Source organism: Aotus nancymaae, unplaced genomic scaffold (genome assembly GCF_030222135.1).
Source record: "Aotus nancymaae isolate 86718 unplaced genomic scaffold, 86718_ANA_hifiasm-v0.15.2.pri h1tg000021l, whole genome shotgun sequence".
Lineage (NCBI taxonomy): Eukaryota > Metazoa > Chordata > Mammalia > Primates > Aotidae > Aotus > Aotus nancymaae.
Genome location: NW_026988433.1, coordinates 18,479,716 through 18,551,117, shown reverse-complemented (window position 1 = coordinate 18,551,117; position 71,402 = coordinate 18,479,716). Strand labels below are relative to the sequence as shown.

At 46.8% G+C, this 71,402-nt stretch overlaps 1 protein-coding gene across 2 annotated transcripts; it reads right to left on the bottom strand.

The window, feature by feature from the left end:
- Positions 1-52,539: 52,539 nt before the first annotated feature.
- On the bottom strand, positions 52,540-66,467 carry TBX3 (T-box transcription factor 3). 2 transcript variants are annotated; one of them, XM_012469009.2, is made up of 8 exons: positions 65,013-66,467; positions 63,068-63,335; positions 62,102-62,161; positions 61,692-61,838; positions 59,725-59,801; positions 58,476-58,633; positions 56,367-57,037; positions 52,540-54,581 (listed from the first exon to the last, which is right to left on the bottom strand). In XM_012469009.2, the coding sequence occupies exons 1-8, from the start codon at positions 65,399-65,401 to the stop codon at positions 54,120-54,122; spliced, it is 2,232 nt and encodes a 743-aa protein (XP_012324432.2). In that variant the 5' UTR covers positions 65,402-66,467; the 3' UTR covers positions 52,540-54,119. The 2 variants fall into 2 exon arrangements, with proteins under 2 accessions (XP_012324432.2, XP_012324433.2); XM_012469010.2 differs by lacking the exon at positions 62,102-62,161 and having other exon boundaries at positions 65,013-66,465.
- Between the last annotated feature and the right edge of the window lie 4,935 nt (positions 66,468-71,402).

The following is a 71,402-nucleotide window of genomic DNA, read 5'->3' as shown; positions in this document are numbered from 1 at the left end:
CACGGAAATCAAACCCCAAAATGCCCCATGTTCTCACTTATAAGTGGGAGCTAATCATTGTGTGCGCATGGACATAAAGACGGGAACAAGAGGCACTGGAAACTCCAAAAGTGGGAGGAGAGGAGGAAGGCAAGGATTGAAAAACTACCTAGCGAGTACTGGGCTCACTGGGTGACAAGTTCAGTGGAAGCCCCAGCCTCAGCATCACACAGTATACTCATGTAACAAATCTGCACATGCACCCCCAAGTCTAAAACTTACAACAACTTTGGAAACCAATCTATCCTGCAGGCATACAACAATGTAATTGTTGCAGCACTGGTTACAACCAACAAACAAATGAAAACAACCTCAGTGTCTGTGAACTGGGATTACTGAAATAAACCGGGGCAGAGCTGTATTATGGAGCACTCAGCAGCGGTTTAAATGTACTGGTATGGTGAGAGAGATCCAAGATGGCTGATCACTAGCAGCTCGGGCTCATAGCTCCCAGTGAAAGTGCAGAGAACGAAAGGACACCACGCTTTCAGACGAATATTTGTTGCTCATGGACCAAGAGATTCCCAGCGGAGGAGCCCCACGGGTCGCCAGGGCGACTCTTGGGGCTGGCGCGGCAGTTTTGCTGGCGCCTTAGCGCGGCAGTTCTTGGTGCAGAGTCCAGAGATTCCCAGGCAGAAAAGCACCATCAATCTTAACACCGCTGTTTTGGCCGGCGCAGTGGATTGCTCAGATTTCGGCGCTGGGAATCAACAAGTGACGTCCGCTCAGAGACCTAGTTAGAAAGTCAGTAATTACAAAGAAGACAGAGGGATAAATATATAATGAAGGGAAGAAACCAGCCTAAAAAGGCAGAGAATATTCAAAATCAGAATGCCTCTCCCTCCACAGGGGATCGCAATTCCTCATCAGTAACGGAACAAGGCTTAATAGATTACGAGTGTGTTCCAATAACAGAAGTAGGTTTCAAAAGGTGGGTGATAAGAAACTTCTGTGAATTAAAAGAACTTGTTCTAACCCAATGCAAAGAAACTAAGAACCTTGAAAAAGGGTTTGACAAAATGTTAACGAGAATGGACAATTTAGAGAGGAATATAAGTGAATTGATGGAGCTGAAAAACACAACACAAGAACTTCGTGAAGTATGCACAAGTTTAAACAGTCGAATTGATCAAGCAGAAGAAAAGATATCAGAAGTCGAGGACCAGCTCAGTGAAATGAAATGAGAAGACAAGATTGGAGAAAAAAGGATAAAAAGGAATGAGCAAAGTCTCCAGGAAATATGGGACTATGTGAAAAGACCTAATTTACGTTTGATAGGTGTACCTGAATGTGATGAAGAGAATGAATCCAAGTTGGAAAATACTCTTCAGGATATCATTCAGGAAAACTTTCCCAACCTAGCAAGGCAGGGTAATATTCAACTCCAGGTAGTACAGAGAACACCACAAAGATATTCTTCAAGAAGACCAACCCCAAGACACATAACCGCCAGATTTATTAGGGTTGAAATGAAGGAGAAAATACTAAGGGCAGCCAGAGAGAAAGGTCAGGTTACCCATAAGGGGAAACCTATCAGACTTAGAGCAGATCTCTCAGCAGAAACCCTACAAGCCAGAAAAGAGTGGGGACCAATATTTAACATCCTTAAAGAAAAGAACTTTCAACCCAGAATTTCATATCCAGCCAAACTAAGCTTTATAAGCGAAGGAAAAATTAAATCATTTGTGAACAAACAAGTACTTAGAGACTTCACCACCACCAGGCCTGCTTTACAAGAGCTTCTGAAAGAAGCACTATACATATAAAGGAACAACCAATATCAGCCTTTCCAAAAATATATCAAAAAGCAAAGAGCATTAACACAATGAAAAATTTACACTAACTAATGGGCAAAACAGCCAGCTAGCATCAAATGCCAGTATTAAACTTATATATATTCTAATTGGATAAAAAGCCAAAACCCATCGGTATGCTGCATCCAGACCCATCTCACATGCAACGATACACAAAGACTCAAAACAAAGAGGAGGAAGATTTACCAACCAAACAGAGAGTAAAAATAAACAAATAAACAAAAAGCAGGAGATGCAATTCTCACCTCTGATAAAGTAGACTTTAAAGCAACAAAGATCAAAAGAGGCAAAGAAGGACATTACATAATGGCAAAAGGATCAATGTAACAAGAAGAGCTAACGATTCTATAGATCAATGAGACAGAAAATTAACAAGGACATTCAGGACTTGAACTCAGACTCGGAACAAGTAAACTTAATAAACTTTTATAGAACTCTCCACTTCAAATACACAAAACATACATCACCACCTCACACCTATTCCAAAAGTGACTACATAATTGGAAGTAAATCACTCCTCAGTAATCGCATAGCATTTCATAGGTTTAAATGAAATATTGGTTGGCTGCTTGTTTGTTATTTTCTTCCCTTATTCCTTCCTGTCTACATCATTAAGTATAATTAATGGTATAAAAGAGGTTTTCAATACCCATTACTAAACTGCATTCTAGCCTGGGCAAGAAAGCAATACTCCCATTCTCTCTCTCTCTTTCTCTTCCTTTTTCTTCCTCTTCTTTGTTCTTTTTTTTCTTTCTTTCTTTCTTAAAATAAATAAATAAATAAATAAATAAATAAATAAATAAATAAATAAATGTACTGGTATGCTAAGAGGTCCCTGATATACTGTTAAATGAAAAAAAAAAAAAAACCAAGTTGCAAGAAAATATGTTTTTCATTATCTAATGTTTTCTATTTTTAAAAAAAACAAAGGGCTGGGTGTGGTGGCTCATGCCTGTAATCCCAGCACTCGGTGAGGTCAAGGTAGGCAGATTGCTTGAGTCCAAGAGTTTGAGACCAGCCTGGGCAACATAGCAAAACCCCATTTCTAATAAAAACACAAAACATTAGCCAGGCGTGGGGGCGTGCACCTATAATTTCAGCTACTCAGGAGGCTGCGGTGGGAGAATCACCTGATCCCAGGAGGTCAAGGCTGCAGTGAGCCACGATTACACCACTGCACTCCAGCCTGAGCAATCAGAGTGAGACTCTGTCTCAAAAAAAAAAAAAAGAATGAGGAAGGCTATTCATTAAACTACAGATGGTGACTTCCTCTGGGGAGTGACACTGTAGGACAGGGGATAACAGAAAACTTTTTTCTTTTTCTTTTTTCAAGACAGGATCTCACTCTGTGACCCAGGCTGGAGTACAGTGGTGCCACCTTGGCTCACTGCAGCCTCAGCCTCCTGGGCTCAAGCGGTCCTCCCCACTCAGCCTCCTGAGAAGCTGGGACTACAGCCATGTGCCACCACACCTGGCTAAAATGTTTCATTTTTTCTGTATATACTTTTGCCTTTTCATTTTTACAATGAATCCATATTACTTTCACCATAGAACCAAGGCAAAATTATACACATAATAAAAACTCAACTTCTTGGCAGGGCAAAGTGGTAGCTGAGCAGATACTGGAAAGAGACTGCCTCAGGGGCTAGCTGGATTCAACCAAGAGGTGACCCCAGGAATCCTCATGTCTACCTGCTTGGGGCATCATTTGTAGGCTCTCTTGATCATGGCTGTGTAAGGCACAAACCAACCTCAGTCTTCACCTCACTGGCACCAGATTCCCATCAAGTCTCAGCCTTTAATTGCCTTTTCTACCTTACCTCTTGTCTCTTGGCTTATGGTTTTATTAATTTCCACCGGGTTGCAGGAAGTATGGCGTTGTGATGGAAAGCATTCATGCTCTAGCTGCACTGCCTCAGTTTGAATCCTGGGAGTCCTAATAACTAGCTGTGTGACCTTAAGCAAGTTGCTTGACTTCTCTGAGCCACAACCTCCTTATCTGTAAAATAGTAATAATAACATAACGTATATTATAGGGTTCTCGTGAGTATTAAATGAAACAAAACACAATGAAGTGTTCAGAAAGTAGTGCCTGGTGCCTGGCAATGGCTCAATAAATATGAGTTACTATTTATTTTTTATTTTACTTTAAGTTCTGGGATACATGTGCAGAATGTGCAGGCTTATTACATAGGTATACATGTGCCATGGTGGTTTGCTGTACCTATCAACCCGTCATCTAGGTTTTAAGTCCCTCAAGCATGAGATATTTGTCCTAATGCTCTCCCTCCCTTTGACCCACCCGACAGACCCAGGTATGTGATATTCCCTTCCCTGTATCTATGTGTTTAAATATGAGTTACTGTTTTATTTGTTTGTTTGTTTATTTATTTACTGAGACAGGGTCTCACTCTGTTGTCCAGGCTGGAGTGCAGTGGCATGATCATAGCTCACTGCATCCTAGACCTCCTGGGTTCAAATGATTCTCCTACCTCAGCCTTCCAAGTAGTTGGGACTATAGGCATGCACCACCATGCCAGGCTAATTTTTGTGTTTTTTGTAGAGACAAGATCTCACTATGTTGCCCAGACTGGCCTTGAACTCTTGGCTTCAAGTGAGCCTCCTGCCTCTGCCTACCAAAGTGCTGGGATTACAGGTGTGAGCCACCGCACCTGGCCATGAGTTACTAGTTTAATCACCCTTTATTGAGCACCTACTATCTATCGGGACTTTTCTTATGCTAGAAGGTATTTTTCCAACTTCTCCACAAAGTAGGTATTACATATTCCTGTCTTACGGGTAAGAGAATATACGTATATCTTGGAGATATATATATAGGCAGGTACCTATAATCTCAGCACTTTGGGAGGTCAACGTGAGCAGATGGTCTGAGCATAGAAGTTCGAGACCAGCCTGGACAACAGAGTGAGACCTTGTTGCTACAGATAATTTAAAAATTAGTCAGGCATGGCGGTGTGTCTGTGGTCCCAGCTGTTCATGAGGCAGAAGTGGGAGGATCTCTTGAGCCTGGGAGGTCAAGGCTGTAGTGAGCCATGATTATGCCACTGTATTCCAGCCTGGGCAACAGAGCAAGACCCTTTCTCAACAAACAAACAAAAACAACAAAAAGCAAACAAAAAAGAAAATATATTTGTAATGCTCAGAGAGTGAGTGATCTTAAGACTTCCTCTTCCTTTAGCACTCATTAAAAGAGGCAATTTAGGCTAGGCATGATGGCTCACACCTGTGATCCTAGCACTTTGGGAGGCCCAGGTAAGCAGACTGCCTGAGTTCAGGAGTTTGAGACCAGCCTGGGCAACATGATGAAACCCAATCTCTACTAAAATACAAAAAATTAGCTGAGTGTGGCACCATGTGCCTGTAATCCCAGCTACTCGTGAGGCGGAGGCAGGAGAATTGCTTGAACCTGGAGGTAGAGGTTGCAGTGAGCCAAGATCATGCCACTGCACTCTAGCCTGGGCAACAGAACAAGATCCTGTCTCAAAAAAAAAGGAAATTTGTATTTTTCAAAAGTGACTAAAGCAATATTTCTGGTGCCATATTCTCTTCCAGAAAGTTGGCACCCTCCCATCAAGAGATAGAGCTACTTCCCCTCCTCTTGAACCTAAGCAGGCCTTTGCGACTGACTTGATGAATGGAATGTTGCAGAAGGAATGCTGTGTGACTTCGGAGTCTAGGTCGTAAACAATGATATGGCTTCCATCTGAGCCTTTTCTCGCTTGGGACATTCACCCTTGAAATCCAGCTACCATGTTGTAAGGCAGCCCAAGCTACATAGGGAGGCCACATGCAGATGTTCTGGCCAACGGCCTCAGCTGAGCTACCAACCAGCAGCCCGCGCAACCACCAGACACATGAATGAGTGAGTTCTCTGATGATCTCTGCCCACAACCTTTGAGCCATCCCAGCTGTTGCTGAGGGGAGCAGAGAGAAACAGTCTTCACCAAGCCCTGCCCAGACCGCACATCTATGAGCAAAATGCATATTGTTGCTATTTGAAGCCACTAAGTTTTAAGGTGGCTTGCCACAAAGCTAGGGGATACCTGGAACACTATGTGTCAAGCATTCTCTGTCACTGGGCAGAGACATCATCTAATTTAATCTTTAAAACAGCTGCTTTGGAAGGTATCCCTGCTTTATACATGCAGAAGTAGGACTTGAAGGACCAAAATCACATTTCAAGTAACTAGAGAAACCAGAATTCCTACCCATGTCTCTCTGGCTGCAGAACCCTCACGCTTTTGATAAAGAACCCTCACCCCAGGTAAAGCTGGGAAGAATCAAAGTTATGTATCTGCTATCAGAACCATGACACCCAAAGGTCAGTCCCCAAAATGGATTACTCGGACAGAGACATTTCACTTTATTGAGAATTATTTTCCTAAATAAGGGTCCTGCATGGGCATCTTGCAAAGTGTCTCTTTACGATGGGACTCATTCATGTCCTGCCTGTATTCCTTGGAGAGACCCAAGATTGTGGGAATGGGACGCGCTGACTGTGGGAAGATGTTTGTTTGGAAGCCTAAGGTTTTATGGGAATTCCTTTATCTCTGGGGATAAATGGTAGCTTACGCTAAATCCCTGATATACACGCTGATTAACCTAGACTGAAATTTGTGATGGGAAAATTCAGAAGCATTTCCTCCAATCCAACCCCCATCCCACTCTCTATTGAACTTTAACCACAACCCCAAGCACCACCAAGAAACAGCCTTCCATAATAAAATAATATTAAAGAATTCACTAGCAATTACAAGTAACTTCCAGAATTTAAGCAAATCACATCAATCTTGTGTATCATGTACTGTTAGAATACCCATTTTATGGATGAGAAAACAGGCTCAGAGAGGGAAGTGATTTGACCCAGGTCAAAAAGCTAGGAAGTAGAAGAGGTGGAATTTGAACCAAGTTCTGTTTGATTCAGAAGCTGGTCCTCTTTATAATTGCAAAACTGATTCCCTACAGATGAGGAGAAGAGAACAATTCAAGTGGAAGAAACAGAATGAGCAAAGTCAGGAAGACATAAAAGCAAGGTGCATCTGACTTTACAATTGAACAGAATAAAAACACAACTACAATGAAAATGATGTAAAATGTGTTCATTATATAGTGACTACCATTACCCGGAAGAAGTCCCTCAAGGAAGGGTTCAGAGAGGAGTAATGTTTGAGTCTTGAAGACTATGTCGAATGCCAACCAGGTAGAAGGACATAATTATTAATATGATTACGTTGGTGGCCACAACTATTAGCATTATTTGTGTCCCCACCCAAATCTCATCTCCAATTGTAATCCCCATGTCGACAGAGGGACCTGTAATCTTCAGGTGTGGAGAGAGGGAAGTGATTGAATCATGGGGGTGGTTTCCCCGTGCTGTTCCTCTGATAGTGAGGGAGTTCTCAGGAGAGCTGATGGTTTTAAAGTCTGGCACTTCCTCATTCTCGCACTCACTCTCTCCTACCGCTTTGTGAAGAAGATGCCTGCTTCCCCTTCACCTTCCACCACGATTGTAAGATTCCTGAGGCCTCCCAAGCTAGGGAACTGTGAGTCAATTAAGCCTCTTTCCTTTATAAATTACCCAGTCTTGGGTTGTTTTTTTATAGCAGTGCAAAAGTGGACTATATGTGCATTGGTGAGAGCCAATGGTTGTAAATGACAGAATCCCAACTCAAACTAGCTTTAAGAGAAATATGACATCCACTGGTTTACGTATGTGGAAAGGAAAAAGTGGATACAGAGATTCTAACAATATTGGCTGGTGTCAACTCAGCCCTCTTTAACTCTCTTCTGCCTTGCCTCTCAATGCGTTGGTCTCATTCTAAAGCTATTTAGCTGGGTTTTCCTGGCTACAGCATGGCTCCAGGCAGCTTCAGGCTAACATCACTCACCTCAGCGCCCCAAAGCTAAAAGAGAAGCTTTTTGCCTCCAGATTCAGGTGCACAATGCCTAGAAATTATCCGAAATGATTGATGAGGTTGGGGTTTTGTGGTTCTCCTAAGCTAATCACTGAGGTCAGGATATAGGCATCTGTGATTGGCCAACTCTGGATCACATGGCCCACCATCACCCATAACAGCCGGCCAGTAAAATTACTTCCCTCATAAAACTGATGTGAGCATTAAATGAGTTAATATTTGTGAATGCTCAGAAAAGTGCTTGGCAAATATTAAATATTAAATCTTCAACAAATGTTAGTCATCAGTTTACCTCTTTTCATTCCCTCAAGACATCCAAGCTCCTTGACTGCATGTACCCCTTTTATTAACAAAACAGCCCCTTGAGTGGCACCATCATATTTACTGCCTCAAAAGAAGACTGTGAATATGGCTGGGCGCAGTGGCTCACGCCTGTAATCCCAGCACTCTGGGAGATTGAGGCGGATGGATCACTTGAGGCCAGGAGTTCAAGACCAGCCTGACCAACATGGTGAAATCCTGTCTTTACTAAAAATACAAAAAAATTAACTGGGCGGGATGGTATGCACCTGTATTTCCAACTACTTAGAAGGCTGAGGTGGGAGGATTGCTTGAACCTAGGAGGCATAGGTTGCAGTGAGCCAAGATCACGCCACTACACTCCAGCCTGGGTGACAGAGTGAGACTCTGTCTCAAAAAAAAAAAAAAATGCTGTGAATAGTATATTTTTTGTTCTCATTTTAGAAATGAAAAAGTTGTGAGGCTCAGCATCTGTTTCTGGTCCAAGACCAGGGTTCACCTCAATAAGTGGCTTTAGAAAGAATGCCTTTGACAGAGGGGAGACAGAGTCCCTGAGAGCAAAGGGACTTCTTTACATTGTGTCAATATCAGAGCCCAGTTTGAACTCAACTCTCCTAAGCTCTCTCCGCCTCTCCTGTAAGTACACTGGCCTCATTCTCGTGCTATTTCTCGGTCCTAGCCTCCTGCTATTCTGGCTGAGCCCTTTCCTTGCATTACTTATCTCATCCCTGTTTTCACATGGCCCTCTGAGAGATCAGGTGACTTCCTCAAGGTCATAAAGCAAGAAAGTGGCAGGGGTAGGATTAAGATTAGGACTATCAGACCCTGGAATCCATACTTGAAACCTCTGTAGCAAACTGTCTTTGGCTCAGATTAAGTTTACTGAAGAATTTCTGGGATGTTGCTTTGTGCCAGATCAGGCAGATGTATGGGGCAGTAAAAAGGGTGGACACCTAAGGACCAGTGAGAACTGGAATTGAACTGTAGCTTTGCAACTAGTAAGCCACTTGACCTTGGAGGGGGTTAACTTCTCTGAGCCCTGGTTTCTTCTTTCTCACATGGGGATAACTGTCGTGTTGCAAGGCTTGGATTGATTATGTAACTCTCGGTGAAGAGTCTCAGAAAATATTTAGATAATGATTACATTGCTAGTGTTAGCGTTACCTAAGGAGTGTGAATTTAACTACAATTGGCAGCTGCCAAGGGAGTAACCATTTAAGCAGTGAAAGAGCATTGTCACCAGGGGGCAGCAGAGCTCTAGCAGAATCTGCAGGCCTCACCACGCCCACCTCAATTCTGGTCATGACCTTTTGGGGACCTCAAAAGTCTAATCAGCGTGGCTTTTGTGTGGTTTGATCAGAGAAGGAAATTGCAGGCGCCTCTTGCTTTAAGCAAAGCCAATGGTTTAAGTGCCCCAGACTTCTGGAATTAGATAAAGCTGGTTGCGTGACTTTAAAAAAGTCATTAACCTTTCTAAGCCTTTGTCTCCTCATCTTTAAAATATGGATAATATCAGTACCTACACGGAGGTGATATTATAAAAACTAAACGAGATCATGTGAAGTAAAGCACTGTGGACAAAGAGTAAGGATCAAAACACAATAAATGGTCATTAAAAATGAAAAGTCTGGGGTGGCTCAAGCCTGTAATCCCAGCACTTTGGGAGGCTGAGGTGGTTGGATCATTTGAGGTCAGGAGTTTGAGATCAGCCTGGCTAACATGGTGAAATCCCGTCTTTACTAAAAATGCAATAATTAGCTGGGCATGGTGATGCATGCCTATAATCCCAGCTACTCAGGAGACTGAGGCAGGAGAACTGCTTGAACCTGGAGGGTAGAGGTTGCGGTGAGCTGAGATCACGTCACTGCACTCCAGCCTGGTGACAGAGCAAGACCCCATCTCAAAAAAATTTTAAAAAGTTTAAGCATACAATGAAATTTTTCATTAAAAGTTTTAAAACTTTTTTTTTTTAAAGTCCTTGTTTATACCAAAAAACTTACTGGGACATGCAAACAAAGATCTGTGTCCAAGGATGTTCACTGCAGTGTTGTTTATAATAGAACAATCGGAAAAACTGGAAGTTCAACAACAGGGCAGAAACAACCAAACAGAACTGGTTGACGAAGCTAAAGGGTTCTTGTGTTAACGAATGTTGAGCAACCTTGACCTAATATGGATAAACCTTGACATGAAGAGACAGTAACAATATATTCTTGAATAAAAACCAAGTGCCCAAGCCAGCAAGTGTTGTACAATCCCATGTATGCAAAATTACCTCACTCTACCGTAAAGACACATGCACAGGAATGTTCACTGCAGCACTGTTCACAATAGCAAAGACATGGAATCAACCTAAATGCCCAGCAATGACAGGCTGGATAAAGAAAATGTGGTACATATATACCATGGAATATTATGCAGTCATAAAAATGAAACAAGATGATGTCTTTTGCCCGAACACGGATAGAACTAGAGACCATCATCCTTAGCAAACTAGCACAAGAACAGAAAACCAAATACTGCGTGTTCTTACCCATATGTGGGAGCTAAATAATAACACATGAACACAAAGAAGGAAAGAACGGACACTGGTGTCTAGTTGAGGGGGAGGGTCAGAGGAGGGAGAGGAGCAGAAAAGATAAAGATTGGGTACTGAGCTTAATACCTGGATGATGTAATAAGATGTACAACAAATCCCTGTGACATGCGTTTATCTATGTAACAAACCTTTACGTATAACCCCAGACCTAAACTTAAAATTAAAAGAATAAAAACAAAATTGCCCCTGTGTGTATGTCTGTGTGTGTGCACCACACATGCATGCACATTCTCAGAGTTATATGGGAGATCCATCGGATATAACGGTGGTTGCCTTTGAGCAGTTGGAATGGAGGTCACTTTTAGCTTTATATTTAAAAAAAAAGAGAGAGAGAGAGGAGCTGCAGGTATAATACGATGAGCTTCTATACTCCCTTCAGTCAGATTCAGCATTGCCAACATTGTGCCACATCTGCTTTATCTGTACTTACGCCTATACCCATATCTCTCTATATGCCTGCACCTATACCTCTTTATACACCTACCCATACACCTATATCTCTCTATATACCCACACCTATACCCATGTCTACCTATCTACCTCTATCTACCACTACGCCTGTGCCTATATCTACCTACATACCTATGCCATACCTATATCTACCTATATACCTATGCCTGTGCCTATATCTACCTACATACCTATGCCATACCTATATCTACCTATATACCTATGCCTGTGCCTATATCTACCTACATACCTATGCCACTTCCTATATCTACCTATATACATATGCCGTAACTATATCTACCTAAATACCTATACCTATATCTATATACCTATGCCTATACCTATAACTGTATGCCTATGCCTATATCTAAATCTACATACCTATGCCTATACCTATATCTACCTGTATACCTACACCTATACCTATATCTACCTGTATACCTATACCTATACTTACATCTACCTATATACCTATAGCTATATCTATATGCCTATACCTATATCTACCTACATACCTATGCCTATACCTATATCCACCTGTATACCTATACCTCTATGTCTATCTACCTATGTACCTACACTTATACCTGTATCTATGATCTGTACTTATACCTATCTATATACCGATGCCTATACCTGCACCGATATTTAATCTCTATATCTATGCCTATACCTATATCTATCTAATACCTGTACCTATATCTACACACCTATGCCTATACCATATCTATTTCTATACCTGTATCTACCTGTATACCTATACCTATATCGAGCTATATATTGTACCTATATCTATATACCTATGCCTATACTCATATCTATTTATACACCCACGCCTATGCCCGTATCCACCTATCTACCTATACCTATATACATGTTATGATTGTTATTTTTGTGGAACCATTTTGAAAGCAAGCTGAAAACATGAAGGCGTTTTACCGCTTAGTTCTGCAGTGTGCATCTCCTAAGAGTAAGAACATTCTGCTTTTACATAATCACAGCACAGCTATTTCTATTATCTAATATGCATACAAATTTCACCAATTATTTATATATATATACACACACATCATCATCATCATCATCATCTTCACAATTGTAAAGGACTATACAAGCATTCCATTTGAGGAAAAGAACAAAATACAGCTCAGATACTCGATGACTTCTCTATTGTTGAAAAAATGTGAGTCAAAAGTCTACCATCAGGTTCTGTCCCCAAAACTGCCCAGGAGAGCGGCTTCCCTCAGCTGGGAAGATTCTTCCTGGTTGAGTCACTGGAGAAGCCCAAATGTGACCCCCACCCCCTCCAAACTCAGATAAGCATCAAAGACAGGAGTGCTTCATTCCTGCTTCCATCCCTGCAACCACTTGCCTCTGCAGGTCAATGAAAAAGCCCTCAGGCAACTCGAGACTGTGGACTAGAAATTTTTCTCTTCCTCCTTTTTTAATGTATAATGTGCCTTTTTGGGGAGATTGAGATAGGCTGTAGAACAGAACTTCCAGTGCCTCCAATTCTTACCCAGGAGACAAGAGTAAAGGTACTGTGACCACAACGGATGATGGTGTCTCGTTATGCAGCAAAGTTGAACATACGCAGACTCTAGGACCCAGCACCTTCACTCCCAGATTTACTCTCTAGAGAAACTCGGGTGCATGTGTTCCAACAGATCGCGACGGAGCCAAGAATGTTGCTCACACATCGTTTGCATGATAGCTCCAAACTAGAAACAGCCTTAGCCCCCATCAGCAGTAGAATGGAGGATCAGAGGCATCTCCATACAACGAAATACACTCAAAATCAAAATGGATGACGCAGTTACCCGGAACAACACAGAGAAATCTCACCAGTGGGATGTTGAGGGGAAGAAGCTGGACCCCCAAAACACATCAAGCATGGTTGCATTTATATAAAGTTCAAAAGCAAAAGAGGCCAAATTAAACTCTATTGCTTAGGGATCCTTATGTAGGGGGTAAAATTATAAAGAAAAGCAAGTAAAGGCCGGGCGCACTGGCTCACGCCTGTAATCCCAGCACTTTAGGAGACCAAAGTGGGTGGATCATGAAGTCAGGAATTTGAAACCAGCCTGGCCAATATGGTGACACTCCTTCCCTACTAAAAATACAAAAATTAGCTGGGCATTGGAGCGCATGCCTGTAGTCCCAGCTGCTCAGGAGGCTGAGGCAGGAGAATCCCTTGAACCTGAGAGGCTGAAGTTGCAGTGAGCTGAAATCGCACCACTGCACTCCAGCCTGGGTGTCAGAGGGAGACTGTCACAAAAAAGAAACAAAAGAAAAGGAAAGAAAGAGAGAGAGAGAAAGAAAGAAAGCAAAGAAAGAAAGCAAAGAAAGAAAGAGAAAGAAAGAAAGAAAGAAAGAAAGAAAGAAAGAAAGAAAGAAAGAAAGAAAGAAAGAAAGAAAGAAAGAAAGGAAGGAAGGAAGGAAGGAAGGAAAGAAAGAAAGAAAGGGAGAGAGAAAAGAAAAGCAAGGAAATGATTGTCCCCAAATTCAGAGTAGTAATTACCTGTGGGGAAGAGGAAGGGATGCCTGGGGATACCTGGGGAGTTTTGGGGGCTGCCATTTTGCATGCTGTGAACACTGATGCTCACTTTACAAATATTGGTTAAACCATGTATATCCTAGACAGCTCTATATCACAAAGACAAAAATTATGTTATAAAAGGGCTAAAGTATCTGAAGAGTGTGATGCCTCTTGCAGCACCATGAGAAAGGTGTTTAACATCGGGGCTTTCACTCCAAGTGCACAGCCATGAGAGACAGAACTTCAGAGTCGTTCAAGTTAATTCATGATAATATACTTGAAAGAAAAAAAAACAGCATGGCAGAGAATAGAGAATCCACAAATTTTCAAAACTCTCAAATGAATTTCTCGTTTCTTATCTTTGGCTTTGATTTGATGATATTTACTTTTTTAAATTATTCGACTCAGGCTGACAAGGAATCTGCTGTTTTCCTTGGTGTACCCAGAAGCAGCCAGAGAGTGGACACTGAGGGCCATTACTGAGACTGCACCAGGCCAGGCGTAGTGGATCATGCCTATAATCCCAACACTTTGGGAGGCTGAGGCAGGTGGATCACCTGAGGTCAGGAGTTCGAGACCAGTCTGGCTAACATGGTGAAACCCTGTTTCTACCAAAAATACAAAAAATTAGCCAGGTGTGGCTAGGCGCATGCCTGTAGTCCCAGCTGCTCAGGAGGCTGAGGCAGGAAAATCACTTGAACCTGAGAGGTGGAGGTTGCAGTGAGCTGAGATCGAGCCATTGCACTCCAGCTTGGGCAACAAGAGCGAAACTCCGTCTCCAAAAAAAAAAAAAAAGAAGTGCCCCAATGAGAATAGGGGGACAAGTAAAATCAATCCAGGGATAGAGAAAAAATGAAGTATCTTCCAGCTGATGAGGATGGACAAAGTTCCAGAGGTGGGTTTGCATGCCAGGAAGGGCATTGGGTGAGGCTGAACCATGCAGCATGGTCTGCAGTGAAAGAGTGAGTGAGCTAAAGGCTGCGAAGACAGGCTCTAGAATGGGAAGTGCTATGTTGGGAAGTTAATGCAAAGTCAATAGGGAGCCATTGAAAGATGTAGAGTAAGGGAATGCCAGATTGGTTGAGAAGGAACAAGAGGGAGCCGTTTAAGGCTGTTGGGGTGATTCAGATGAGAGCTGGCAGTGGCCTGGTCTAAGGCCATGAAGGTAGATGTGGAGACAGAGGACACAGAAAAGAGCAAACAAAGCCAGGCTTGAATATAATTCTGATTCAGTCGCTAGAACAGCATTGAGATGCTACATATCTATGGACTCGGGCTCTGCTGCTGGTCCACAGACCATATTTTGAGTAGCAGCAAGTTTCTAAATGATACCAGGCCAGACTAGATCTAGTTACCCTGAAGGTGTCTGAATATAGGTAAATTAAGATCACATTCAGCCTCAACTTTCTCACCTGTAAAATGGGTGAACTAGTACAAATTTCTGTGGAGTTGCTGTGATGGTTAAACAAGGCCATTAGCGCTTGAATAATGGGAGCTCTGATATTTGTCTCCACAGCTGTCCGTGTCCACCCGCTGGCTGCTTCTGGGGACCCCAAGGTGAACAAGATTCCTCATCTACCTTGGCTGAATAATTCAGAAAACAAAATATCAAGTCAACCTCAAAGACAAAAAATGAAGCATTGATTGGAGATTTTTGACAGTTTGGGGCCTCTCTGCAGTGCCGTTTTCTTCTGGGAGTGCAGGTACGTTTTCAGGAAGCCTCCGTGTTGATTTGAGTCGGCTTTGAGCTCAGAGCTTCACGGGCTCCTTGAAATTGGCCACTGGGCTTCTCAGGACCCTCCCCAGGGCACTCCGTGACCCAGCTATCCTTGCTATGCATGACTGTGCACGGGGCTAAGGGGGAGGGGGTATTCTGATAACCCTCTCACCCAGAGTTTTAAAAAAAATAACATTCACTAGCTTTGATCTTATTTTTGTGTTAAAAAGAAAAAGAATACCTGTTTGATAAAAACAGTATGTTAATTATTGGCATTAATCAGACCCCTCTTAAGCACTTTGCTTTGCATTCCTTATCTCTTTTAATCATTCCAAATCCTTCAGAGGAAGTCCCTGCTTTTATCCTCTCATTTTACAGATGAACAAATCGAAGCTTAGATGACCTTGCTAGGCCAGGCGTATTAGCTCACTCCTGTAATTCCAGCACTTTGGGAGGCCTAGGCAGGTCAATCACTTGAGGTCAGGAGTTCGAGACCAGCCAGGACAACATGGCGAGACCCTCGTCTCTACAAAACATACAGAAATTAGCCAGGCCTGGTGGCACATGCCTGTGGTTTCAGCTACTTGGGGGGCTGAGGCAGGAGGACTGCTTAAGCCTGGGAGTTCGAAGCTGCAGTGAGCCATGTTTGTGCCATTGTGCTCCAGCCTGAGTGACAAAATGAGACCCCATCCAAGGTCACAAAGCTAGTGAGCAGTGGAGTCAGGGTATGATGCTGGGTTTCCCCCATTCCAGAGCAGGCACAGGCACCACTGATGTATTGCCTGGGAACTCTTGAGGGGCATAAAAGAAAAATCACCCCTACCCAGGGACAATCCCTGTTGACACTTCACTGTATGCCTTTGCATAGATATATTTTTTAAATTCATTTGGAAGCATAGTGTGAATTCAGCTTATTGACTATTATGTACTTTGTATGACATAAAAGTAGCTTATTCTTCCTTTTTTTTTTTTTTTTAATTTCCAATTCAAAGAATACAGAAATACATGCAGGTGAAAGAGAAAACTTACTTCTAATCCCTCTGCCTAAATGTCTTCCCTGACTACTCACCTATGCCTTTCTCACCATTTGCCAAACAGGTATTTACACCTCTTCTGTGCCAGATCCTGGGCTTGGCTTTGCGATCAAAGATGGATAAAAAAGATGACAAAGACAAAGACTCTTTTTTGAGATGGAGTCTCGCTCTGTCACCCAGGCTGGAGTGCAATGGTACAATGTCAGCTCACAGCAACCTCCGCCTCCCAGGTTCAAGTGATTCTTGTGCCTAGTACCTGGGAATTACAGGCATGCATCACCATGCCTGGCTAATTTTTGTATTTTTTTTTTTTTAATTTTTAGTAGAGATAGGTTTTCGCCGTGTTGGCCAGGCTGGTGTTGAACTCCTGACATCAAGTGATCTGCCCACCTCGACCTCCCAGAGTGCTGGGGTTACTGACGTCAACTGCACTGGTTGACCCTCAAAGACAAAGACCTTACCTTCAGGGCCTTCCACCAGTCTAGCCAAGGCAAGGAGAGTTTAGCTAAGGTCACACAATGACCCGAAACCCAGAAGATGGAAAGTAAAACTAACGTGCTTTGCCATTTTATAGGGAGGAGGGAATGTATTAGTAGATACAAGTTTCTGACAAAGGTGAAACGTGAATACAGTTTTTGCAGGAATGAAAGAGAAACACATAAACCAACTCAAGAATCAATAAACTGGCTCCCACCTGTAATCCCAGCACTTTGGGAGACCAAGGTGGAAGGATCACCAGAGGTCAGGAGTTCAAGACCATACTGGCCAACATGGTGAAACCCTGTATCTATTAAAAATATAAAACTTAGCTGGGAGTTGTGGCACACCTGTAGTCCCAGCTACTTGGGAGGCTGAGGCATGAGAATCACTTGAACCCGGGAGGTGGAGTTTGCAGTGTACTCAGATCCTGCTGCTGTACTCCAGCCTGGGTGACAGAACAAGAGTCCGTCTCAAAAAAAAAAAAAAAAAAAAAAAAAAATCAATCGACTATTACTACATTCTGGTAAAGTACATTTGGGTTCTACTCTGCATCTTAGGAATGAGAAATTAGCAAAAAACAGTGATTCTCATGTTTTTAGGAGAAGGATTTTGCCCCCAGCAGACACTTGGCATTGTCTGGAGATATTTTTTGTTGTCACAAATGAGGGTGATGCTACTGCTGGCATCTACCTACTGGTAGAAACCAAAGAGGCTGCTAAACATTCTACAACGCACAGAACAGCCCCCCTACTGTGCAGAATTATCTGGTACAAAATGCCAATAGTGGTCACACTGAGAAACCTTGGCCTAGATGGGTAAGTGAGGAGGTGATGAGACACCCCTGAAGTCACATTCCTGGGATAAGATTCAGATCAACTAAAGCATCTTGGAAAAATCTCTCCACCTCTCTAAGTCTCAGTTTCTTTCCCTGTATAATAGGGAGATATAATTATATTACCTACCTCATCTGTTTGGGAGAAGGATAAATTAAATGAAGAAGCACTTACATAGTGCCTGGCACAGACTAGGCTCTGGATCAATGTAAGGAAGTTAAAAAAAAAAAAAAAAAAAAAAGGCTGGGTGCGGTGGCTTACGCCTATAATCCCAGCACTTTCGGAGGCCGAGGCGGGTGGATCACGAGGTCAAGAGATCGAGACCATCTTGGTCAACATGGTGAAACCCCGTCTCTACTAAAAATACAAAAATTAGCTGGGCATGGTAGCGCGTGCCTATAGTCCCAGCTACTCGGGAGGCTGAGGCAGGAGAATTGCTTGAACCCAGGAGGCGGAGGTTGCGGTGAGCCGAGATCGCACCATTGCACTCCAGCCTGGGTAGCAAGAGTGAAACTCCGTCTCAAAAAAAAAAAAAAAGAAAAAAAAAGTGGAAGTAAGGCCAGGTGCAGTGGCTCGTGCCTGTAATCCCAGCATTTTGTGAGGCCAAGGCACATGGATGGCTTGAGTTCAAAAGTTCAAGAGGAACCTGGGCAACATGGCAAAACTCCATCCCTACAAAAGTACAAAAATTAGCTGGTGCAATGGGTCGTGCCTGTCGTCCCAGCTACCAGGGGGCTGAGGCAGGAGGATGGATTGAGCCTGGGAAGTCGAGGCTGCCTTGAGCAGTGATAGAGCCACTGCACTTCAGCCTGGGAAACAGAGCGAGATCCTCTCTCAAAAAACTTTTAAAAAGTGGAAATGATGAGAATGCAGAGATAGAGACAATGTCATCGAATGCATCAGAGAAAGGTCTAGACTTCCATTCTCTTTGCACAGTGAGGTCCTGGAGGTGTTTGAACATTTGCAAAATGTGATATTCAAGTAGTTCACTTGATTTTTTAAAAAATGTCTTTAAACACACACACAACTGTTAATCCTAGGGAACTGGAGTATAGGAATTAAGGTGGTACAAGGAGGACATTTTCCTTAAAATAAAATCTATATAACTTTTACCATTTAAGTATATAATTTGAAAAGTATCCAATTATAGAGAAAATCTTTGCATGGCAAAACAAAACAAAAATAAAATACATTACAAATAAAATATAAAGCAACCGGACATGGTGGCTCACATCTGCAATGCCAGCATTTTGGGAGGCCAAGGTGGAAGGATTACTTGAGGTCGGGAGTTCAAGACCAGCCTGGCCAACATGGTGAAACCCCATCTCTACTAAAAATGCAAAAATTAGCCGGGTGTGGTGGCACGTGCCTGTAATCCCAGCTACATGGGAGGCTGAGGCGGGAAAATGGCTTGAACCTGGGAGGCAGAGGTTGCTGTGAGCTGACATCATGCCACGGCACTTCAGCCTGAACGACAGAGTGAGACTCCATCTCAAAAAATATATGTGTATATATGTGTGTGTGTGTGTGTATAATCTTTAGAGATTACTTTATTATATATTTAAATATACATATATTCAAAAATAATCTCTAAAGAGCCTTACTTAAAAAAAAAAAAAATCTTTTAGCCACAGCTAAAGAAGTCAATTCTGGAATAACTCAGTCTCTCTCACCTCTTTTCTCTTTTCTTTCTTTTCTTTTCTTTCTTTCTTTCTCTTTTTCTCTCTCTGTCATACACACACACACACACACACACACACACACACACACGCACACAGAGAGAAACGTTTATGGCTGCTCCAAATTTATTTCCAAGAAAAATATGGAGTTATGTCTCTGTGGATTTTCTTCCCTGGGCACAGAATTCATGGCTTATCCACTCAAGTTGTGGTCATGGTAAAATTGACTGCATTGCCCTTTAAGAAAAAAATTGAGACGTTCCTGCTGGGTGTGCACATGGCCGTGTGCAGAGGCACCGAAGTGGACATCCGCATTTCCACTTCTAGATGTTTCTGAACTTGTATTCATCCAATGCAGGCCAACCATCAATGCACATGAACCACCAAGGACCTCATCCTTCCAGCCTCCCCAATCTCTCCAGAATCTCTGAGGACATGTCAATGCCCCAGAGGCCTGGCGAAAACCCTGCAGTCCCTGAATTCACTGCCATCCGAGAACAGCTTGAGAACTGTTTACTTCAGAACCAGCAAGAGGTGAACAGGTCTTTCCTGAAAGTCCTGGTTTCTAGCAGAAGATTTTAAATATAGGACAGTTGAGGAGGGGTCACACAGAGGACTGGGGACCAGGAGTTGGAACTCATCAGCATGTGAAAAGTTCTATAGTTTGTGAGCTTGGTGGCCTTGGGCCTATTCCATAACCTTTCTGAACCTCGGCATCTTCCTCTATTCAAAAGTGCCCATTCCCAGGCTCAGTGGCTCATGCCTGTAATCCCAGCACTGTGGGAGGCCAAGGTGGGAGGATCGCTTGACCCCAAGAGTTCTAGACCAGCCTGGGCAACATAGTGAGACTCTGGCTCTACAAAAAAAAAAAAAAAAAAATTAAAGGGTCCATTGCCAGGCACAGTGGCTCACATCTGTAATCCTAGCACTTAGGGAGGCAGATGCAGGAAGAAAGCTTTAGCCCACGAGTTCAAGACCTGCTTCAGCAACTCAGTAAGATCTCATTCTCCATTAAAAAAAAAAAAAAGACAAAAGGGCCCATTGCCCGTCAGCCCTCGCAGGCTGCTATGAAAGCCAAGAGAGCCGGGCGCGGTGACTCACGCCTGTAATCCCAGCACTTTGGGAGGCCGAGGTGGGTGGATCACGAGGTCAAGAGATCGAGACCATCCTGGTCAACATGGTGAGACCCCGTCTCTACTAAAAATACAAAAAATTAGCTGGGCACCGTGGCACATGCCTATAATCCCAGCTACTCAGGAGGCTGAGGCAGGAGAATTGCCTGAACCCGGGAGGCGGAGGTTGCGGTGAGCCGAGATCGCGCCATTGCACTCCAGCCTGGGTAACAAGAGTGAAACTCCGTCTCAAAAAAAAAAAAAAAAGAAAGCCAAGGGAGACAGAGGCAGAAAGACAGTTCTGGAAAATGCTCAGCGCTGTGTATGAGGCAATCACTGTTGCACCCTGAGTGTGCCCAGACTGTCTTAAAACTTTCACCCACTCTACCCTCTGGATAGGCGGTTCAGGCTTCTCAGAGATGACTCCTTATCAGCTGGAATGCAGGAAACACCCAAAATCGAGATGGCTGAGGCGTGTCTTCACTAGCTCAGCTCAACCGGCTTTGGAGGTTTGCAATGCAAGATGCGTCCTAGGTTCTATCTTGATCGTGCCTTTGAGAGGGTTGGTCAGAGGTAAGATTAGCTATCTGGCATCCTCTCTTCGAATGCACACACTGGAAACCCAGAGGGCTTTCAAGCCAGATAGAGGGTGGCAGCACCCACAAAAATGTGTGTCCAGAAAGAAATCAAGCGGGATCAGAAGAAAAGGTAGACTAGGGTCATTTTCCACGGGGCTCACGGTCCTGAGGGCTGGAGCTGTAAGAGTCCAGGGGGTCTGCAATCCCAAACAGGACGCCGGTTCTCAGGGAAGGAACGGTTCTGAGGAATCCACGCTGGGGGTTAATCCAAGCCAAGCCGCCAGGGAGAGGCATCTCATGGCTACTCAAGTATTTGACTTTTCAATTATCTTCCCTTTTTATTTCTTTGAAGAGAAAGCTCTTCCCAATCCTAGATGAAACTAGATGTAATCATTGTTGGGTGGGTCAGAAGTGTTTTAGAAATCGGCAAAGGGAGGCTGGGCTTGGTGGTTCACTCCTGTAATCCCAGCACTTTGGGAGGCTGAGGGGGGTGGATTACTTGAGGTCAGGAGTTCGAGGCCAGCCTGACCAACATGGTTAAACCCTGTCTCTACTAAAACTACAAAAAAGTTAGCTGGGCATGGTGGCGGGCGCCTGTAATCCCAGCTATTCAGGGGGCTGAGGCAGGAGAATCCTTTTAACCAGGGAGGTGGAGATTGTGATGAGCCAAAATCCATTGCACTCCAGCCTTGGCGAAAGAGTGAGACTCCATTTCAAAAAAAAAAAAATTGGCAATGGGGAGAGAGAGCTGTCAGACTATAAATCTTACCAGGCTGATAACGCTAGCTCTAACTAGTTGGACGTGTCACTTACTCTCTAACAACGACAAAGTGTGTAGAGACTATGTGTAGAAACTCTGTATGACTTGGCAAGGTGCAAGTGGCTCATGCCTGTAATCCCAGCACTTTGGAAGGCTGAGGCAGGTAAATCACCTGAGGTCATGAGTTCAAGACCAGCCTAGCCAACATGGTGAAACTTCATCTCCACTAAAAGCACAAAAATGAGCTGGGTGTGGTGGTGCACACCTGTAATCCCAGCTACTATGGAGGCTGAGGCAGGAGAATTGCTTGAACTTGGGAGGCGGTGGTCTCAGTGAGCCAAGACCACGCTACTGCACTCCAGCCTGGGCTACAGAGCAAGACTTCATCTCAAAAAACACACACAAACAAACAACAACGAAAATCCATGTGCGACACACTGAGCTTTAAATATATTTTATCACTTCATCCTCACCGAAACTTCTGACTCTAATCTCATTTTAGAGGTGAAAAAAGTGGATTCCCAGCTGGAGATTATGGGTGGCCATTATAGGTTACTAAGTAGAGGAGAGGGAGAAAGAGAAAGGAAGTCAGAATGGAGTTTCAAGGAGGTGAATTTGGACTTGAAAGGAAGAGGAGACATCCAGGGTTGGGTACCTCTCATCCAGTTAGTGTCCCTGCAACCCCTCTGGGAATAGAGTAGCATCTTAGAGATAAAGAAACTTCCATTCAAGCTGAAAGGTTAAGTGAACTGCCTGAGGTCATAAAATCAGAGTGAGCAGGAGAGTCTTGTATATGGGGAGCAAGAATCAAACAATACAATTTAAATAGCAAATCTATCTAATCTCAAGAGGCCTGATAGGGGCTTTTGGAGTCCGAAACTGCATAAATCAATCCAGGTGTCCTCCTATGATCTCCATACAAACAAATGGGATTAGCACATCGAAGGCTGGGTTCTTTGTATTGTAAGTATCATTGCCCTAAGGTGGGCTGTGGGCCGGCTGGAAGATGCAGGAATTCAGAAATTGTTCATTCATCAATTTCTTGGGCTTTCCTCCTTAACTAGCTGTGTGACCTAGGACAGCCTAACTAACCTTGCTGCACCTTTGTTTTCTCATCTATAAAATGGGTGTAATTACAATGCCAACCTCATAAACTGGTTTGGAGATAAAATTGAAATAATGTCAACATTTATGACTCTTACTATGTGTCCAACAGCATTCCAGCTTCATTTGTTACATTAACTGAAATCTCACCACCACCACATATTAAATGGGTTCTTATATAAGGGAGTGAACTATTATTTAATGATTAAAATGATGAATGTAAAATCTATCAAGCAACATGGGGAATGCATTATATTGAGTAATAACAATAAATAATAAGTGAGAGTAGGCGCGGTGGCTCATACCTGTATTCCCAGCACTTTGGGAGGCCGAAGTGGGTGGATCACTTGAGGTCAGGAGTTCGAGACCAGCCTGGCCAACAGGGCGAAACCTGTCTCTATAAAAAACACAAAAAATAACTGGTATGGTAGTGCACACCTGTAATCCCAGATACTTGGGAGGCTGAGGCAGGAGAATCACTGGAACCCAGGAAGTGGGGGTTGCAGTGAGCTGAGATCATCCCACTGCACTCTAGCCTGGGTGGCTGAGTGAGACGCTGTCTCAAAAATAATAATAATAATATTAATAATAAGCGAACTTCAAAATACTATCTACGTTAGGTCAATGGCTCTATTTAAATTCCTGAATACAAGGACAGGAAGAGAAAGTGAAAAGGGGAACCCCAAATATTGGTGGAATCATGCCTGGTCTACATGTCGTTAGTTGCTGTTATGAAATTGTTTTGGCAAGAAATAAAATATATTTATATATAAACGTATAAGAGCAGCTTATTGGGTCTGATTGATAGGAAGACCTGTTATTCTCCTCCCAGGAAAATGCACACACCCAATAGGCAGGTGGCCTCCCATTCTCTGGAATTCTTAGATCTACTCCCCTCCTGAATCCCATCCATTGATTCCTGGGGCCCGCAGGATGGAAACCCACGCTTTCATTTAAGAATGCATCTCTCCATCCTGGTCAACATGGTGAAACCCCGTCTCTACTAAAAATACAAAAAATTAGCTGGGCATGGTGGCGCGTGCCTGTAATCCCAGCTACTCAGGAGGCTGAGGCAGGAGAATTGCCTGAACCCAGGAGGCGGAGGTTGCGGTGAGCCGAGATCATGCCATTGCACTCCAGCCTGGGTAACAAGAGCGAAACTCCGTCGCAAAAAAAAAAAAAAAGAACACATCTCTCTCTTCTTTCTTTCTTTCTGTTTCTTTCCTTCTTTCTTTTTCTTTCGCTCTCTTTCTTTTCTTCTTTTTCTCCCTCCCTTTTTTCCTTCCTTCCTCTCTTACTTTCTTTTTTGTGTGTGTGACGGAGTCACACTCTGTAGCCCAGGCTGGAATGCAGTAGCGTTATACCAGCTGCAATCTCCACCCCACAGGTTCAAACAATTCTCCTGCCTCAGCCTCCTGAGTAGCTGAGACTACAGGCACATGCCACCACGTCTGGCTAATTGTTGCATTTTTAGTAGAGATGGGGTTTTGCCATGTCAGCCAGGCTGGTCTCAAACTCCTGAGTTCAGGTCATCTGTCTGCCTCAGCCCCTCAAAGTGCTGGGATTACAGGCATGAGCCACCATGCCTGGCCTTCTTTCTATTTTCTTTTCTCTCTTTTTTATCCTTCCCTCCATCCCTCTATTCCTCCCTTCCTCCTCTCTCTCTCTCTCTCTCTCTCTGACATCTAATATGTGTGAGACATACAGTGGGCCAAGTAGTGAGAACACAGTAGTGAGATGTTACAATGTCACCTGCTGACACTCCCATGTTATCTGCTCCTTGGTTTCCTCCCCCTTCTAATCCATTTGTGGCCTTACTTTGGGAAAATAGTAATAAAGAAAAATAACTAACATCCAGGGGAGTTGTTTCTGATTATGAGGGATTTTCTCACACATAACCTGATGGTAAGCCTTTGGCCACTGTGTAAGTAGATATTGCCATTATCTCGGTTTAACAAAAGAGAGCACAAACACTCAGAGAAGGTGGAATAAATGACGGGTTTATCTGTAAGCGATGGAGACAAAATTCTGAACCCCAGCGTTTTTGACTGCAGAGATCACAGGAGAACTTATCATCTGGTGGATAAGACAAGAGTTTGAACTCAAACTCTGGCAGGTGCTGTGTGATCTTAAGGGAGCTACCTTAACTCTCTGAGCCCGTATTTCCCTCCGAAAAATGAGCAGTAGGAATAACATTGGCTTGATAATGAAAACAGGAGAACCAACAGGGTAAGGAATATTCACCTCGAGGATGGCTGAGTGTGTTTTCAGTGCCAGCACAGCACTGTGCAATCTACAGGGGTGTCCTTTCATCTTCACAACAGCGCTATGATGTGGTACAACTGTCATTCCTCTTTATCACATGTGGAGGGCAAGGACTTTGGCACAACCTGAGGAACAGAGGAAGTGCTCAAGATGGGACAGCAAAATTAAAGGAGAGAAAAAAAACCTCACTTCTTTGATTTTTTTTTTTTTTTCATTAGTAGGGAAAGTTTGTATTGAATCTTTGACAATTCCTCCTTCAGGCTCCTGGACCTAAAGCCCCATTATCTTAAAAGGCTTTCCACTCCTGAATCACACCCTTTGTCTTCATCAAGATGTCATTTTGCATATCTATAACAAGGGCCAGTCTAATCGCTGGGTGCAAGAGATCCCTTCTTTCAGATGACCCAAGGGAGGGAGGGTTGCCACATTAAAAGTAATGCTTACAGGTGGACAAAATGTAACTTTATGTCGGCCCAGTGCAGTTGCTCATGCTTGTAATCCCAGCACTTTGGGAGGCCGAGGCAAGAGGGTCACTTGAGCTCAGTTCAAGACCGGCCTGGGCAATGTAGCGAGACCCCTGTCTCTACAAAAAAATAAAGAATAAAACAATTAGGCCAGGAGCAGTGGCTCACGCCTGTAATCCCAGCACTTTGGGAGGCCAAGGAGGGTGGATCACCTGAGGTCAGGAGTTCGAGATCAGCCTGACCAACATGGAGAAACCCCATCTCCACTAAAAATACCAAATTAGCCAGGTGTGGTGGCGCATGCCTGTAATCCCAGCTACTCAGGAGGCTAAGGCAGGGAAATTGTTTGAACCCAGGAGATGGAGGTTGCAGTGAGCCGAGATTACACCACTGCACTCCAGCCTGGCGACAGGGCAGGAGTCCATCTCAAATAATAATAATAACAATTGTTGAAACTGCATGGCGTTTATTGTATTTGGATGCTTTTCAAATTTTTCAGAACATATGTATTCAAAGGCCATTATCCCCTCAAATTCCATTTCTTCACCACCTCATCCCTCTAAAGAACCTTTCGCTTAGGCAGAGTTTGCAGAATTCCACCAAGTTCATTCCTCAGATCACCAGATCTTGAGGTAGTTTGAGATCTCTGGAGACAAGAAGAATGAATAAACAAATGTTTGTTTTCTCCTCTTTTAAAATTCCTGAAGGGAAGAGGCATGAATAATTTTGGTGGACCTGACCCCAGAAACAGCTGCTGGCTCCAGCGGCCTCCTACCTTTGTTTTTCTAAGACTCAGGCTATTGTCCCCAGTCGGTGGAAAAACCATCCTACCCATTTTCAAAAAGAGGTGGTTGCATTTCAATGTCTATGAGAGAGTCTCCCTCCTCAAGCTGAGATTCCCCGACCCAGTGGCGTCTAGCTGTCCTTACAAAGACAAGAAATAATTAGCCCTAATTAAGTCCTCCCTAGCAGGCTGCCTGGGATCCAGTAGGCAAGTCTTCATTCCTTCCCTCTTTACTGGGAAAAAGGGAAGAAAGGAGACAGGTCTCTTTCGGTGTTATCCTTCAGAGTCGGTGCCAGTATGAATGAGTGAAGATCAGTTTAGTGAAATGCATCATAAACCTCAACATGTCTCCTGCTCCTTTCTCTCTTGGAATGTAATTAAATAGCAAATGAAATCTCTATTTGTATAGACAATAGAAATATCTATTTGTAGAACGGCGATAGAACCATAACGTGCCATATTTTGCCAAATTTTGCAAGTATTAAAATGGTGAAGGGGTAAGGCAGGTGGCTCACGCCTGTAATCCCAGCACTTTGGGAGACCAAGGCAAGAGGATCACTTGAGCCCAGAAGTTCAAGACAAGCCTGGGCAACACAGTGAGATCCCATTGCTACAAAAAATTAAAAAATTAGTTGGGTGTATAGCACACCCCTGTAGTCCCAGCTACTTGGGAAACTGAGAGGGAAGATCACTTAAGCCAGGGAGGTGGAGCCTGAAGTGAGTTGTGATCACACCACTGCACTCCAGCGCGGGTGACAGAGTGGGACCCTGTCTCGAAAATAAAATGGTGAAGACATGAAATGAAAATGTTCCGAATAATGTAAAGAAATAATTCAATTACAAAACAATGTTTTTATTTTTATTTATTTATTTATTTATTTGAGGCAGAGTCTCACTCTGTCACCCAGGCTGGAGTACAGTGGCATGATCTTGGCTCACTGCAAACTCCACCTCCCGGGTACAAAATATTCTCCTGCCTCAGCCTCCCAAGTATCTGTGATTACAGGCATGCACCACCATACCCAGCTAATTTCTTTGTATTTTCAGTACAGACAGGGTTTCACCATGTTGGCCAAGCTGGTCTCACACTCCTCACCTCAAATGATCCACCCACCTCGGCCTCCCAAAGTGTTGGAATTACAGGCGTGAGCCATGCGCCCAGCCAAAATAACATTTTTATTAAAAATAAAATATGTGCCGGGTGCGGTGGCTCATGCTTGCAATCCCAGCACTTTGGGAGGCCTAGGCCGGGTGGATCACAAGGTCAGGAGTTTGAGACCAGCTTGGCCAGCATGGTGAAACCCCATCTCTACTAAAAATACAAAAAAAAAGTAGCCAGGCATGGTGGCATGTGCCTGTAACCACAACTACTCCAGAGGCTGAGGCAGGAGAATTGCTCGAACTGGGAGGTGGAGATTGCAGTGAGCTGAGACCACACTACTGCACTCCAGCCTGGGCGACAAAGTGAGACTGTGCCTTAATAAATAAACAAATAAATAAATAAAATATGCTATGCCCATGCTAGGCACTCTCTTGTGTATCATTTTATTAAAAATTCCTTTATTTTCAATTGTAAAGAATGAGTCCTAATGGCATTTTAACGATAATAACAGCAAAGCTATTGGGAAGGGGGTCTGACTTGGACTTTCCCACTGCTTGTCTATTTCTTTCAGATTTCCCCTCCACTGTGATCTCTTAGGTTTCCTTCCTAGACCTGTCTATCTAAACTGGACCCTCCCTGGCACTGTCTTTCAGCCTGTTTATTTTTTTTTTACGTTCTGCATAGTACTTACCATAATCTGTATTTATCACGTGAATTTTTGAGTTGAATTTACCGTTCCTGTCCCAGTCCCTTAGAATTCGAGTAGGGACCCTCACTGCCTTTGTTCATGGCTGCAAGTACCAGGCAACTCTGTGAAATGTGTCCTATGATGAACAGCAGTTTATTACATATTATAGAATAAATCAATATGTGAATGACTAAATTAATGAATGAGAGGAGTGAATGACTTAGTTCATGAATGAATGAACGAGTGAGTGAAATCTGGCTTTAGAGAGCGAGATTTTTCTTCGTCCATTACTCAGGATACTCAGTGACAGCCAGAACACAAACAAATGGGTCTCCTAAGAGCCTGGAGGCCAGACCCAGCCCCTCCACTCTTACATCTGACCCCGCTCAAGCCTCCAGCAATGTGGACAGAAGTGAGTCTTCATTCCCAGGGACGGGACCTTTCATATGTTAATTTTCGCATGAGTGTTTGTCCCACATGATTTTCTTTTGCTTGGACAACACTTTGGAACTGGTATTATTATCCCTGTTTTAGTTGATGAGGACACTGAGACCCAGAAAGGTGAAATGTTTTGGCCCAGTTGACAGAACTAACGAATGCACTCCAGGCCTGCTGGCCAGAGGAAGGGAGAAGCAGCATGTTCACAACATTTATCGCATCCGATTCTCGCAATAGGACTTTCACTCTCCAGCCATATTTTAAAGTTGTGGGGGAAAGAAGAGCGGCAATGAGAAGCCAAGAGGGAAAACCTCAGAGGAGCCACCAGGAGAGACCTCCGCAATCACAGTCTAGTAAATTCTCAGTACAGACTTGCTTGAATACAAAAATGAATGGGCTGGGTGCGGTGGCTCACGCCTGCAATCTCAGCACTTTGGGAGGCCGTGGCAGCCTGATTGCTTGAGGCCAGGAGTTCAAGACCAGCCTGGGTGACATGGTAAAACTCCATTTCTACAAAATATACAAAAATTAGCCAGGCGATGGGGTGTGTGCCTGTAGTCCCAGCTACTCAGAGGCTGCGAGGTGGGAGAATTGCTTGAGTCTAGAAGGGTTAGGCTGCAGTGGGCTGTGATTGCACCATTACACTTCAGCCTGGGTGATAGAGCAAGACCTTGTCTTAAAAGAAATGAATGAATGGATGGGACATAGTGAAGTGATTAGAAGCACACACTCAGGTGTTGGGCCTAGATTCAAACTCCATCTTTCCCGTTTCTGTGTTGTGTGAGACTAGTCAAATGAATTTAATTTGTCTGAGTCTCAGTTTCTTCATCTGCAGAATGAGAATAAAAGAGTTGCTGTGATAATTAATTGCTATAATGCCCAGTAGCACTTAGTATGCTATCTGGCATAAGGTAATATCTATAATACAGTAGTTCCCTACAGTCAAAGTCAATTATTTTCATTATTTTATTTAAATTGCAGGCTGGGCCAGGTGTGGTGGCTCATGCCTATAATCAAGTAATTTGGGAGGCCAAGGTAGGAGGATAGCTTAAGGCCAGGAGTTCGAGACCAGCCTGGACAACATAGTTAGACCCCTATCACTGCCAAAAAAAAAACCATTAGAAAAAAATTAGCTGGGTGTGGTGATGTGCACCTGTAGTCCCAGGTACTTGGGAGGCTGAGGCAGGAAGTTTGCTTATGCCCAGGCTCAAATGAGGCTTCATTGAGCTACAAGCATGCCACTGCACTCCAGCCTGGTCAACAGAGCAAGACCCTGTCTCTGAAATAAATAAATAAACAAACAAATAAATAAATTGGAGGCTGTCAAAGACTAAATTATGTAGAGAGCTTTGGAATCAGGGGGATCTAGGTTCCAATCTCATTTGCCATGCCGAGCTGTGGGGACATAGAGATGTCACATAACTTCTCCAAACACACATTCCCATCTGCAAAATAGGGATTAAGCCCGACAAACCTAGTGATATTGACAGGATGACATTGCCAAAGGACTCAGAACATAGTGGGTCAAGTTAAAACGGCAGGTTCTGGTAGACCCTCACTACGGCTAAAAGCATGGGACCGTGGCATGATTTCTGAGGATGATGATGGTGACAGTAGTAAATTGATTGAAAACAGACAGAACTGTGTGTTCTCAGGTGCTCCCCTGCACCTCATTTTTGATAGGCACAAAGGAAATGTAATGGGTTCGAATGGGAGCCTGTGGCCCTCAAGGGCAGGCTCTGTTCTCCCGATTTCTGAGTCTCTGGCACTCAGCACACCTAATCATAAAACCTGAATTAACCAGTTGTAGACCAACTGTGTTAAGTCTGGAGAATTAAGCTCCTGGGGCAACAACATAGGATTCCAGTTTAGTGAATCTTGCACACAAATCCTGGAAGACATACAGTGAGAAAGCTGATTCTGTGTGTGTATTCCTGATAATAAAAATAACTAAGTGATGGAATGCTTACTAGATACATGTCACGTATGAAAAAAGGAGTTAAGTAACTAACCTGAGGACACGCAGCTAGAAAGCCAAAACCTGGGTTTCGAGCGCACCGAATTTATACACTCTCAGACAGCAGCTCTCAATCTTTTCATTATTGCACTTCCTAAGGATCCTTTCTACATGTTCCTAATGGCCCAACTCCATGAATTTGTAATATGACAGACACACCGCATATGTCTCTGTGCTTCATGTATATTTGTGCTTTATACATAAAGAGTTAAATTTTTGGCCAGGCACGGTGGCTTATGCCTGTAATCCTAGCACTTTGGGAGGCTGAGGCGGGCGGATCACCTGAGGTTGGGAGTTCAACAGCAGCCTGACCAACATGGAGAAACCCTGTCTCTACTACAAATACAAAATTAGCTGGGTATGGTGGCACATGCCTGTAATCCCAGCTACTCGGGAGGCTGAGACGGGAGAATCGCTTGAACCCAGGAGGCAGAGGTTGCGGTGAGTCGAGATCGTGCCATTGCACTCCAGCCTGGGCAACAAGAACAAAACTTCATCTTAAAAAAAAAAAGTGTTATATTTTTTGCTGGGTGTGGTGGCTCATGCCTGTAATCTCAGCACTTTGGGAGGCCGAGGCGGGCAGATCACTTGAGGTCAAGAGTTTTAGACCAGCCTGGCAAACATGGCAAAACCCTGTCTCTACTAAAAATATAAAAATTAGCCAGGTATGATGGTGGGCGCCTGTAACCCAGCTACTCAGGAAGCTGAGGCAGGAAGTCACTGGAACCTGAGAGATGGAGTTTGCAGTGAGCCAAAATCATGCCACTGCACTCCAGCCTGGGCAACAGAGACTCTCTCAAAAAAAAAAAAAAGAGTTGGACCACCCTTTCCAAGAGTCAATTTTCATCCCCATTGAGAAGATATGCTCTCTGTTATCTCCATTCCTGATGGCTTGGGTTGGGGGACTATTTGTGGCTGCCGTGTCCCCCTAAAAAACACAGACCAGGGCTATGCAAAGGTGCCATCTTGAATAGCACACGGTTTCTGTTCAGAAAATTGAATTTGTTGGCCAGGTACAGTGGCTCACATCTGCAATCCCAGCATTTTGGGAGGCCAAAGCAGGAGGATCACTTGTAGCCAGGAGTTCAAGACTAGCCTGGGCAACATAGTGAGATCCTCTCTCTATGAAAAATTTAAAAATTAGCTGGCCATGATGGCATGCACCTATAGTCCCAGCTACTCAAGAAACCGAGGCAAGAAGGATGGCTTGGGCCTGGGAGACCGAGGCTGCAGTGAACTGTGATCTTGCCACTGCACTCCAGCCTGGGTGAAGGAGACTCTGTCTCAGAGAAAAAGAAAAAGAAATACAGGAAGTTGAATTTGTCCCTAACACCAGCCTTCTATCAGCTCTGAGCCTGTCCCTGGGCTGCAATACCTCATGTCTCAGGATTATCAAGGCGGGGTGGCGGGGCGCCTTCAAAAACAAAGATGATGTTTTTGATGCTTTTTTTTTTTAAGTAAACAGTGTGGATTCTTTTTGGTTTTCTGTCAAAGCCTTCAGCCCTCACCCCTCAGGAGCCCGGAGCTGGAGTGTGCTAGCCCCCTCTTCCCACTTGCCCTTAATTAATCCCTGAAGACTCAGAGGTCCGTCTGAAGTGGTCTTCAAGAGCCTACTCTGAGGCCTGACAGGGGGCCCACTTGAGCCTCCGAGGCGGCAGGGACAATGGCCCTGCATTCTTCCCCCGTTTCCGCCTGGCCAGGGCTCCCTTCTGACCCTCGGAAAAGGGAAGGACAACAAGGCCCTTATTGGAGGGCCCTGACAGTGCAAGGCCTGCCTTTGTCGTCTCCCGGCTGTCAGCAGGATCTGCCTCCCAGCCCCCACTCTCGGGCACTTCCTCCCCACTCCCATGGACCGATGTCAGTTCCAGAAAGAGTGGATTGTTCTCCCTGGCCACCCGGCGGCAGAGCGCAGGGTCCAAGCCTGGCAGAAAGAGGGTGCGGAGTCATCCAGCACCCTGGAGACAGAAAACTCATTAAACCTCCTGCCAAGGATGCCCCCCCCGGACATCTGTGGGCGCCGATCCTGCCATTCAACAAGAAAGTGGGTCCTGGCATTTCCGACAGGGGTGGAGGACATGCGTCGTCCCTTCTGAGCTCATAAAATGAATCCTGCCGCAGAAAGGAAATGCAGCTTGGGCGTGTTTTGAAGTCCAGAGGAAAGGCAGATGATGGTTATGGGGTCCCATGGCTATAAATGTAGACCTTCCACTTTTTTTTCTCAACGATCTCATGGCTTTCAGCCAACTAAACACTCATTCAAGGGTTTGGTGCCAAACATGAGGAATCTTCTAGAAAAGGAAACTAACTGAAGGGGGCATGATGGTCTTGAATTTTACAGTGACATCGATGCCAAGAGCCTTGGGAATTTCACTAGTCCAACGCACTCATTTCACAAGGGTAAAAAAAGAGAGGACCCAAGGAAAGAAAATAACCTACCTGAAGCTCCTACAGCCCAACATGTAGAAGGTTCTGGGGTTTTTTTGTTTTTGATTTTTTTTTTTAGGTGAAGTCTCACTCTGTTGTCCAGGCTGGAGTGTGGTGGCACAATCTCGGCTCACTGCCTCTGGGTTCAAGCAATTCTCCCACCTCAGCCTCCTGAGTAGCTAGCTGAGACTACAGGCGCCTACCACCATCCCTGGCTAATTTTTGTATTTTTTAGTGGTGATGGGGTTTTGCCATGTTGGCCAGGCTGGTCTCAAACTCCTGACTTCAAGTGATTCACCTGCCTTGGCCTCTCAAAGTGCTGGGATTACAGGTGTGAGCCACTGCACCCGGCCACTTTCTGGCTTTTAAGGGACAATGTTTGCTTCCACAACAACTCTTTCCTACCCAAAGCTTCTCATTACCTTTCACATTTTCTATGAAGAACAAATAGAGGATTAATAGAATAATGGTTCTGTAACGTTCCTTTCCTTTTTTTCTTTTTCTTTCTTTCTTTTTTTTTTTTTTTTTCCCCAGCCAGGGTCTCACTCTGTCACTTAGGCTGGAGTGCAGTGGTATGGTCATACCTCACTGAAACCTTTGCCTCCTGGGCTCAAGCAATCCTCCCACCTCAGTCTCCCCAGTAGCTGGGACCATAGGCACACATCACCATGCACATCTAATCAAAAAAAAAATTTTTTTTGTAGAGAAAGGGTCTCGCTATGTTTCTCAGGTTCATCTCAAACTCCTGGGCTCAAGTGATCCACCCACCTCTGCCTCCAAAAGTGCTTGGATTACAGGCGTAAACTACCATTCTTGGCCTGGTTCTGGAATTTTAATCCACCTATTAACCATGTGAGTTTGGACAATCAATCTAGCTCTTCAAATTTTCTGTCTTCACACCATGGAAAGAGGATCATCTACTTCGTAGGTCATTGAGAAGATTAAGAATGATATTGAGGTTGGGGTAGTGGCTCATGCTTGTAATCTCTGCACTTTTGGAGGCTGAGGCAGGAGGACTACTTGAAGCCAGGAGGTCAAGATCAGCCTGAGCAACATGGTGAGATCTCCATCTCTGTAAAGAAATTAAAAATCAGCCGGGTGCAATAGTGCGTGCCTGTAGTCCCACACTGAGAGAGACTGAGGCTGGAGGATCTCTTCAGCCCAGGAGTTTGGAGCTGCAGTGAGCTATGATTGTGCCACTGCGCTCCAGCCTGGGTGACAGAACAAGATCTTGTCTCTAAAAGAAAAACAGAGATAGAAAGAAATCTAATTTATCAAGGAACCTTATAACCGCCAAGGCAGTTTCTTGAGTCTGCTGACCAAGGTGTAGTCTTTAGAAAACCCTAATGAGGAGGTAGAATGTATTTGGCAAGTTAAATGAATTAAGTTGACGTTGTCCAATAACCACACCCTCAGAGCAGAGAGTTGGATAGATGATTTTTTTAAAGTGCCACACAGCCTGGGCAACATGGTGAAACCCATCTCTACAAAAACTACAAAAATTCACCGGGCATGGTAGCACATGCCTGTAGTCCTAGCTACTTAGAGGCTGAGGTGTGAGGAACACTTGAGCCCAGGAAGTGGAGGCTGCAGTAAACCATGATTGTGCTACTGTACTCCAGCCCAGGTGACAAAATGAGACCTCTCCAAAAAAGAAAAAAAAAAAAAAGTCACAGCTTCTGGATGTAATAGCTGTAGTCATCATCTTCGCCTTGAAGATACCGCCTAAGTCCAAGCAAAGGAGTTTTTGAGAAGTGTATTTCAGTATAATAGGTCTTCCTTGAAATCTTATGCATTTTATTTTATTCAACTTAAAACATTAATCTGTTCTGTTGATTTTTTTTGCATTAAGAACATATTTTCCTTACAATGCTATAATTTCTTTAATAATTTTCTGTGCATTTTTTATTTATTTTCTTATTGTTTTTTCCAGGGCCTATAATGTACATCTTATCATAATCTTCTCGACATTTTTACTAACTTACTTTCAATGAGCTCTGGAAATGTAACCTTTATATGGCTCTTTTCCCCTTTTATGAACTAAACTTTATCTCCCTCAAAATTATTATGGTGAAACCTGACTGCCAATGTGATTCTACCTGAAGATAGTTTTCAGAAGGGAATTAAGATTAAATAAGTTCAAAAGGAAAAAAAAGCAAAAAACACTAATCTGAGAAAGAGTCCGTAGGTTCTGTGAATCTATAAGCGGGCTGATGGCAAAAAAAGAAAGGTAAAGGACTTCCAAAGTGTTAAACTAACATTCCGACCCTTAAACTGAAACTGAACAGGCAATGAGCTGCCTGGGTGTAGGGTCTGATCCTCACTGTACCCATCGGCAACAGTGCAAGGCATACGATAGATGCTCAGTTAATACTTATTAAATAAATACATGAACTTCATCACACCGTGCTCTAGCTGTGGTCATGTCACATACTTGGCTATAGCCAAACTCCCCTCTCCGTCTTGTGCCATGGGAACGGTTATTTTCTCAGGTTTATCCTTTCATGGATCTGCTTTCCTCTGGCAGGTGAAGCTGCTGCTTTCTTTTCCTTTTCTTTTTTTTTTTTGAGATAGAGTCTTGCTCTGTCACCCAGGCTCGAGTGCAGTGGTGCGATATTGGCTCACTGCAACCTCTGTCTCCCTGGTTCAAGTTATTCTCCTGCCTCACCCACCCAAGTAGCTGGGATTACAGGCACGCACCATCATACCCAGCTAATTTTTGTATTTTTAGTAGAGATGGGATTTCACCATGTTGGCTGGGCTGGGCTGGAACTCCTGACCTCAAGCAATTAGCCTGCCTTGGCCTTGGCCTCCCAAAGTGGTGGGACTACAGGTGTGAGCCATCATGTCAGGCCCACTGCTTTATTTCTCCCGGGAGTCTGCTGACTACCCTATGCTTTATCCCTTAAACACCCCTCTACTCGCCACCTGGTAAACCCCAATTTGTCGTTCATGTCTCAGCACTAATGATGTTTTCTTCGAGAAAACCATCCAAGACCATCCTAAAAATGTCCAGGTTATTCTTGGATTTCTTTTTTTTTTTTTTTTTTGAGATGGAGTTTCGCTCTTGTTACCCAGGCTGGAGTGCAATGGTGCAATCTCGGCTCACCGCAACCTCCGCTTCCTGGGTTCAGGCAATTCTCCTGCCTCAGCCTCCTGAGTAGCTGGGACTACAGGCACGCGCCACCATGCCCAGATAATTTTTTGTATTTTTAGTAGAGACGGGGTTTCACCATGTTGACCAGGATGGTCTCGATCTCTTGACCTTGTGATCCACCCGCCTCGGCCTCCCAAAGTGCTGGTATTACAGACTTGAGCCACCGTGCCCGGCTATTCTTGGATTTCTTATGAATACATCTGACTCCAGTGGGATGGTGAATCAGTTCAAGTTATTTTTTACCTGGAATCCCATTCTCCCCTTTAAGAAATATTCTCACATTATGTGTATTTACATTCATTTGTGTGTTTTCTTGCTTAAGGACTGTCTCCTTCTATAGACCGTAAACTCCACGAGGACAGGGAATATTTGTTTGGGGCATCTCTGTGTTCTTAACACTTAGCATGATGCTTGACACAGAGGAGGGTTTCAGTAGATAGTTGTTGATAGATGGATGGATGGATAGGTGGGTGGATGGATGGATGGATGGAGAGGTGGATGGATGGATGGATGGATGGATGGATGGAAATCAATGATACAGGAATGGCTGATGGGGCATGGGGGAGAAACAGGATAATTGATTCAAGTTGAATATACTGCCTTTGAGTTATAATTGAAATGTCTAGGTAGAGACACTTAGTTCTTTCTCTTGCTCCTGGAAGTCTAGAGAAAGATCTGTCCAGATAGGGACTGATTTTGAAGCCAACACTTTATTAGGGAACCATGGAAGAAGGAGACCAAAAAGGGACAGGGACTGAAGATGTAAGTCCAGAATTAAAGCATGATTAAAGAATGGGCAAAAAGAAAGAACCTGTTGGCCTCGTGCGGTGGCTCACGCCTATAATCCCAGCACTTTGGGAGGCCAAGACAGGAGGATCATTTGAGGTCAGGAGTTCAAGGCTCGCCTGGCCAACATGGAGAAATCCCATCTCTATTAAAAATACAAAAATTAGACTGGGTGTGGTGGCTCACGCCTGTAATCCTAGCACTTTGGGAGGCTGAGACGGGCAGATCACGAGGTCAGGAGTTTGATAGCAGCCTGACCAACATGGTGAAACCCCGTCTCTACTAAAAATACAAAAGTTAGCCAGGCATGGTGGCATACACTTGTAATCCCAGCTACTTGGGAGGCTAAGGCAGGAGAATTGTTTGAACCTGAGAGGTGGAGGTTGCAGTGAGCCAAGATCATTCCATTGCATGCCAGCCTGGGCGACAAAGCAAGACTCCATCTCAAAATATATATACACACAAAAATAGCTGGGCATGGTGATGTGCACCTGTAATCACAGCTACTCAGGAGGCTGAGGCACAAAGATCGCTGGAACCCAAGAGGTGGAGGTTGCAGTGAGCCAAGATCATGTCACTGCACTCCAGCCTGGGTGACAGAGCAAGGCTCCAGGAAAAGGAAGGGAAGGGAGAAGGGAGAAAGGGGAAGGGAACCTGTTAAGTGTGCACTGGGCAGGGCGATGACCAGAGATGTAGGGGAGAATTAGAGGGCCATGGGGTCATGAGAACTGAGGAAAGAAAGAAGTTTCAGGGACACATGGCCCACAGAGTTGATGAAAGCCAAGAGAATCATGGAAGATAAGGCTACGTGAACAGTTTCATCAGAGCATGGGATATAACAGCAATGGATGGAGTGCAGGAGGTTTATCTCTAGCCCTCCACAATCTCATTCCTGGAATATACTTGATTTAATCTTGAAGCAGTGACATTTTAACTTTTCAAGGGAGGGGCATAGTTATCCATGTACTTTGAAAGTTTGAAGAAAACTATTAATCATCTACCCAGAAAAATGCACATCTACACAGCGTCAGAAAACTAACATTTCAGAGGACTATAGACCCACTGAAGCTGGCGCCCACATAAGAAACAACCAACCCAAATTTTAGGGCTGGGGGTTCAATTTCTTGTTTCTTTCTTTTTTTTTTTTTTCTTTTTTCTTTTTTTTAAGATAGGATCTGACTTTGTCACCCAGGCTGGAGTGCCATGGCACGATCTTGGCTCACTGCAACCTCTGCCTCCTGAACTCAGGCAATCCTCTTGCCTCAGCCTCCTGAGTAGCTGGGACTACAGTTGCACGCCACTACCCCGGCTAGTTTTTGTAGAGATGGAGTTTCGCCATGTTGGTCAGGCTGGTCTTGAACTCCTGAGCTCAAGCGATTCACCTGCCTCAGCCTCCCAAAGTGCTGGGATTACAGGCACGAGCCATCACACCCGGCTTTTCTCACTCTTTTCAAAGCCTCTTTTAACCCCCAAAGTGGAGATTTGTTTTCTTTTTTTACCCCTAAGAACAACTAATTTAATTGTGAGTCACTCATAGGAACTACCAACATCTCCAAATGGTTTAGATGTTCTTTGGAACCCACTTGGGAAGCTTTTGAGAAATCTGGACCAGGCACTGTGGCTTACACCTGTAATCTCAGCATCCTGGAAGAGTGAGGTGGGCAGATCACTTGGGCCCAGAAGTTCAACACCAGTCTGGGCCAATATGGTGAAACCTCGTCTCTACACAGAAAGAAAAAAAAATTAGCTAACCATGGTGGTGCATCCCTGTAGTCCCAGCTACTTGAAAGGCTGAGGGTGGGGGATTTTTTGAGCCCAGGAGGTTGAGGTTGCAGTGAGCTATGATTGCACCATTCTACTCCAGCCTGGGCCATACAGCGAGACCTTGTCTCAAAAACAAAAAAGGAAAAGAAAAGAAAAGCCAGCAAGGGCCTATCCCCCCAACTTTGATTCCACTAGTCTGGTGTGGAGCTCGGGCACTGGGAACCTTTAAGTCTCCCCAGGTGAATTTAACGTGCAATTGGGTTGGAAATGGCTGCTCCCAATGGGAGTTTGCCATAGACACGCAATGAATGGCGAGAGCACACACCTGTTTGACTTTTAGCGTCACTACATATGTTTTGATTGACACTCAACATTTTTGTACTCCTTTTGGCTTGCTGGGTTGGCCTTGTGTTTATGGAACGTGGAGTTCTCTGGCCTTGAAATGGCTTTGAGTCCTGACATCAGGACTTAACCCTTCTACGCCTCCGCTTCCTTATCTGGGCCCAAGAGTAAGCCTGCCAACCCCCTGCCGCCCTGACTGGCGTGAGCAACAGCAATAAATAAATAAGAACAGAGACAAGAAGCTTATGTACTTTGGAGCTCCTGGTTCTATTTGATGTCATTGGACACCAGTTTGCTTTTCTTTAAAGCCTGTTTCTTTTGAACTGGGCTGCTGCAGTCTATAAAATTTTAATGCATGGATTTCCCATTGTTCGGGTGTCCGTGGGGCACCAGCCTTCCTGTTTTACCGTGGTGCGCCGACCAGGAAAGAAGCCGGCCGGCTGGGAGGTCTGGGGGTAGTTGCCTTGTTTCTGGATAGCCATGTGACTGTGTTCACTTTAGCAGATGAGATCTCAGACCCCACAAATAACCATAACAGCAGGCGTGCATCAAACTCACCGTTGGAGTCCCTGGGGGGCTCTGTGCGGGGTCTGCGTTATCTCCCAGCGACCCCATAAAGCAAGGATTATTATCAGCCCTGTTTTAAGAGGAGGGAAGTGAAGTCTCCAAGAAGCTTCAGCCCTTTCCAAGGTCACACGGTTCCTAAGCAAATGGGAGGCATGAGAGGGGATGGGGACAGACATAACTGATTCTAAAATTCACTCTTTTTCTAAGAAAGTATAGAAGACTTGTTTTTAGTTGCTTTTCAAAACGTCCGCCGTATTTGCTCGATTTTTGAGCGCGCACACACGCACACCGTGGCTGCTTTGATATTCCGTATGTTGGGAGTGTTTTCACAGAGCAGAATTGCTAGGGGTTGAGTGTGCCTCCTGGATGGGGTTTTTGTGGAAGCACAAAGGTGACTGACCTCAAACACAAATTGGCTGGGCCCTCCAGAGTTCACCCAGTCCGCCTCTCTCGCCCTGGGGTTTTGTTCCTGCCCTCTCTCCTTAGCTACCAGGCCCTGTTCAGCACAAAACAAACAGGAGCTGTCTGGGGAGAATTGGCCTCTTCAACAACACAATGGGGAGCAGGAGGGGAAACAATTACTCGATAATTCAGATGTGGATGTTAAAACACTCGCCACACAACCCCCACGTTTACCTAAATTATCTGGGTAATTGCCTCCATTTTCAGCTTGGATTTGGCTTCTGTAAGTCCTGGGGCTTCAAGATGATTAATAAAGAGATTCTCATTTTGGCAGAAGCTGAGAGGACCAGGGAACTGGGGCGTCGTGATGGAAGGGGACACACAGGGGGAGGCCCCGCGTTCTGCGATGAAGTCATGCTTTGGAAGGGGAACGGTGGGTACGCCACTGATAGTCTCTGAGCCTCAGTTTCCTCAACTAACCCTACAGTGAAAGCTGGATTTTTTGTGTTTGTCTGTTTTTGAGGCAAGATCTTGCTGTCACCCAGGTGGAGTGTAATGGTGCCAGCATAGCTCACTGCAGCCTCGACCTCCCCAGCTCAAGCGATGTTCGTGCTTCAGTCTCCTGAGTAGCTGGGGCTACAGGCACGTGCCACCACACGGGACTAATATTTTTTTTTTTACAGACAGGGTCTTGCTATGTTGCCCAGGCTGGTCTTGATCTCCCATACTCTAGCAATCCACCTGCCCCAGCTTCCCAAAGTGCTGAGATTACAGGCAGAAGCCACCGCACCCATCCTTTCTTAATTTATTATTTTATTTTATTTAAAAAAAAAAAGACTAGTAAAATACAGTAGTGAGAAGAGGGGAAGGAAAAGAATAAGGAGTTCAGCTGGGCGCGGTGACTCACACCTGTAATCCCAGCACTTTGGGAGCCCGAGGCAGGTGGATCACCTGAGGTCAGGAGTTCGAGACCAGCCTGACCAACATGGAGAAACCCTGCCTCTACTAAAAATAGAAAATTAGCCAGGTGTGGTGGTGGGCACCTGTAATCCCAGCTACTCTGGAGGCTGAGGCAGAAGAATTGCTTGAACCCAAGAGGCGGAGATTGCAGTGAGCCAAGATCGTGCCATTGTGCTCCAGCCTGGGCAACAAGAGCAAAACTCCATCTCAAAAAAAAAAAAAAGAATAAGGACTTCGATCTGTAACTGACTGTGAACAATCAATTGAGATAACTCACTACCTTCTGATCAGCCAAAGCTGTTATCTGCACTAGGAAAGGATGGAAGAAGAGAGAAAGGAAAGAGAAAAGAAAATTATCGCAGTCTCCTTTGTGTGACTGAATTGCTACAAGCATTAGAAAGGAGTAAACATGACCTTATGTCTCCCCATTCAGCCTAAAGGAAAGCAAATCACAAAAACCTCCATTCAGGGAAGCCTCGGCTTTTGTCTTTCAGCTTTAGGCATTCTGGTTTTAGCTCACTGGAAGTGGAATCTAAAACAAAGCTGATTTCACCTTGAGTCTGCAGGAGCCACCACCATTCAGCTTCCTTTGATTCCTACAATCTGTTATTTTTAACCTTTGACTGACTCATTTTAAGATGAGACATCCTGCAACCAGCATGTTCGCTCCAAGACCATGCCCTGGGCAGGGGAAATTTTGTGAATGAACAGGCTATTTTATTGAGGACCTACTAAATGCTGGATGTCTTCATGGGCTATCGCTCATTTTCATTTCAAAACAACTTTTAAGTTCATTAGCACCTTGGGAACCTAGTCTTCAAGAGACCTGCCCCTGGTCTACATGGTTTTGTTTATCTTTTTGGTTTTTTTTTTTTGGTTCTCTTTTGTTGCAACAGTAAACCGGCCCAGGACTTTTTGCGTGTGTGTAGTTTGTAACACAGTTTTCTAGTTTGAAAAATGGACGTAGTAGCCACCCCTTCCTTTGACCGGGAGTTGGCAAGCTTTTTCTACAAGAGAAAATAATAAATACGTCCACTTTGGGGGCTCATACAGTCCCTGCTGAAAGAAGACAATATGTAAATGAATGGGCCTGGCTGCATTCCAATAAAACTTTATTTATGATCACTGAAATTTGCATATCATGTAATTTCCACATGTCATTGAGTGGTGTTCTTTTTTTTTCTTTTACCATCTAAAAAAGTATGACCGGGTGCAGTGGCTCGTATCTACAATCCCAACAGTCTGGGAGGCAGAAGCAGCAGGATTGCTTGAGGCCAGGAGCTGGAGACCAGCCTGGACAACAAAGTGAGACCCCGTCTCCATGTAAGAGGTAATCCAATAAATACATCACTATTAAAAAGTAAAAATCATTCTTATCTCACAGGCCTCCGGAAAACAGGTGGCAGGCTGAGCTTGGCCTGCAGGCTGTAGCTTATTGATGTTGTTGAAAGGACAGCCAGCTAGAGTGACAAATGGAAAAGTCCCATATGACCCAAATATTTCAAGTAGAGGAAACGCAGCTAAACAGACTTTGAAGTAAGCCTTGCTCAGTAGCGCGTGATCACGTAAGAAGCCTTCACTAATTGCCCATTATTTGCATGGTCTCCTGATAGCAGTTCAGTGAATAACACCCATCAGGTCCTTGCCTGTTGGGTTGTTTATGCTCCCCTAGGGGGTACCTATGCTAAATATCTCATTACAGAATTTGTTATTTAACTATAGTTATTATCTGCTCAGTAGAAGAGGTGTTAGAGGCCCTGAAAACCTGTAACAGGGAGACATAAAGCAGTGTGGGAGGTCAGGAAAGACTTTCTGGATGAAGTGATGTACGTGCTAAAATGAACCCGAAGAGAAGATGGGGGCCAGGCTGGGTGGCTCACGCCTGTAATCCCAGTACTCTGGGAGGCTGAGGCTGGCTGATCATTTGAGACCAGGAACTCGAGACCAGCCTGGGCAACACAGTGAGACCTGGTCTCTATGAAAATAAAACATTATCCGGGTGTGGTGGTGTGTGCCTGTGGTGCCAGCTGCTTGGGAGGTTGAGGTAAGATCACTTGAGCCCAGGAGGTCAAGGCTGCAGTGAGCCGTGATGGTGTCACTGCACTCCAATGCCTGAATGGCAGAGTAAGACCCTGTCTCAAAAGAAAAAGGAAAAAAAAAAAAAAGGTGGGGAAGGAATTCAGGCTAAAGCCGTGATTCTCAACCAGGGGTGATTTGCCCCTCCTCCCCACCCGGGACACTTGGGAAGGCCTGGAGACATTTTTTTACTGTTGCAACTAGAGGAGAGGATGCTACTAGCATCTGGTGGGCAGAGACCAGGGCTGCTGCTAAACATCCTGCAGTGTACAGGACAGCCCCACAACAGACAACCATCCAGTTCCAAATGTCAACAGTGCCAGGGCCAAAAAACCTTGGGCTGAGGGACCAGCACGTGCAAAGGCCCTGGGTAGGAGAAAAGAAGCATGGTGACTTGGGCAACATAGTTTGATTTTAAAGAGGAAGGCTGGGTGCGGTGGCTCACGCCTGTAATCTCAGCACTGTGGGAGGCCGAGGCAGGTGGATCACTTGAGACCAGGAGTTCGAAACCAGCCTAGCCAACACGGTGAAGCCCCCATCTCTACTAAAAATACAAAAAAATTAGCCTGTTGTGTTGGCGGGCGCCTGTAATCCCAGCTGCTTGGGAGGCTGTGACATGAGAATTGCTGGAACCCAGGAGGCGGAGGTTGCTGTGAGCCGAGATTGCACCATTGCACTCCAGCCTGGGCAACAGAGCAAGACTCAGTCTTGGAAAATAAATAAATAATTAAATATCAGTTGAATTAAACAGGTGGAGATGATCGAAACTGCCATAGGCGATGAAGCAGTCAAGAGGGGAAAAATGCTAAGTAAGGCTGGACATAGTGGCTCATGCCTATAATCCCAGCACTTTGGGACGCTGGGTGGATCATCTGAGCTCAGGAGTTTAACACCAGCCTGGGCAACATGGCAAAACCCTGTCTCTATCAGAAATACAAAAAGTTAGCCAAGCGAGGTGGTACAAGCCTGTAGTCCCAGCTACTTGGGAGGCTGAAGTGGGAGGATTGCTTGAGCCCAGGAGGTAGAGGTTACAATGAGCTGAGATTGTGCCTCTGCACTCTAGCCTGGGTGACAGAGTAAGACCCTGTCTCAAAAAAATAAAAATAGAAATAAAAGCTACCTAAATAAATTCTGCCTTTGTTGGAATTCCCAAAAGGGAAGGAAGTAGGAACTATTGATAGAGTAGGTGCTTTGCAAGGATATTTGTCCCTTGCCTTTTTTTTTTTTTTTTTGAGATGAAGTCTCACTCTGTTGCCCAGGCTGGAGTGCAGGGGCATGGTCTTGGCTCACTGCAACCTCCCCCTCCCAGGTTTAAGCGATTCTCCTGCCTCAGCCTCCTGAGAAGCTGAAATTACAGCCACCTGTCACCACACCTGGCTAATTTTTTTGTATTTTGAGTAGAGACGGGGTTTTGCCATGTTGGCCAGGCTGGTCTTGAACTCCTGACCTTGTGATCCATCCGCCTCCGCCTCCCTAAGTGCTGGGATTATAGGCGTGAGCCACCGTGCCCAACCGTCCCTTGCTCTTTACATCACATCTGCCTGTAGGAATGTGGGTATACTTATTCCACTTTTATGAGGATTTAAGACCCAGAAAAGTTAAGCCACCTGGCCAAAGGACAATCAGAAAGTAGGTGGCAAAGCTAAGGCTCCAGTCCCATTTATCTGCCTCCAAATTCTAGTTATTTCCCTTGCCACCATTCTCTGTAACTCTTAGTTTCCAGGGAATAGCTATGAGCCTTGCTTCGCTGGAATGGAGATTCCATGAGAACAGAGACTATGTCCCAGTGTTGATTAATTGCTGAATAAATGAATGAGAGATAAATGAGTATGTGACTCAGCCTCCCAGAAATATTGGAAAAACCCCATGCACTTTCCTATGTCACCAGCAGATGGCGGCAAAAGAACAGCTTAGCAAAGGCAAGGGTCCACACTTGGCGTTTCTTTTATTTATGTATCCTGTCTTCCTTGAGCTTTGCAAAACAGGTAGCTTGCATTTCCCCCATCCTCCACCTCCATCCCCGCCCCATTCCGGGAGGAACCAAGAGATAGTGCTCACAGACTGCAGTCCCCTCTTTCTGTTTTGACCTCTCTGCCCCACCTCAGAGACGAGGATGTTTCAACAAATAACACCGGAAGAACTTTAATGGCAATGAAAACCAATGCAGAAATGATCTATTTATTGACAAAAAGAGAAAAGACAACGTGTCCCCAGCTCCTGACGAGGCAGACACAGGCTGTCACCTAACACTGCCAACACTGGCCTCATCATCCATACTTTTGTGGTTTGCCTTGAAGGGAAGTTTGGAGTAGAATAGAGGTTGGTGGGGGAATTTCTTGTTGTCGGGAACTGAAATGGAAGTGTTGGGTGGGGGGACAGTGGCAGTGGAGAGGACTGGGTAGCCTTGGTTTACATCATTTTATTTGAAATCAGTCTTGATTTCCTTGACGCCAGGAAGAAATCTATCCCTAAGTGGCCAAGCACCGCCAAGAGGCATTTATTTAGTCAGGGCACAAGAGTGACAAGAGACTTCCCTGCGATGCTATTTTATCTGCGGGGAAGAAAGAGGAATAAGTCTCTTTTCCCTTAAAGATTCTGCAGTATCTAGACTATTCCCTCATGTCTGTGAATTTTCATGTGTGGTTGGTATGTTTGCCCGAATAAAAAGTGAAAGACACAAGAAGGGGACAATGACAGAGAGAAAATCCATCCACTGCAACCACTATCACCTCTGCCTTCCAAGTTAGTGGAATCCCTGGGCACATCATAGATGTTTTGGGTAGGTGCCTACTTTGTTCTAGGCTTTGCTGAGCAATGAAGAGAAAGGGAATTATCTGCATTGAAAGAGGTCCAAGCCTCCCTCTTGTTCATTTTTGCCCCAGGTAAAAGACCCAGGTGATTCTCAGGCCCCAAACTACCCCTCTCCAAACTATCCACTCTGATCTTCCAGAATTCAAGCCCCTCTCCAAGTAATCACAAAAATAAGGATAAAACATCAAAACAACAACAAAAGAAAACAAAATCAAGCCCCCATTCCACTAGGTGTGGAAAGAAGCCTTTCTGATGATCCGAACAAGGGTGAAACCTGCCCGTAGCACACGTCACCCTGACGTCTGTGGAGGTGGAAGTTGAGGCGGGTGCGGGGACCAGGAAACCCTAACCTGGACCCCAATAGTCTCTCTATGAAGCAGACCCCCTGAGGCTCATTTACCCTTGATCTTGAGGTGGAAGGCACCTACTGAAAAGCAATGTTGTTTTATGAAAAGTGGTTTCCTTTTATTACCTGTGATGGCCCAGTGGGGGTGGCCCTAGCAACAGGAAATTAACATAGAATTCATTGGAGGGCGATAATGACTGTTCATAACCGTTGGGTTGATAAGTTAATATCATTAATTACGCAACAAATTATACAGTGCGGGAGGCCTTGGGGTCTGGACACTATTTAAGATAAGCAAGGAAATAGCGTCCTTCCCTGGGAGACACAGAGAGAAATCTTCTAACGTTAAATTCTACTTAGCCAAGACTAGAATCATTAAGGATCATCTTAAATGCTTCCCAATCCTCCCATTTCATATTGTTCCCAGAGCAGTGACCGGGGTCTTAATTTGTTTGGGCTCACACGCTTCCGAGGATCTGAGATAAATTGTAAAATCCCTTGGAGATATGTGCACCTCTGCAGACTAACAAACTGGCATATGATTTCAGGGGAGTCACGGAAGTCCCGAGCCCTCTCTTTCTGTTAGAAGTCCTAGCCCTGGGACCAATCCCCAGTGAGCTCAAGGGAGGAGTGGACGCCCTGGGGGAAGCCGGGTGTCGGTTGGGGTGGTGGGTGCGCCATTTGGCGGATAAATATTCAGCGCTGGTGCTTCTAACAGGCTCCCATCGCGGCTGTGTGCCTGAGCTGGGAGGGTTGGAGATTGAGAGTGACTAAGGCAACGAACCGGAGACAGCGGGCGCTTCTGCCCGAGCGAAGGGCTCCAGGTCCCGGCATAAAAAGAAAAAGAGTTATAAGATGCTTGCAGTGGGGACTGGGGTGGACAATGCGTAAAAGTGTTAGGAAAAAAGTTCCCGCCCGACTGCCAGTTCCGTGCCTGCGGTGTCCTTGACGCTTTGGGGACCTTGGAGAGGCAAAGGGCGCGCCTTCCTGGGCCCGCCGCGCGGGCGCGAAGAGCACCTAGGCGAGAGTTGGCTGTGCGGGCCTGGGGAAGCGAGCCTGTCCTCCGGGTGCAATTTCCCAACCCGAAACCAGAGCCCGGGTCATTAGTGGGAAACCGAAGTGGCGCGGAGATCGCATTTCAAAAGCTCAAAGAGACAGGCTGACTGGGAGCGCTGGAATAAGGGGGGACGATGGGATGGGAGGGTGGTGAGGGGAAGAGCCGGACCGCCCGGACAGGATCCGTTCAGATTCAGACTGATTGGGTCTCCCCCCACGAAACCCTCTTCTCTTTTGCTCCCCATTCCAGTGACTGCGTCTGAGTCTCGTTCACTGCTTTGGGTCTCCCCCCACGAAACCCTCTTCTCTTTTGCCCCCCATTCCAGTGACTGCGTCTGAGTCTCGTTCACTGCTTTGGGGAGACCAGGGACCCAAAAGCCGTCAGATTTCATCCCAGTCGCGGGACAGGAGCGCCTTGAGTTTTGGGGACAGCGGCTATTCCCTACACAAGTCCCTTATTTCCACCCCTACCCGGTCTGCAGCCAGACCCAGGCCTTGGCGCTCTAGGGGCATGGGGCCTGCAGTTGTTCAGGCTGCGGGAACCTGGGCCGCACCGCCTCGTAACCAGGCAGCGCTTCGCAGGGCTGCGCCCTCGCACCCCCTCGCCGGCTTCTCGGTAGAAACCTTCTTTCCATCAGCTGAATCCCTGGGCTTCTGGCTGGGGCAAAAAGTTGGAAGTGAGAGGGCAGAAGAAAACAACAACAATTAAAATTTCGTAGGTGACTGGAAGCTGGGCAGGACTGAACCCAGAAAGAGCGAAGGTCTCTGTGCCCGCAGCGTCTCCACCTGCAGCCCCCGGACTCCAGCCTTCGCGCCTGGGTAGACAGAACACAGCAAATGCTAGGCACGCGAGGGAGGATCTGAGGCCAGTAGAGAAAGCCCGAGACACCCAAAGCTCAAGTCTTGCTTCCAGACCCCGCGGGAGAGGGAAACCCCGGCGTCAGCGTGGTGGTCGCCCTGCGGCCCCGGCGCACGCCAGCGCTATTGTCATTTCCTCTCCCCCGCGGTTTCCCTCGCGGTTCAGATCGGGACCTGAACGCGCTCAGCTTCAGTGCCCCGCCGCAGGCATTTTAAAATAGAGCATTGCATCCCTCTTTCAGCCTCTCTCTTCCTCTACCTGGGAACAAAGGCCCCCAACTTCCCATGGTCTTAGCCCGGATGATGGTCTCGGGACACAGAAGAGAGTTGGCGGGGAGGAGGACTCTGAAATAAAAGCTGTCCTTTCACATTGCACGGCAGATGCACGAAGAAGAAATTTAAAAGTTCTTGTATTTTTTTTTTTTAAAAGCCTGTGGCACACTCCAAAATCCAGAGCATCCCTCAGATTTCTGTAAATCCGGGACATGGGCACCGCAGGTACTTACACCTCCATCTGAATTAGGGAGGAGGATTACAGTGGATCCTGGAGCCCTCTTCGGTTTGAATCCTGGCTCCATAATTTCCCCAGTGGATCTGGGGTAAGTGATTTAACCGTCTGTGCCTCAGTTTCCTCACTTGTAAAACAGAGATAAAGATCATATATACTTTATAGGGTTAATTGCGAAGGCTCACGGAGGTCACTTTTATGGGATGCTTCACCGAATGCCTGGCTTGTGCACGTGCCCCTTGTATGCCAAGTATTTATATGATTCTTGTTTCGTGTACTTTGAACGCCGACATCTGCAACACATACTTCTTGATTATACGCATCTTGATTATAAAACAACCAAATGCATCTACATCCGGAACTGTCTTGCGCATGAACTTCTAAACCCAAATTGGAAGAGACAGCTACAGATGGAGCACGCACAACTACGCGCAAACACACACATAGCCTCCTAACACCTGCAGTTCCTAGCCCCAGAACCCAGACACCCAAGAGCTACCCACAGATAGGACCCCGAACCAGGCTACCTACAGAAGAGCCCAGGTCGCCGCCGACAGCCTCGCAGCTGCACCCCGACAGCCACTCTCTTGGCTGGTTGCCGTGAGGTCACATTGGAAACCAGCGAGGCAGAAAGCGCGCTGTCGTGAAGCGTTGCAAGCCTCTCGTAGCAGCCTGAAGGCGGCTGCCTGTCTGCTGGCTTAGGGGAAAGGTCAGAACCTGGGTTTTCCTTCTTGGATGGAAATTGTTTTTTAGGGCCTACACGTCGAGAACTGTCCCCACAAAGAAAGGGTGGGTCCCAAAACAGCGCACATCTAGAGAGAGGCCCTAGCCTCGCGTGCGGGCACACACACACACGCACACACACCCTCTTGCACACACCCGGCTCCTTCGGGTTGCCGGGACCTCGGGAGGAGGGAGTCGCAAGGTCGTGACCCCTGCCTCTGCCCGAGCGCGCCCTTCGGCCCCTGCAATTAGCGCCGGGAGGTCAGCAGGAACCCGGACGCCTTCAACTGCGGCTCAAAGCACAGCAAAAGGCGACCCCATCCCCTCCCCTCCTCCGGTCTCAGACGCCAGGGCGCAGCCAGGACTGGAGCCGACCTTCCCGACAGGCGGGGGCTGGAGGCCTCTGGTCGGCACCCGCGTTTGTCACCTTAAATCTACAAATCACGAAGGCGCTGGGCCCTGCAGGCTGCGGTAGCTGATCCCCGTAGGGACTGCTGCTCCTGCGAGTCGTGGCCTTTGTCCTTGTAGATGTGGCTAGGTTAAAAAACGAAAACTTCCAAAGTTGTAGAGTAAGAAAGAGAGCGTCCCTGTACAGGGAAGTTGTCCCCAGGGGAGAATTTGAGGTGTGTATGTTGAGAAAGGAGGTATCCTTTCTCTCTCCACCCATGGCGAATTCAGGTTATCCCCTGCCGGGCGGGGTCCAGAACCAGGGTCTAGAGAAGATTTCTACAAGAAACAGCAAGGAACTTGTCTAGAGAATTATGAGCCAGGGTTCCCGCACTGAATTTTTTAACATTCTTTGGAAACCCAGAGGAAGGCAGGGATGTTTTTCTCATCTGAGGCACAAACAGGAGTGAAAGTGATATCCAGGAAAGAGGGGAAGGCGGCTTCTTCCGAGGCTGAGAATGGGGCTGGGGACGGAGGAGGAGGGGAGTGGGGCTGAGGGTGGTGGGGATGAGAAGAGGCAAAGGCGAAGCGCCCAGGTTCCGGAACCCGGGAGGCGCTGGGGTGCCGAGCCAGCTGCGGCGACCTGGACGCATTCGTAGACCAGACAGATAGGTGGCACTCGAAGCCCAGAAAAAGGCGAAGGCGCCGGCCCCGAGTGGCCTCTGGGACGGCCGCAGCCACCATAAAGCCTGCGGCGAGATTGCGACCGGCGCCAGGTGAGTAATAGGCAGCAAAATCCAGAGAGACTGCGAGCCGTTCATCCCACCCCCACCCCCCGTCCATCAGCGCCACAGGAGTTACTCATTAACATCACCATATACAAATGAGATATACAGGAGATTAAAAAAAAAAAAAAAAAGGAACGCCGGTAGAAGAGGCTGGACACACATCTGAGCAGTGTTCCCATATTGGCGGGGGCGAGGGGAGGAGGTAAGCAAATTTGGACTGAGACAGAAGAAAGAGAGAAAAAAACCATTTCTTCCTTCTTTGAGGCTGAGTTCTTTTTTCCCCAATTCGGGAGAGTGCTCTTGGGCGCAATCAGTCAACTACCACCTTCCCAGATCCGCAGGCACCGCGCGTTGTCTTGTGCCCAGAGCTGACTCCTTTAGGCTGCAGCCGCTGCACGGAAGGCGCGCGCCCCGGAAATCTCCCGGTCCTCGGAGGAGCCCCCACCTCTAAAGGACCCCAAGCCCTGTTTCAGCTCAGGCCCTGACACTCCTGCAGCACCTCCCACCCACACCCCGCACCAACACAAACTCTGGTTATCTTCCCTCCCACCCCCGGAGACCACGCAGAGGAGGCTACAGGGGTCCCCACGTGCCTGGCCAGAGATGGAAGGGGCTTTGCCCCGCTCTCCAAAAGGTCTCGACCTCGATCCCCTCCAAGTACAGGATGAGGAAAGGGAGGGGGCGTCCTCTTGGCTGGTCATTCAAGAGGCCCGAAGGTGACAGGGACGTGGGGCCGGGCTGGCGGGCTCCAGGGGGTGGAGGGTGGGGAGGGAGGCAGCCGCCAGGCAGGCTCCAGCTGGGTCTTCACGTCAGGGCCCCCAGGGCAAGAAAAGGGCTAGGAACTAACCCTCGAACCTTCCCTTGCCGCCTCCGCCCCCCAACAGACACACACCTCGGAGGCGAGGCTGGGGGTCGGGAGACCAAACACTGACAGTGCCTCATCATTTTTTATTGAATGTTTCAAAGATAAAGCGAACTTCAAAAGGCAACTCCCCGAACGGCCTGGAGACTGGCTTGAAGGGGAGACTAGGGGAAGATGTCAGCCTCCCGGGTGACATTTCCCTTGGAGGGAGTGAAACGTGCACCCTGGAATTACCTTTCCCCTCCCAGGGATAAATTCCCTCCTCCCTCGCGTGACACAGCTAAGTTTTCGCGGAGCTGGCCGCGCTTCGCACGCACTACTCGGGAAGGACGGGGCCTCGCAGGGGCGCCTTGGGCGAGCGGGGTTCAATTTGAGGCACCAGGGACTGCCGGGTGTGGGGGGATGCGGAATGGAAAGGCGTTGCGTCTTGTCCACTTCTATAACCTGGAGCGTTGTTGCCTAGCCAAGACCGCTCGGACTGCTGGGGGATTCTGCTGGCCTTCTCCCCCAAGCCAAACACGCGGGTGCAAGGAGGTATTTTTGACTTGGATTCGCCAGCTTGATGTCAAAAGGGAGGGCGAACTTAAAACGAAAAACATTCGTAGTGCTCGAGGTTATTTGTGGTCAGATTCGTGTGGGAAAACCTGACTTAGGGAGCACGTCAGTCTTTTCCCATTAAAACTTAAAAGTATCTGAAATTACTCTTCTTTCTGAATTCTCACCAGGCCCCTTTCCGTCTCCCCGCTTTGCTCCCTAATTTAAAGGAAAAGTAATTTCAGATTGAAGTGGCTCCCTTCGCTCAAGTAAAGGACTTTTGTTTTTAGCTTTGTAACTTGAGTGACATCTCATTTTGGTTCGCTGGGGGCGGTCTTAATTATTTAAAGGCGAAGGGAAGGGGGTAGACGGAGAACCAGAAGAGACCGAAGCCTCCCCCGACTGTCTGCCCTCAGGAAAGGTTCCCAAAGGAAAGCATTTAACACAAGGCCCAAAGATATTTCAATAAAAATTTATTGAAATTTCAGTGATGTTTTAAAGAGAGGGGAAATAAAATACAGAAAACCAAAGAACTCAACAACTATAACACAAAATATACCTTCATGAATTTGTTTTTAAACCATCTCTCAGCACCTGACTTTTGAACTGTGAATATCCCTCTATAGGCACCAATTCAAAACATCATCGATATTGACAACAGTAGTAAATTCCACTTCGTTTTCAGGGAATCAGAGACTAGTAAATACAAACAACGAGAGAAGAATTAGAAAGTCAAACCACAGCCTCTGCCCTCCTCCCTCCCCACAGCAATCTCAGTTATATTTTAAGGAGTTTGAAGTGGAGCTGGAAAGTGGCACGCCTTTCCCAGTTTTTGGCTGAAATAGGAAATAGTACTTTCCCCCACTTTTGGACATTAAAAAGGAAAATAAAAATGTGGCAGACAACTCTTTTGAAAGGGCATTGGTGTTGGTGCAGGAAGTGTGTTTTCTAGTGTTAACAGCAATTCTGTGACCTGGAAATAAAACCAACTAAAGGAAACCGAGAACACAAAACCTGTTGCCATTCTATTTACACAGAGCTATGTACAATGTCAATAAATTAAAGTTTAATTTTCCAAGCATTCATATTCCACCTATTTACAAGAGTTATCAAATAATTACATAAATACTTTGTCTAATAGTCTCACTTCTTTATTTTTTTTTAAAACCTTGTTATTGCATATACAGGAAACAGAAAGAACTGTCAAAGAACGACATGAATCCTGCTACAGAGCTTAGATAAAATAAATTCATGTTATGTGTTTTGCCCACTCCTTTCCTTTAAATCGCCCCCCGCCCTTGGGTCACTGATTTGAGGGCAAAGGATGGGGGAAAGGGCATGGGGGTAGTTGTTTTCTCTCTAAAAGCAAGCGTTCAAAATAAAAACCACAAATACATTACTGTGAAACATGCAAGAAGAGACCTATAGCGGCTCTGAAAACATCACAAGAATATTAAAAGGACACAGATTTCCTTAATACAGACTAAACAAATGGTAGGGACTTCCCTCTCCAAACAAAGCTGCTCAGTAATTTATTGAGAACCGATAATACAAGTCCCTATAAAGTTTTTAATCTGCACAAACAGAATCATGTTAATGTATTCACTTGTCCCGATTTTTTTTGAAAGATTTTATTTGTTTTTGTTTCCACTTGACACAGTGAAGAAAAAAATATATAAATCCGCACTGAGGGAGAAGTCTTTGAACATCTCCCCGCCTGGTGGGCAGAGACCCAGACCAGCCTTGCTGGAAGTTGCTCTGGACATAAATGTTGGAACTCCCACCCCCCAACAGCCCAATGCAACCGACGTTTCTGAGACCCCGGAATCTGATCCAGATCCAGGATGCATAAACCACGCCAAGAAGACAGGGGCTGTCTCTAGCACATTCTCTCGAGGGAGTCCGGGGACATTTCCCAGAGGCAACTGCAAAAGGAAGGGCTAACGCCATGACGGGCCCGTGGTTTATTTTACATCCGACAAAGTGCACGGCAGCCTGGACTGGACTGGAATGAAGAGACGTGTCTGGGAGGGGGTCTACGGGGACGCGCTGCGGGACCTGTCTGGCTTGGCTTCCAAGCCACTGACCAACCGCTGGATGCTCTGCAGTTCGCTGGTGGCCGCCTCCTTCTCTGCGCAGAGTTTGGGCGACAAGGACACGGAGCTGGAGGAGAGCGTGGAGGAGCGGCTGTTGAGTTCAGAGCCCGAGTCCACGGCCACCGAGGCCGGGCTGGCGGCCAGGGCGGTGACTTTGCCGTCCAGGGGCCCCGGTGCCGCTGCCATGGAGGGGAGGGCGGTGGTGAGCAGGCTGCTGCCGTCGGGGACCGGCACCGGGATAGAGTAGGGGCTGTAGCGCAGCCGCGGGCGCATGGTGTTCAGATTGAGGAAGGGGTGGCGGTGCACAGAGCTGGAAGCTGCCGCAGAGGAGGCGGCCGCCGCCGCAGCCATGTACGTGTAAGGGTAAGGGAACAGGCTTCCGAAAGGGGACATGGCCAGGCCCTGGGGTGAGAGGAGACACACAGCGAGTCAGCCGGGTGGGAGGAGCCTACCTCATCCATCTCCTCTCTTCCCCTCCAACACGGGAAAGCCACAAATCCCTGGTGATTTTTTGTGGGGAGGGGGGATGTGGGCGGGGGCAGGAGAGAAGCCAACACTCAGATATCTCTAGGTTCAAATCTTAGCTGTGTCACCCTAGGCCAAGGGACTTTGATTAACTTCCTGTGCCTTAGCTCCCTTATAGGAAGAAAAAACAGAGAAATCATAAGCAATTCACATACTTATTGAGGACTTTGTAGACATTAAGTGAGTGAAAGTGAAATCTCCCCTTAAGGGTTTCTCCTTGTACCTGTTAAATGGGAGTACAGATTCAGTTTACCCCACAAAGGTGACCAAGGGGAAGCCAGGGGACATAAATTTTAAGAATAATTTTTGAAATCGTCTTATTCCCCAGCCCCTATCCTTCCACTCCAATCCTAGAAGTTTCTCAAAAAAAAAAAAAAAAGTGAAGCTCTTAAGCAAAAGAAAACTGGGGGAGGGAAATAAAAGGGCATTTGTTATAACCAGAGACAAAGAAATCGTCCAGCACGATTCACTGGTGTTCCAGGTGAGAAGCCAAGGCAGGTCGCAGGAGTTCAGGAGTGCTCTAAGCTGGGAATTGGCAGAAGCAGCATTTAAAATGCAGGGACCCTGTCCTGGGCCAGTTCTCTGCACCATGCCTTGAGGTGCCCTGAAGGTTCTGTCTGTCCAGGCAGCCCCTGGCGTACCAACCACCTGCCCACCTAGGACAGGATCTCCAGGAGAAGCCAGCAGAGATGGGTGGAATTGAGAAACGCCAGAAGCCAAGCCTTTCCTTAGCTCCCTCCTCCCTGGATAGGGAGGCCAATCTGGCTTCTTGGCGCAGGGAAGGGAGACGAATGTGCTCAGACAAAACAAAAGGCAACAGCATGCAAAGCCTCACGGAACCTTTTCATCAGGTTCAGGGTGTTTCCAGCCACGGAGACTTCCCCCCAGCACAGCTGTCTGAGCCACACACAGGCCTCCAGGCCTGCCCCAGTGCCCGCTTGTCCCTGTCCTCTGACATTTCCCACGTGTGCACAAACTATTAACTCTTTGAGGAATAGGATGGCCTGCTTTGGGTTGGGGATAGGGAGAAGAGCTTCGAGCTGGGAGGAAAGGCTGGAGGAATCAAGACTGAACTCCCACTCAGGAAACAGTCACTTCCCCTCCCCAGGCCTAGAGTCCTGTTTCTGGGGCAGGGTTGGCTATGAGAACACTTAAGAGACATTTCAGCCCTGAAACTAAAATCAAAAGCCCTCAAAGAGGCCCTGGAGTCAGATAGCCTGGGGTTGAATCTCAGCTCCATACCATATACCTGCTGTGTGACATTGGACAAGTGACTCAACATCTCTGGGCGTCTTCCCTTTCATCTGTAAAGTGGAGGTGATAATCGTACCCCTGAAGGGTTGGATCAAATGAGTCAATACAGAGCAAGCACTTAGAAGAATGCCTGGAAGCAAGGGCTGAATCTAGCTGTTACCTTTATACCTATCTACTCCGCAGAAAACAGCCTTTAACTTAGGAAAACTTTTAAATTTTTGGGGGGGTGGCTGGGGAGAATGAAGTCATGATAACTCAGTGAGCTAAGCCTTGAACCTGGGAATAGCTCAGTAAAAATTATTGTTACAGCTACCAGGCCGAAGGGATCGGGTGCGGGTCTGCTGTCGAAGGACAGGGAAACTGGAGGGAAGGTGGAAAGACTGGAGGAGGCAGAAGAAGGATCCTTACCTGAGAAGCCAGGACGTGCTGCTGGAGGTGAAAGGGCAGGGTGGCCGCGGACGCCCCAGACAGTCCCTGCGCTGCGGCGGCAGAGGCCATGGCCGTGGAATCCAGGCCCGAGACGCCGGTGGTGGCCCCGGACACGGTGGCCAGGAGGGGCCCCATGCCGGCGGCCGCCATGCTGGAAAAGGCGCCCCCCATGGCAAACTGGCCGGGGTGCAGGAAGAGCGGATGCCCGTTGAAGAACTGCTGGCCCGCCAGGCCCGGGGCGAAGCCGAGGCCGGGCAGGGGTCCCTGGGCCAAATGCGCGGCGGCCGCGTCCGTCTGCACCGTGAGCGGCGCGAAGGCCTCCTTGCCCGGGAGCGCGCGCGCCTCCTCCACCTTGGCCGGCGCTGCGCCCTCGCGGCCCGGGCTCCTGCGCTCCTCCGCGCCCAGGCTGCGGGTGCTGGATGAGATGGTGGCGGGGCTGTGGCGCGAGTCGGGCGACGCCTTGTCCAGCCGCCTGCTGTCCCGGGGCCGCTCGGCGGCGAAAAGGTGCGCCTTGACTGCGGGGCTGCTCTTGTCACGGCAGGGCTCCTCCGACGTGGTGGTGGAGATCTTGGCTGCGTCGCAGGCCTCGGGGCCGTGCTCCTCTTTGCTCTCAGCCTCAGCGTCGCTCTCACCCTCGCTGGGACATAAATCTACCATATAGGACAAGAAAAAAACCAAGGCAGACGGGCGTTAGCTCCAGTCTGAACCAAGGCCAACTCCAGTTCCCAAGCTGGAACCCCAGCTCGTGGCTTACTGGCTGTGTCATCCCGGGGAAAGCCCCTTAGCCTCTCTGCACCTCAGTGTTCTCATCTGCAAAATGGGGATAATCGTGCCCAACAACTATGCTGGAAAATGCGCTACGCTATTAATGAATGTAAAGTATTTAAACAGAGTTTAACTTCCCCTTAGATGGTCAATCCCCAACTCAGTAACTCTTATTACAATGAATTTTACTTTTTTTTAAAATGGCTTCAGGTTCTCAGGCATTTCCCCATTCGATTGCAAATTAGCTTTTTAAAAGTAAAAGCTAACATTAAAACTCACAGCTGGAACATATTCTAATTACTATCAGTTTTTGTTCAGTGAATGACACAGAGCAGCACCTTCCACAGGTGAATTACTCTGGAAGGATTTGTTTAGTGAGAACCCTGACATCTGAATTGATAATGGCGGAAGCAGACACCTGTCCCTCAACGGGAACACTCGGTTGAAACTTCTGCATTTGCCCCAGTCCCTGCAGACAGAGATGAGTGTCAGGCAGCCCACTCACCACCCAGGGACAATCAGATTCTTTTTTGCTTTCACCACACCCTCTGTGGGTGTTCCACCAGAAGAAAAGAAAAAGGGATCTATTTTATGTTTAAAGCTTAAATGGATTGAAGACATAAAGGACTTGCATTTTATTTCACTAAAAAACAGGTTTCTTCCCGTTGAGAGTGTGTGTGTGTGTCTTTGCAAATAAATAGTGCTTGCTCTTTAAACACAGGAAATCGAGAGGGGATTTGAGCCATCTTGTCCACTCCCCCCTTCCCCAGCTCTACCCCCACCACAGATCCCCAGTGCTCCACCTCCTCTCCCAGGTCAATTGTTGCTCTATAGCTGGATGTTTTCTAGGCCACCTTCCCGGTTCCAGGTGGCAGAGAATCCCTTGCCTTTCCCCCACCCAGTCCAACACATTGTAACCCAGAGTTCAAAGACAGTGAAAAGTCAGCAGTTGGAGCCTCTCTTGGTTGGATAGAATGGGAGGAGAAAGAAACAGAGACAGAGAGAAAAGAGAGAAGTGCTCCAAGCAGGTTTTCAGAGCTGCTCCCTGCCAAGAGGTACTATGCAAACAGACACCCACCTCCCCTCCCCACCTGCCAAATAAGGATCTGGGGAAAAGGCCTTCCTGCTCTCCTTCTTCTGCCTTAGGGGGAAAGAGGGGAGACAAACCTGAGAGCCCTTTTTGAACTCTGGCTCCTGTTTAAGGACTTTTAGAAGGGTTCCAGCTTTTAAAGAGCAAGTGCCTGGCTGGTGCCCCATCCCCCTTCAACTCTTCCAGGCCACGAGGACCTGGAGGCCAGTGATCACAGAGGTGACCAGGCTTACCTTTGAGGTTCGATGTCCCTACAGTGGAGACGGCTGGAGAAGAAGCCTGAGCAAAGCAGTTGAAAGCTGCCTGTTCGCTGGAGGACTCGTCAGAGGTCCCGTTCTCCTTTTTGTGTCTTTCATCAAACACCCTCATGGACTGCAGGGTGAGCTGTTTTCTGTGGCAGAAGCCCACACCCAGGTTACAGAATGTAACATACATTTCCCCTCTTTGTTTTGCCTTACCCTTTCCAGAGCGGCACACACATACCTCACACCCTGCCTGCTGCCCTGGGACAACACTGATTGAAATCTGCTGGCCCCAGGGCAGATAATAGACCCAAGCATCCTTCTTGACCCTCTAACTGGGCTAAAGAGTCTGGCACTGGGTTAGGGAGAATGGAGGGAGGCTTCAGTTGCATTTATTCAAGATGGGTTTCATTAGGAAAAGGCATTTGCTTGGGCTGGAAGAGAAGCTGGATCTAGTCAGAGACAGCTGGACTGCCGGCCTTACAGAGGCAGAACTGGGTGTCCAATCCTGCAAACACAATGCCGTCTGTCCCCAGCACACCCAAACTCCTGGATGGTTGCTAAGATTGGGAGGAAGTGGTTATTTCATGGTGCACTTTACTGTAATCGTTTTACCAATCAATTAATTGGAATAAAAGTCTATTTAGCTGTTAGCAATTGTTTTTTAATGCCCACCCCAAGGGGATAGGACAAAAATTTGGGGGTGATTTTCTGGATTTTAGAACTTCTTAGAAAAGGGGTGGGGAAGGAGAGACCCTCTTTCAAATACTCTGCAGCTGTCTGATTAATGGAAAATGATACATGTCCCCAGGAAGGAGGGAGGGAGCCATGCATCTTTCCAAAGGCCCCAGCTCTGTCTGATGGTGTTTGGAAGACAGGATTGCAAAAACTCCCAAGCATTTTGTCAATGGCATGGTCCTTTCTGGAACCTTAGGTTGAACTTAAATTAATTAGGAATTAATAGTCATCCCTGTGTAATCTATTACCCCTGATGCTTCTCTTCAGAGATAAGGTTGGTGTAGCCTTGTTAATTTCCTTAAAGATAGGGAGGTAGGAAAATGCGTTGTCCTGGGTATACCTACATCAGCAAGTGTGTACCAGTGGGGAAAGTGAATGATCTCTATCCGCTCTTCTCTTCTCAGGAAAAGTGCCTGCACCTCACTTCTAACACTTCAGAGCTGGATCCTAAAACAGCGATTTTTCTAAGCTATCTGAGAAATCAATAATTGTTTCAACTCACCTTTTTTCTCTTCGGCCATTTCCAGTGTCCCGGAAACCTTTTGCAAAAGGGTTGTTGTCTATTTTTAACTGAGTTATCTATTGGAAGAGACAGAAGCAAGACAGAGACATTGGCCTCATTTTGTAGAATGTTTTGAGGGTGCTTTTCCCAACTCAACAAGTCTCCTAGAGATGTGACTGCCAACAGAAGTCATGTAGATATGCCAGGGAAAGGAGATAATGGCAGAAGTCTGAAGAGAACTAACAGAAAAATCAAAGGAAACTATAGCAGGGCTTGTATCTCCTATCTGAGGCCAAACCAGGGATTTGGGGATGAAATTATTCAAAGAAATTCTTTTCTTTGGGCAGTCGACAGCTTGGGTTTAGACATGGAAGTGTTACCAAAGTCATCAAGAGGGAAACCTGTAGATCTTGAAATTATGCTTTCATTTTGATTTTTATACAGTGCAATTAATCATAAAATATTATAGCATACTCTTCACACACACACACACACACACACACACACACACACACACCTTTTCCATGAATCCAATAAATGATTTATGGGGTTTTACTACCCTTGCTTGGGAGTGAGTTTGATTTTTTTTGTTTGGGGGATGGTTTGAGGAAATTACAATATTGACAATTACAGTACTGAATGACCACTGGAAACATTTGTTTTCATTTATGTGCTCTGCCATGGCCATTAGGTGGAGAAGGCCGGTGGCCTTTTTGTCTGATCAAAAATGCTACATTTTATTATTACATTAACAACTTCATTTCGCAAGATTCTGGGTCTAGAGGGAGCATGCATTTTGCACTCTGAGAAAAATGCCATAGTATGTAATCTTTCAAATCCCCTCCCCTTGGTTGGGGGGACGAAGTTATATACACAGAGTTCCTCAGAGGTAGAAAAGTCTCCTAGGGGCCCCTTGGTTGGATTCATGTTCTTGGAATAAATTGCTTTATCTAAGACTTCGGGTTTCACAGGAAAAGGAGATCATGATGTTTCAGTACTCAGACTGAAGAAATTTGGCTGGAACGTCCCCATCATTAGTCCACAGAAGACCCAAGGACAGTGACAATGACAGTGAGTTCAAAATGAAGTGTGTTGTCAGGTAAAATGGACTCTCCTTGAAGTCCAGGATTGCAGAGCAGGGGTCTTCAGTCCCTCCTCCCATCCCCAGAACTGTCTGCTAACAGCCAATCGGGGAACTGGTGAATCAACAGCAAGGGTCACTTCTTCTGTGCCCATGTCCCTCAGGCCACCATAACTCTAGATATCAGGTGCTTTCCCGCTTGGGGATCCTTCTGATCTCCAGCTTCAGGCCCAAGGGGGGAAACAAAATTCAAATGAAGTGGTGACTGGCCACCTCAACTCAAAAGCCTCAGACAACTGGATTAGTATGACCCTGTGATCAGGGTAGGTTTTTCCAACCACGTGCATGCATGCACACACATGCACACACATACACACACACACATCATAAAAAACACAGCAGCATAAAAGGTAATAAAAACCAGACCAGCTACTCAGGATTTCTGGCCAAGGGAGAAAAGCTGGTCTCTACTAGGATTCTCCTCCCAGGATCCCCAATGGCTTTTGCCTTAAATTTTTAGCTGGTTCCTTTTGAATGTGACTTCTTGATCCTTCTTTCTTAAGGGGAAGAAGATGAACCTTAAAACAGACAGGACGAAGCCGGAGGGGTGGAGGAGTGAGTAGCATCAATGTCAGCGGATACAAGGTGCTTCTCTGTGGCAAAATTAGTTTGGCATTTTTTTGCTCAGCATTGCTCCTACCTAGTCAAGGTGTTTTTCTGTCTCTTTAAGGTGCCAGCGTCCTTTCCTCCAAATGCTCGACAAATCACAAAAGAAAACTCAAGACTCTCATCTCGACTGGCTGGTAACTTTCTCATCCTGACTCAAAGCAGCTTTTAAAGCAAAGGCAAAATATCACCATTGAAAAAGAAAGCCCCCTGGGTTTACCTTATCATTCTGGTATGCGGTCACAGCAATGAATTCAGTTTCGGGGAACAAGTATGTCCGAAATGTACTATAAGGGAGTTTCAAGATGTCATTGGCTCTTACAATGTGGAACCGGGGCTGGTATTTGTGCATGGAGTTCAGTATAGTCTGCAGGGGCAGGGAAGAGGAGACACAAGTAAAACAAGGATTTAGCAGGACAAACGGGATCTTAGGACCCCTGCCAGGCTGAAATCTTCCCCACCCGCAGGGTACCACGCTTGTACCGAGCCCACCTCCTTGGAGTACCTCCTGGGTACATTTCGCTCCACAGATGTTATCTTCTGGAGAATCCAAATTGCTCCTCAGTTGCCAAAGGGTCCCCCCCCACCCTCACCATCTAAGGATCATTCGTACCTTGAACCCTAGCCTACCTGAGTACCAAAACTATAATTCCCCTGCCACGTAGCGTGATCACTTGGGAAGGCCAAAGTCTTAAAAGATAGAGAAAAACATGCATTTTAATTTACAAAATGATTCAGTACTTTAAGCGCCCACTAATTGACGAGCCCAATCCACTTAAAGCCCTGAAAGGCTGAACTCTAGAGAGGAATATTTATGCCTTAATCAAATCAAGGGCTTCAAATGCAATTCCTGTCCGCTGAAGACATTTCCGCGCCATTCGCTTCTTCCTGGGCCTAATCTTTCTGCTTACTCCTTGCTTATCACTGTTTATTTTATTGAAATGTTGGGGAGGGGTAGGAAAAGGGGCAAAAGGTCCTTTGCCTGACTTCTAGAAGCAATCCAAGTTTTCTAAGTTTCTAAGCACTCTCTCACTGAACCCATGCACACACTCCCAACACAAAAACCATTTTTTACTGAAGATCTAAGCCTCATTTCAGGTAAGCCTGACTCCTACCTAAGCCCAATTCTTTTTTTTTAGTAAAAGAAAATGAGGTTTTTAAAAAACATATTCACACCATTTAACCAACAGAGGCAAGGCTCCGAAACTTAAACTCTCCCAAGAAATAATGTCGCTGGTTTCAAAACAGAAGTATGATATTTGAAAACAAAACAAATCCTTTATGAATACATAGCCTTGAAATGGATTTTAGCTCTTACAAAATGGTTTTTAACTTCACTCTCAGGTCAGGCATTTGCCGAAGAGCTGGAACTGCTATAGAACAGGAGCCGGTAAGTTTTCCTGCCCCATTTCTTTTAGAACGCCAGGCCTTCCATTATCCGGAGAGAAACACCCTGAATCCTTTTTCCCAACGAGGACAAGACTGCTATGCTTAGGGAGAAGGAAAAGAGAAGTCTGGGCTGAAACCAAAGAGGGGAAGCACTGCTCTTGAACGAGTGAAGGAGAACATTTCACCGAAGGGAGCAATGAAACTTACAAATCCATGTTTGTCCGAAATGTTGTTGGTGAGTTTCAGTTTGTGGAAAGTGACGACTTTGGACATCCACTGTTCCCCGGTAGCTGGGCTATCTGGGTGAATGTACATCCTCTTTGGCATTTCAGGGTCGGCCTTACCAGCCACCATCCACCGAGAATTGTGAAATTTATAACGACAGTCATCAGCAGCTATAATATCCATCAATAAAATATATTTGGCTTTTTTATCTAGCCCAGAACATCTCACTTTAAATGGAGGAAACATTCGCCTATAAAAGGAAAGAATAGAAAAGAAAAAAGGAAGCTAAACCACTCATAATCTTGGGTTTGATTTTCTATGTATAGTACAATACTGAAACCAATTTTAAGACTTTCCACTGACTGATGAGCTTGTATGTTTCAGAGTGAGGCCACTGGCTGCAAAATCATTTTCTTCCACAACTCATGTATTAAAATAGTCTCAATTTCTCCATATTGAGATGCCCCAAGGTTCAAAACAAATGCATTGTAACATTGCCTTTCGCTACATTGTCTAATAATTTCTTCAATTTTTTTTTCTTTGTGTGACTTTACAGATTGCCCTCCTGATAGCAAATTCTTGCCCATGTCTTTTTCTGTGGGTATCTAGTTCTAAACAGGTTGGGGTAAGATTTTAGTAAAGCGCGGTCAGTCAAGGCTAGAATTTTCTTCCACCCATTCATGAGAAAATGTTAAACTTATCAAGGAAATGAACGTGAATTTGCGCCCCTCCCCGCTGCAGAATAGCAATCCCGCTGTGGGCGAAGTGAAACTGGACTTCAGTGAGTTCGCAGAATGAATTTTGCAGATTTCGGTGCACTCCCTGGCCTGATAACCTATCTGCCCATGGAGCTGCTAACACATTCCCCCACTCCTTAGGCCAGTCCAAAACTGCAAGAATGTGCCGCCACATTGCTGTTAATTTCACAGAAGTGCTGGCATTCTGTAGTCTTGACTTAAAAGGAAGCACCTCGCTGGAAAACCAACTAAATGTCTTGTGGATTTGAGGTGGATTTTATGCCAAACTTTGGCCTCATTTAGCTTGGAAGCAGACAGAAAGCTGAAGATATCATGAAGGGGATTTTATTTTTATCCTTCCAACCTTATGCCTTTACAGGCTTCAATGCTATTTAAAAAAATCAGTGCTGTTAAATGATGGTTGCAGGATCTTCTCTTCCAGGCAGGTTTTGGTCAGGCAAGGACCTTTAAACATGATATAAAATATAGTTGATAATCTTCACACATTAAAAAATCAAGTGTGTCTCCTCACTGGCTCCTTAAGTCTGCAAACATAATCTTAAATTATGCAAAATTGCCTGCTGAACTCGCCCTTGGGTTACAGACACGTGAAGTGGTGTGGGCAAACAAACCAAAATGCCCTTCGATTTCTCTCTGATCCAGGGCAGCAGCAGGCCCCTTTAGACCCAGAGGCTAGACTGGAGGGCAGAAAGGGCCAGGGACTGGTGTCAGGCCTCCTGCTACCCACACAAAAGGAAAGGGCTTTAAGCTTTTCTCTCTGAGAACAAAATAAAACAGACAACACAACATCAACAAAGAAATAAGGATGTTCCAGGAGGGTTTAAAGAGTGAATTTCTTGCAGTAGAGTGTTTTTTCTTTTTCTTTTCTTTTTTTTTTTTTTTTTTTTTAACTCCCTGCAGGATGTCTGGGCTCCACTGAAAAATTCTTTGTCTGTTCCGGAGGGAACCCAGGATGCAGACCAAATGTAGGACCCACGCAGATGCCCAGGTAAGTTGAAATTTCCTGCCACTGGGGCATTGCCTGGAAGTCTGTGCACACATTGCTAGGGGAACTAACTTTTCGTCCAAGCCGTAATAACCAACCTACCGACTGTTCTGGGAGCAGAGAGATAAAGGGAGGAAAAAACTCTCCAACAACTTGGGGAAGGAGGCCCCCACGGCTTGCTTACCTTCCCGACTTGGTAATGACCATCTCGGTGCCCCGTTTATGAAACTGATCCCAAAGTTCTTTAGCCTCCAGGTGCACCTTGGGGTCGTCCTCCACCTCCTCTTCGGGTTCCATGGTCTTCAAAGGCCTCAGATGCGCCTGGGGCCCCAGGGAGGAGAACGGGATGCCGGTCTCGGCCGCCCCCACCAATTGATCCATGATCGGCTTGGCCAGGGCGCCCGGCAGCGAGAGCGCCGCCGCGCCGTTGGGAGGCAGCGTCAGCGCGGGGAAGAACGGCGGCTGGTGACCCAGCACCGCGCTCATGGCGAAGTCCGGCGCCCGGTGAGGTAGGAACGGATGGTAGGCCATGCTTGTCCCAGGAATGACCGGATCTCTCATGGAGAGGCTCATCCACTCCAGGCGGGGCGCTGGGCTCCAGCCGGGGACAAGTCCGCAGCTGCTGTGTTTTGTTTTGTTTTTCTTTTTCTTTTTTTTTTTTTGTTTAACAGCAGCACATAGTTCAAAAGGGGGGAAAAAGAAGAAAAAAGAAAGGAAAAATAAAAGGAGGCAGAAATCACAACTAACGCACTTCAAAGGGGGTAGGGCAAGTGTCTTTCGGGGAAGGGGACGACGATTTTAAAGACGGCAAGGCGAAAAAACAGGAAACATATTCGCACGGGTGACCGTCCTTGTGCCTCGCGTTTTTAAAAAGCCGCTCCTGAAAGTCGGTTTCAGAAGCGAGAGGAGCGAGCAGGGTCTCAACTCGCGCCCGAGCCCAGCCGCTGAGTTCGAAATAGACACTCCAGCCCTGAGTCCCAGGAGTCTCTCTCCAGCCCCTAGGTCCTTTGTTGCAAATGTGAAAGGTTCTCCTACAAGACTTTTTACCTTTTCTTTTTCTTCTTCCCCCGCCCCCTAGCTCTCTTCCTCTCCCTCTTTCTCGCTGGTGGCGTCTGCAGCAGTGCTAGACCCGGCTTTAGCAGGGAGCGAGAGAGCGGAAAAAGTCTCTCTCCTCGGAAAAAAAAAAAAAAAAATCTGATTCAAACCCCCTTCTACCAGCGCTATCAAAACTTGAACTGCAAACTGGCTTCCGTCCGCCCTCCTCCTCCTTCCTCTGCTCCGAGCCTCCGGAGGGTGTCTCAGTTTCAATCCAAATCTTGCTGTGTTCTTCTCCCGTGCCTCTCTCTCTTCCTTGTCCTAAAACGTGAGCGAATTCGCTTCCTAAATCTGTGTCCAGGCGCGCAGGGCAGGGAGGATTTAGAGGGGGAAAAAATGGAACGGAGGGAGAGAGAGAGAGAGGGAGAGAGGGAGAGGGAGAGAGAGACGGAGTCGGAGAGGGAGGGAGGGAGCGAGGGAGGGAGCGAGAGAGAGCGAGAGCTCCTCGCCACCCTCCTCCGCCTCTAGAATTCGCCGGGCGTCTGCTCGGCGGCTCTAGAAGGTCGGGCTGTGCTGTGGGCTGCGGGGAGCCGGAGGCCTCTTGATTGGCTCTTTGACGCTTTCGGACCAATTGTGTTGCTGCATAGGCGTGGTTTTCACAGGTCGAGTGCTGGGGGATAGAGCTGAGTTATAAAAAGAAGGTGTCGGAAACTGTAACGTCGCCCCGCCGCATCGGTACTACTGCCTGTCCTGTGAATGTCAACATGATCAGAGGGAGGGCGGGAGCCACTGGGGAGCGCGCGCGCAGAGTCGCCTCTAGGTGGCTTATCGAGAGATCGCAGCAGCCCCTGAGCTCGCTCGCTCTGGTTCAGCCCACGTCTGAAATGCCTCAGTCATCCAGCCGGGGATCGAGGGAGGAGGCAGGACCGAGGAGGAAGGGGGAGGGAGAGAGGGAAGGAGCCAGCCAGAGAGCTAGCCGGGCGGGGAAGGCGGAGAGCGCGCCCGGGCGCCGGGCAGGGGCGCTCGCCTCTCGTGCACTCCGCTCGCTTCTCCGACCGCCGCGGCCGGTTCTCTCTCCAGCTCTCCCTCTTCCCTTGGCTCCGGGCGAGCCGGGCGGGCGGCCGAGCCTCCCCGCCGGTTGCCATTAGGCCACTCGGCGCAACAAAAGCCGGCGGCAGCGAAGAGGCGAGAGCCGAGACGCCAGGCTTGCGCGCTCTCCAGCCCCACGTGGAGCCAAGCTCCGCCCGGCCGCCGTTACAAGGGCTCCCGAGCTCGGGTGTCTCGGTGCTGGTCTCCCCTGCATCTGGGCTTGCGGACACAGGAGCACACGGAGGCGGGCACATCTCAGCCCACACGCTTGTGTGGGCTTCCTCTCCACCGTGCCCCACCCGCAGCCATGTGCGGAGACCCAAACACCCCCGGTGCATCTGTACTCAAATACGCGCCAACACACTGGGACTGAGGCACACACCGAAAAACACCTACACACCAACACGTACACAGTCTGCGCGGCTAGCCCTGCCTGAGCTCCGTGGGGGTGATGGACTTGGGATTTTTATGAAATGTGTTTACCAGCCCTTTTGGATCTAGTCTTTCATTTGCATGCGGGCCGCGGTATTCTACCTGGATGTGGGTGTGGGTGTAGAGAAGAGAATGGAGGATCTGCACAAAGAGAGCACAGCGAGGGACTGGGTTCTGAGCCTGTCCCCTCCAAGCCGCCGCCCTCTCCCCGAGGTCCGGCTGGGTGCACAGCAGAGGGTAAGGGGTGGGCTAGTGGGTTGGGGGAGGCGCGCCAGCCTGGTATCTTATCTAGGCATCGCACTTATCTCTGGGTGCCTCAGTTCTTTCTCCACCCGAGGGACTTATCTCTCTAGAAGTCGGGGAGGGAGGGCGAATTTGTAAAGCAAACCGTGAAACGCCCCCACCTCAAAGGTGAGATGACTGCTTTCAGTACGGGTAGGGTGGGGTCCTCCTTTGGGCGAATGGGAAGGAAACGACCGGATCTTACCGATCGCCGAATTACTAACTCTGCTACGGCAGCGCCCAGTCCGGGTCAGAGGATTCGCCCAAGCCCACAGTTCTTGATTCTCGGGGCCAATGACTTGGACCATCCTTGCTTAGATGGAGGAAAATCTTGAAAACAAAGTTCTTTTATCTTTCCTGAGATGAAAGCTTCTTCATTGGAAAGGCAACGGAGAAAGGGCTGAGCTGGGCGCTTAGGGGTTTAAGAGACCCAGGGTTTTGGATGTGTGTGTCTCTGTAGGCCAGCGCAGGCCTCTAACATTTTGCCTTTCCACCCCTGCAACCCCCAGCAACTCTGAAACCCCAACGTGGCAGCAAGGGAAGGGTGAAAATGCAGTGCCCTTGTGGGCCAACTAAGCTGAGATAGGGGAGGACCTTTTGAGGTGACAAGCTTCTCCAACCTCGCATTTTTGACGCACATGGTTAAGAGATCTTGGCGCCAGCGTTGAGAATTCCCTGAAGTCACTAGAGAGAATAGAGTGGTTCTGCGAACTCTGTCTGGCTCGCCATGTCGCCCCTTTCTTTCCCTTTCGGTCTTTCTCTGGCGTCCTCTCTGTCTCTCTCTGCCAGTGGTTAAAAAAGAGAAAGGAGAGCGAGGGAAAAAAAAAAATGAGGTGGTGGTGTCCCAGAGTGTTGGCTCAAACACCGCATCCCCTCCGCCCCATCCTGAAGGGTGCGAGAGGCCGGGCCATCCCCCGCCTTACACAGAACACAGAGGTCACAGCAGGGTTTCATGAGTCTCTGAAGGCAAAAAGAAAAAGAAAAAAAAGAAAAGAAAAGAGAAAAAAGAAAAAAAGAGCGCTCCTCCTCCCCCACACTGCTCGCCTCCGGGACCTGGGGCCGCTTAGCTGAGCTTTCAAGAGCGGCCCCAAATCCCAGCGATCTGGTTTTGCCTGCCTGCCCTCGCAGGCCAATCTCTGCCCCACCACTTGCAGTGGAAGCAAAGTAGTTCTACAATCACACTGTGACCGACCCTCTCCTCACCCACTCGGTGCCCCCTAAGCGTCCCACGCACAGCAGAGAGGCATTTCTACCCGCTCCTCAGCATTCTGGCCAGCTGTCTGCTTTGGAAATGGGAGGGGAGCTTGCGGATTTCACTTGTAATTGTCTCGACTTGTGTTTGGCTCTGCGGGTGGACGGAGAGGGTTCTGCCCCTCACACTGTCCTCCTCCCTCAATTGCCTATTTTTTTTGCCCATAGCTCTAACTTAACCCTGAGATCACCCCACATCGCTACTTCTGACCCTCACCACCACCTCCCCGACCCCCATCTCCAGCGCAAGAAGGAGAGAACGAGAGGAAAGTTTGCGGGGTTCTGAATCGAGAATGTCGACATCTTGCTAATGGTCTGCAAACTTCCGCCAATTATGACTGACCTCCCAGACTCGGCCCCAGGAGGCTCGTATTAGGCAGGGAGGCCGCCGTAATTCTGGGATCAAAAGCGGGAAGGTGCGAACTCCTCTTTGTCTCTGCGTGCCCGCCGCGCCCCCCTCCCGGTGGGTGATAAACCCACTCTGGCGCCGGCCGTGCGCTGGGTGATTAATTTGCGAACAAACAAAAGCGGCCTGGTGGCCACAGCATTCGGGTTAAACATTGGCCAGCGTGTTCCGAAGGCTTGTGCCGGGCCTGGCCTCCGGGAGGACGCACGAGGCCAGGGCGCCCTGGGCCCCGGCGTTCGGCGCCAGCTGCTGGCTCTCCGCGGTCTTTTCCTCTCTGCAGACCCCTCGATCCTCTTTCCTTCAGTCTCATACTCAACAAAAGACAGACCAGAGACGTTGAAAGAGCCTGCCCTTCAACAGAATCCGAGAATAAGGTGCCTTCAGGGCAGAAGAAGGGAGAAAGGGCAGATTCCGGGTCAGAAAAGACCCAGAGAATTTCTGGTGTCTCTGAAATATTTCTGCACCTTTTCGCAAAAAGAGTTTTCACTTAATTGTGGCCCTGGAATTAAACAAGTATATTAACTGAGAAACCTTTCTATCTGCAATGCCTGCAGTATTTAAAGTAGCGAGAGTGCATAAAGGCAAGTGTTAAAGGTGGGTGGGGGGAGGGCCCTGAAAATAAGGTTCCTAGGTGGAGGTGAGGGGTCGGGATGGGGGTAGGGGGAAGAAAACCAAATTAACTGTCCTTAGCCCAGGCCACAGTGCCAGCAACAAAGCTGGCCCTGCCCGAGACGGAAACCTAGCCCAGGCCACTTTTCGCTGCCGCACTGCCTGACTCAAACTATAAAGGGGACAAACCGACCCTTTTGTGATCAAATGGTGTTTATCTGGAGTTTACAAAAAAGGCGGGGAGGAGGGGAAAATGATGGTGGGTAGGCGGGGTCGTTTACTTTGGCCAGTTTGCTGTAACTATTCCCTTCAGCATGTGTGAGGTCTGGCAAGGGACTATTATATGCTTATTCCCTCTTAAACTTTCACCCCCGTTTGCTGCAAGAGCTCTTTTCAGTCCGAGGTGTCACTAAATTGGGAATTCTGTTGACAGAAGGGCATCCAAGATTCTCCTGGGGTATGAGACCTAACTAAGAAGTTTCCTACAGGGGTGGGTCAGTCCACATATGAACTTTTACTGGGGGAGGGACTTTCTGGTCACCCTGGCAGTGTGGCCATGGCTCCTCATTTCTGCCCAGTGCCCCAGCCCATTTGATCTCAGTGTCTCTGCCTCTTTTGATATTGACAAGCTTTGAAACTGACCAGGTACCTGCCTCCAAGGGCTCCCATTCCCTGTAGGGCTCAATTCTCCCACCTGAGGAAGTGATTTTCCTATCACAGATCCCAGGGAAGTAGCTTTCTGGGGAGTACCTAGTTCACTGTTTGTGGTTCCTCCTGCAAATCGCCCTAGCACCCCTTACCCCTCCAGTGTACACACACTAGCACTGCTATGCTACCCTGAACCCTGACTCTCCCCTAGGCAGTGCTGAACCCAGTGGAGGCTTGCTCTTCCTCCAGGAGTCTCACGGTGGACCCCCACTCCCTCCTTCTTCCCAAGGCTTGCTTTGAGAACTGAGTTCCTCTCTGGTTGGGAGGCTGCCTGTCAGTCCCTTGGAGAGAGGCTGGGCTCCTCCACCTTTCCTCTCTCCAGGGCAGACACTAGCTTCTTGGTTTTGAACAGACAGACAGGTCAGGGCAGCCTCCACCTTTTGTTTCTTTTTCTGTTTCTTTCTTTCTCTCCCCCACCGGCCCACTCTTTTTTTGGTCTCCCTGTCTTTCTGCTTATCCCCATTTAAGATTATTTGAATGTAGGTCTGGAAACTTCCTTACTCTTTCCTCCTTCTTTCTCTTCTCCTCTTTGTGTCAATCTTATTATTGGTTTCTATTTCTCTTTCTTGTCTTGTATCTATTTCCCAGCCTTTAACTCCTTATGTTGTTCTTTCTGGTGTTTTTTTTTTTTTCCTTTCTTTCTCTTTATTTTCTCTGGCTGTCTTGGTCCTGTCTGAATTATCTCCTGTCTTTCTGACTTGGTGCCTCCGTACTCTGCCCCCTGTCTCTCCCTCATCTTTCCAGCAACCATGACAGCCTGGA

Bases quoted from the DNA above. Each gene is read 5' to 3' on its own strand.
- TBX3 (XM_012469009.2), bottom strand. From the start codon at position 65,401: ATGAGCCTCTCCATGAGAGATCCGGTCATTCCTGGGACAAGCATGGCC. The intron at 63,336-65,012 runs GTAAGCAAGCCG...TTCCTTTTATAG, and splicing joins GTCATTACCAAGTCGGGAAG to GCGAATGTTTCCTCCATTTA. The intron at 62,162-63,067 runs GTAAGTTTCATT...CTATCTTTTAAG, and splicing joins TTTCGGACAAACATGGATTT to ACTTTGGCCTTCCCAAGTGA.